General features: G+C 36.6%; 1 protein-coding gene across 1 annotated transcript; it reads right to left on the reverse strand.

Annotated features, from left to right (window-relative positions):
- Nucleotides 1-1,010: 1,010 nt before the first annotated feature.
- LOC127229111 (prolactin-8A9) lies at nucleotides 1,011-37,611 on the reverse strand. Its single transcript, XM_051194114.1, has 6 exons — nucleotides 37,494-37,611; nucleotides 5,799-5,974; nucleotides 4,788-4,826; nucleotides 3,849-3,956; nucleotides 2,296-2,475; nucleotides 1,011-1,309 (listed from the first exon to the last, which is right to left on the reverse strand). The coding sequence occupies exons 1-6, from the start codon at nucleotides 37,609-37,611 to the stop codon at nucleotides 1,121-1,123; spliced, it is 810 nt and encodes a 269-aa protein (XP_051050071.1). The 3' UTR covers nucleotides 1,011-1,120.
- Nucleotides 37,612-67,422: the final 29,811 nt, after the last annotated feature.

A 67,422-nucleotide genomic window follows, 5' to 3' on the forward strand; every position in this document is an offset into this window, starting at 1 on the left:
TGAATCAGGAAACTTCCCTTAAAGGAGCCATGCAAATCTCTGCTTGTCTCTAGCAAAACAGAGCCCAACTGAGAAAAATGCTGGTACCAACAAGCCTTGCTTGTCTCTTTTATTTTGTTTCTAAAAACACTTTTTAAGCTTTTGTCAAGTTTTAAGTGAAAGTTCTCATGCCCCATATTGGGCCCCATTTTGTTACGAGCATGTTTATCCACCAGCCCGGTCCCACAGCCTCGCCATCCCCAAATAACTCACAGAGACACTGTATTGATATAATGCTGTTGACCTGTTATTAGCATTTCTTACTGGCTAGTTCTGTTTTAAATATTAACACATTTATATGAATCTAAGCATTTCCACGTGGTCTCATCTTACCAGAATTCTGCTCCCTCTGTCCTATATGTTGAATCTCCATCTCACCCCTTCCCGAATCCATCTTGTCTCCTAATCCCACCTATCTTGCTTTCCTGTTGGCCAACAGTGCTTTATTTATTTAGCAATAAGAGAAGCATATTTACAGGATGACATCTCCCACCAGGATTCCTCTATTGAGAATTCTCTATTCAATTCTGTACTGTTTGAAATTTCATACATGATTTTGGTGTATCTTTATTATAACCCCTCCTTACTCCCCCTCTTCCCAAATCCTCTTGAGACTGTGGCATCACATAGCAATTATATTGTCTTGGCTGTGCTTCCAATGTGAACATTATTTCTAAGGACAGACTCGATTTGAAGAAGCATTATAAAATTTGCATTTCTTGCAATGATTAGGTAATTGAGAGTTTCATATTTTGGTTTTAATAACTTGACTTCCATTATTTTCCTGTGAAGCAAATTGTGGATTTTTTTTTTGTTGCAAACTTAGTATCTGTTATTTGTGATGAATGTGATTCTAACTTTAATGACAGATATTTTATTCAATGAGCAAAAGAAAATAGACTTTTTAGATTTGAACATCTCTAAAGAGAATTTATTTTTTTTTAATTTTTTTAATTGCCCAGGATACACACACACACACACACACACACACACACATGCATTCACAAGCTATGACATTAAAGAAATTTCTCAGCAATGAACTTCATGGACCATCTCCAAAGCAGATGGGGTCGATGAGCACTTAGCAATCTTTCCCAGTTATTCGACACTTCAGTGTTCTGAGATGATTTTCAGTGTAGAATATATTAAGGTGTAGGCAGTAGGAAAGGTTAAACATTGCCAAAAACTTATTGTTTTTGCTATTCGATTTTAGGTGGGGAAGATGATCCCAGCTGGGGAACTTTTCCTTTATCTTTGCTGTAGGATAGGCCTAAAAATCAAAATGATAGTTAGTTACTTATTGATTATATTAATAACATTTGTTTCTCCTTGTTTCTTATGTGCTCAATCACAGAAATACATTTATAAATGCTGATTCTATCAAAGGTATAGATTTTCATTTATATAGGCCAGGAGACCCTCAAGCAGTTAGTCTTTTCAAAGCTATGATCAAGACTCAAGTGCATTTGTCTTAATATGTAATTGATTGGAAATGAAGTATCCACTTCAGAAGGAGACAGAGGAAAGGTGGGAAGTTTGTATTTGACTTTGGGACAGTGGAGGGGATAGTTTCAGTTTCTCAATCAGGGAAATTTTACTTGTTCTCTGTATTTCATAGAAGCTGATATATACATCTCTATTTTTTTTTACTCATTTCAACTAAATCTATTCTTTACACAGTTTGTATATGAACACCTCACATGTAATGAGGATCAGATAGTGATTTAAGATGCAGAGCCAAGGGATGACTGTCAGAAGAGCTGAGCTCTTTTAACTTCACCCAGAAAAGAGGTTCTCTAAGTGCACAGGAGGAACAGTTGTGTTTTCTTCGGCTCCCTGTGGTGAGAGGTGGGGAGTAGCAAGCATCTCAGGGAAGGTTTGACCTGCCAATGACCTCTTAGGACACTGATTCTCAATCTTAATGCTGCGACCCTTTAAAGTAGTTTATGTTGCGGTGATACCCAAATATGAAATTATTTTTATTGTTACTTCAAACTGTAATTTTGCTACTAATATGAATCAAATTGTAACTATCTGTGTTTTCCAATGGTCTTACATGACCCCTGTGAAAATGTTATTGGATCCCCTAAGGGTTTGTGACCAACATGTTGAGAATCATTGTCTTAGGAGAAGATAGTCCATAAGATGAGATATCTACATTTCACTCTGGCAAGGTGGGGTATTTCAGAATACTTTAAGAAAACTGAACAATTCACCTCTCTTATGAATGACAATAACTAATAGGAAATCGCTTACCTTATTGAGTATCCACCTAAGGTCATCCAGTAGTTCTTTGTTGTCCTCTTCAATTTGTTTGGCTTTTGAAAGGATAGCTACAGGGGCATCTGGCATGGCACTCAATTCAAGTGTGAGATGGAATAGAGGGCTCGTCCAGGCACCCACATAATTGATCAACATTTTTAAATATTTTTTGTCCTAAAAACACAACAGAGCCAATGAATTAAAATAATTTCAATAGAGCAGGTTAGTCGCGTATAATGTATATGCAAAGAAGCTTAATTCAAACATGTTTTTGGTATGTACCATATATATTGTATAGATGTTACAAAGTGTGGCCACGTATATTTTAAACAATTAATCTATTGTCTATAAAATAAAGCAAATTGTGATGCTTATAAATTAGTGTTTTTCTGAGGTTATGCCATCATGTTTGTTTTCCCTATGAAATTCTAACAGCTCTCTTCCCATTGAGATCTTCATTATTTGGTTATTTTGCTTATCAATTGGTAACTTAGGTCTTGCTGTGACTCAATTGAAGTCAATAAGAATTCACTCAGGAAAGATAGATGCAAGGACTAGTGGCTCAAATAATTTCCACTCAGGGATTAATTCACATCAATAGATCATGGTATTCATTAACACACTCATTTATGATTTCTAGGTGAATTTAGGACATTAGAACAAGAACACAATGAAGAGAGCATTGTCCTCATTAATGGGCTTTTCCCTTGCCTATGGAAGAGCAGGATATTTGTTGGTATTTATAGATGAAAAACTATGCATGTATGAAGAACATTGGCTTTAATAACAGAATCAATGGGAGTCATAACAGAATTTTAACCTTCCATTATTTAATGTCCATATCTGATTGAAACTATTCTCTCTATTGATGTTAGCATCCCCAGTGGTCATGAAAATGAAACTACATCCTATTAGTTACAATAAAAAGATGTAAAAGGCATTAAGGGAAGGAGCAGGCAAATGGTGACAGCGATACATGGGAGCATGATGTCATGTGATTAAGACTGAAATCTGTACTTGAATGAAGTACACATTAGAATTCTTAATTTCCATACAAGTGTAAAGGCAGCTTTTCAAGACCTCAATTTTCTATTGTATTCAAATAATACCTTCTGTTCTGTCTTTTCTAGTTTCAAGACAGCAATGCTAAGACAGTGCTTTGATATGTTTAGTGATACTATAGCTCTCAAGAAACATTTCCTTTATATTTATGTTCTAGTTTTTCCTTATTGTTGTTATATAATATTCATTTTAAATCTTATTCAGATATTATATTACAGGGAGACAAGGAGCTGTAATTTGTAGACCTTCCCATCATGAATTGAGTTATTATTGACCCCAAGGAACATAATATTTGTATCTTACAGGACTGTTCTACTCATCTGGCTTTCAATTAAGATGTAGACAATTATAGAGAGATGAAGAGAGATCTCCATTGTTTTCTGCATGTATGATTACCACTTTTATCATACTACAATAGCTGATAGCACCACAAACACAGTGTATTGCTTCTGGTGTTTAGTGAAAAACCCAAAATAGAAACTCACTTTGATATTTTGTTGTTCAATTCCATGACTTGGAGGGTTTGTGCCATTAGCGTGGCAGTACATTCTTGCCCTGAGAACAGTTATATTCCTTCTATTCATTTGTGTAATCTGCAAATAAAATAAAATGGTCAGTTAGAGTTCAGAAAGTATATAAATGAGTTCATGACCAGAATTTTAATGCATTTTGATGGATTTGCAATTTTTAACAATAAGTACTCATAAAAAACAGAAATGAAAGAATTAAGAAAGTGCCCATCAACTAATTCTGTGTCTGTTGGATCTGCAAATTAATTTGACATTTCACTAATTTGAACCATTTAATTCCTCTTTTATTCTTCTGTCTTTCCACTCTTCCAAAAACTTACTATTTGGAAAGCAAACACAGAAAAAAAGCAAATTTATCAAGAACTAAGTGTTTTTAAATAATCATTTTTAGTATTTCAGCATGAAACCCTCACATACATTTGTTAATATTCCTATATTCTATGAAAAATATTGAAATTTCCTTACCAAGACATAAGAATTTTAAATTTATTCAGTTAACACTGAATACATATGGCTATGTAAAAAAAGTTTATAATAGTTTTAGAATAAAATTGTGCTCATTGTGATAAAATTACTCATAAAAATAGAGCATTTTATAGAAAAGTCTAAGCAAGAAAGAATCAAAATATACAAAATTATTAATTAATGTTCATGTGTTATATTATTCATTGTATATTTTGTGAAATATTAAACTTTTATAAATGATTTAGGTTATCTGACTTATTTCTAACAATTGCCTAATTCAAGAAAGGTTAATGGACTATTGTCAAGGTTGGAATGTAGTAAAACTGTCACTGAAGGACAGGAAATAAAAATTCAGCTTTCTCATCTAAGTTGAGATTGATGACATGAGACTCCTAAAAGGAAGCAGCTGGAAAGAAGTAGGGTACTCACCAGAGCCGAAAATGCTCTAGAAGAGAATTCATTGTGGAACTGAGTCATGTTAAGGGGGAAAAAATAACATTCAGTCAATAAGAACCAACATGAATACATGTTTATTTCAAGCATAGACACATTCTTTCAGTATCCATCATACTGACAGTTTGCCTATTTTCTCTTCTTTTGTGTTTTCTGACCTCAAGAAATGAGTTATAGCAATCAGCAAGATGGAAACAGACCTACTTCTTAACTTTGTTGTTGTTGTTGTTTGGGTTTTCTGTTTTGTTTTCTGAGACAAGGTTTCTCTGTGTTGCTTTGGAGCCTGTCTTGGAACTAGCTCTGTAGACCAGGCTGGACTCAAACTCACAGAGATCCACCTGCCTCTGCCTTTTGGGTCCTGGGATTAAAGGCATGTACAATCACTGCCCTGTGAAACAGACCTACTCTTCCAATCATACCCTGATATTGAACAAACACTACCACTAAAAATCTTTAAACCCAAATCCTAGTATTTGGGGACTTGTTGAAAGATTTGGTCTCTCTGTCTTTGTCTCTTTCTCTCTCCTTCTTTCCATCCCTACTTCCCTCCTATTTTTTCTTTTTTTTCTTTCCTTCTCTCCCTGTTTTTCATTTCTTCTTTCTTTATTGTCTTTTCACAAGCATTAGGTTATCTCTGTTCTAAATATATAGTTTACAGAAACACACATCTTATACAGTACTAAATAAAGATAGGCAATAGAAATCTATGATCCTGAATGCGCCATCAGGAAAGGTGTTCTTACCCCAGCCACATTTTAAGGGTTTCTACCATAGCTTTTTTTTTAAAGATAAATAAAATTGGAGAAACTACACAAAAATCATTAGATTCTTTAAAGTTTTATGTCACAGTTCCATTGACCCTGTCAGTGTTCAGTAGTTGGTGTTTCCTCTACCAATGAATATGTATTTTCTAATATTTGGGTCATGACACTTAAAGTCTAAGTTTCTAGTGCATTTAAAACATCAGTTTGAAGGTTAAATACTTACAAACTCTTGCTGCATTTGTTCAGCAAGATTATGGATACTTTCTGCTCGCTTAATGGCACTGTTAAAGGTTTCCACAAGGGGGTCCCAACAGCCCCCATCTTCTGTATGACATTCAGGAATTGCTGCAGCTTTCTCCCACAGGAATAGCTTCAACACCAGCAGCAACAGTGTCCATGCTACAAAGAAATAAGACCCTCTTAGGAATGATGCAGTAATACAAGTTTTTCAAGGCTTAACCACTTCAGGGAAGTTTTATCAGTCCAAAGATTTCTTTACTCCTTAACTTGATATTGAATATCTGGAATGACAGATAAAACCATTGTGAGTACTTTGGCAATTAAGTATTTTCCTGTATGATTAGTTTCAGGAACAGGTGCCTTCCCATATTTTTACGTATTCTTTTCAGAAGTGATTCTAGATTTTACAAATGTCTAGAACTAAAATTAACTTTCAACTAGTATTTTTAAGTCATTCTTTTTAGATAGTTTGGTGTCTTTGGAGTTTAAGCCCATTTTCAGTTACCAAACTCTTGAAGAATTTGTAATTTTTAAACATCATGTCTGTTGTCAGCATTTTGGACACTGAAATGACAAAGATAGCACAATTTATATGCTTGCTTTCTCTACATGTTAGACAATAAATACATAATTACTAATATTGAAGATTGATGTAGGCTAATGCTCTTGTACACTGTAAAAATTTTGGTTTAATACAACACTGATTGGCCAGTAGCCAGGCAGGAAATATAGGCAGAGTTATATATAGGCAGTCTAGGAGAATTCTGGGAAGAGGAAGGCAGAGAGAGAGAGTCACTAGCCAGACACAGAGGAAGCAAGATAAGAATGCCTTAATGAGAAAAAGTAGCAAGCCACGTGGCTAAATATAGATAAGAATTATGGGTTAATTTAAGTTGTAAGAGCTAGATAGTAATAAGTCTGAGCAATAGGTCAGTTTATAATTAATATAAGCCTCTGTGTATTTATTTGGGATCAAATGTCTAGGGAAAGGAGATGGGCCAGAAACTTTCATCTACAGAAGATGAAGAGAATCTTGTCCTAAATGATGTCAGTTTGGAATTGTTAATTTATGCAAAAATTCAACAGAGTACAAATTTATCAAAAACTTCAGATTATTTTCTTTAAAGATAATCTACATAAAAATTCTCTGAGTAGATTAGATAATCATAATTGTAATGTAAATGTATTTATAAAAGAGAAGTTTTACATGGCTAAATGATTTTCCTAATGCCTAATCATTGGCTAATGGTGAAAGAAAGACACCAACAATCAGGGCTTTGGCCTTGACCTGATCATAGAAAGATTACCTGTGGGTTCACACTGTGCATCTTTAAAAAGAGAACATAGCAGAAAGAACATAGCCACAGTTCTGAGACTTGGTTTTATTAGAGTTCATTGCTATTCCTTGCAATGAATAAACTTTATCGCTAGGACATTACAAGATAAATTCTACAAGATGATTTGACCTATGGTTTTTACACTCTAAAATCACTCATATTTAAAAGTTTTGACAATGATCAGTACTGACTTCAATCTAAAAATTCCTATTAATTAAGCAGTCCAACACAAGGCTAAAACACAAGGCTGGAGGAACATAGTAGAAAAGGAGAAGAATCAATATCAAAGCTAGAGGTTCAGAATGTTTGCTGAGAAAAATTGTCATTCGCTTATGCAGTATCAAGTAGTCTGCCCTAAATTCATAGACATTTGAGCAACACTGAATAGATTCGGCAGTTGTTTGTATGCTTATATGTAAGTATAAATGTAAATATAATGATTAAAGAAAAGCAGACCTGAACTTTAGAGGGACCACGAGAAAGGGCTTTGGGGGTTTGGAGGAGTGGAAAAATACAATATTCATCATGTATGTAATTCTAAAAAAAATAAAGTCTAAAAATGTAACAATGTCTTCCTATTTCATTTCGAAAATAGTATTTTTGTTATTCTCTCCCACTTTCTACTATATATCACCTACAAAATATGGCACTTTGTCAGCACTCCTTGCTCTTCTTTTTGTGATATAATTTGGCTTGCACTAACCTGGAAAATGGTACAAGACAGAAGCTGCCATTTGTCTACTTCAGGCTTCAGAACTTAAAGATTCTTCAGATTTATTCTAATATGAAAACTCATATACAATACCCAGGATCAAAACTTTGTTTCTTGTACCTTGAGATTAAGATCAATTGGGCCTACTTGTTTTATATGCTTAGTGATTTCCAATTTCTCAGACTCTGAAACATTGTCTTTTTGAGTTGTATTATTTGTTCTATAAGATGCCCCAAGCATCGGAAATTGTTTAAAGATCCCCATCATTTCTACTTACTGGATACCAGTAATAGTGCCCTTCTTCTCTCCCTTCAATAGAGACAACACAGACTAGCCCTGAATATTTGCAACATGTCTCCAGGTAAAGATCTTGAGAACTACTGATCTCTTATTCCCTTGTACAATTGCTTTCAAGAAAAAAATAATTTTAAAATATTTTAGAAAGTCTATGCAGAGTTCTCCTGGAAAACTATCAACAGATATCTCTTCACACCAGATAAAACACCAAAGATTCCAAAGAAAGAACGACAATAAAGCAAACTCAGTGAACCACTGAATTTAATACTTTTACTTAGAGACACATAGGGAGAGTTTACTTACAGATGTGAAGTTGACTCAAAGGCAACTCCATTCTTGAGAATTTTCCAAAGAGGATGAGTGCTGTCTCTAGAGACCTGGCTCAGTGGAGTCATGAATTTGCCTAGTCCTTCTCCTATATATTCTGGTAGATTGCCCCAAGGGCATGCACAGCCACTGAACAGAAAGAAGTCACATGCAGAATCCCTCATTAGTGAACTATGTCTGTCTATCTTCAGGGAATGTGAGCAATTTTATTGCCTCATACTTATCCGTGTCTGCATTTCTTTTTACTTCTTTTCTACATGTTGATTCTTGCCCAAATTATTTTTGATATCTCTGAAACCATCTTGGCTGCCTGATGACAGATAGTCATGTCAAACCAGGAGGAAATTGTTGTTTATAATTACTCCCCTCTCCTTGGACTGTTACATTCTTTCTATCTTCTCTTTCATGTTTTTGGACAGCAGTGATTCCTTATTGAATATTTGACCATCATGCCACAGCATTAGTAAATTATCAGTAATGTTATCATGAATCTCTGCCAGTAATCACTGACTATTGTGAAGAGTGTTTCTCTATAAACTAAGAGGATGTTTGTAGTAATCTAGTAATGCACATGCCTAAATTAGATGTTTAGAAGTCAGTTTGAAAGTCATCAGATATATTTCATGGAAAAATTCCTTTAACTCCTCTTGAGAGTCTATGACTTCTCACATCAATGATTGTGCATTGGCTTAAAGTTCAAAATATGGTTTATTTCCTTGGAATTGACTTTAATCATATTAAAAGTTTGTTCGTTGCACCAAAAACATGTGTGCCACTACTGCCCTAGTGAATGCAGTTTTATACACTTCCTGCTAGCATTAATACTTGAGCCATAGTGTCACTGATGACAATTCTCTGAAAAACAACTCCATAGCAGCCTCCAGACTCTGCCAGTTGACCCACAGGTATCATCTATCTCAAATACTGACAAAAGTTCCTCATATTATTCAAACAGAATATTTGCTGCCTAAATAATTTAGGCCAACCAGTTAGTTCTGATGTGTAACCAAAAGGATTTACAACTTCAAGAATGGTGTGACAGACCTCAGAAACCTGACTGTCCACTACCTCTTGGAAAAGTAACTCACCCTGAGCTCAGGGATTTAGTCCAATAACCATAAGGTTTTTCAGGAATCCCTTTCCCTTCATATATGTACACTCTCATCAATTTTTTACAGCTATTTTTAGTATCTTTTCAGATTCCCACCCAAATGAGTACAGTGTGTAGACTTTGGATTTATATAATGGTAGCTTCACAGTGGTTCAACATTTCTAGAGACCTACTGTTACCTGTTCCAAGAAACAATAAATTCACTTCCTGTAGCTATTCAGACACTAATAATATCTTAGCCTTACTGTTATATGGTATGAAGCCTCAAGTACATATCAGTTGTTTCTTCCAAAGCACAGGATTAAGTTGCATAGGCTAGCTGGGATGGCATCATTACTTCTTTTCCAAGCCTACAATTTCCACACAGCTCCATGAATTGCTTATGGTGTCCAACCTGGGACTCTGATATATGTATGATTGCATCTGGCTAAGGGCAAAAATAGAGCAGAGTAAATTCAAACCTGCCAAATCTACTGCCTCTCTAGATGACTTCCACCTTCAGAGAATTTCTTGCTTGGCCCTATGCCCTGGAGTTGTCTCTTTGTCAACAGTCTTTTAGGGAAGGGCATTGGTCTAGATGAGTAATCTCCCTATAAACTCCCCTTTATCAACCACACAAGTTCAACACAAATATACAGTCTCTAGAAAACATTCAAATTCTGATCTGTAGTTTGTGTTCGTGCTACACATTCACATCCAGCATTCTTATCTACATGAAAGAATTGTACACAGAGTACTCTCTTTCTCTCTGTGGTAGAGCTAACTGCCTACACACAAGGAAAGCTATGTCATTTTTATGTTCACCAATCTATCTCCTTATTTGCCAGTGTTGGCTTTAGTCCAAGATGATTTTAGACAGTCATAAATTCTAGTGTATTTGGAAAATTGATAAGAACCAATGTCTTTTCTTTAAGATTTCTTAAAGATGTCCACATGTCTTCTGTAATGTCCTTATTCAAAGGCAATATTGGTCAATATCAGATTTTATTTGATGTGTTGTCCCTCTAAGACAACTGTTTCCTGCAGAAGGGAGTTCAGTGGAAAGCCCTGTCTCATTTTGTACCCTCTGGAGCACTGTTATTTGGTTTATAGTCTTTCATTTGCTCATAACCACCACATCTTTCATGTGCTCAGCATTTTCACTGGATGTCCTAGATTGGTCATGCTGTAAATCTCGTCACATTTGAGTTCACTTGAGACTTGATCTCAGCTTTTTCCCTTTCTTGTACAACTGCAATAGTACTTTATAAATAATATTTAAATTATTTCCCATCATTCATATCCTAAGCCTTCTACTGAAAGTGAAATCTTATGCTCAGTCTTAGTTGGAGAAGAGATATATTCAAACACTTAGATCACAGTTTTGGAGACAAGACTGTCAACTCTTCTCAAAAAACAAATCTATTTTTCAGAAATGAAGGATTTGCTATCTAAAACTGCATGATAAAAGTCAAGGGGCTTATTATTGCTATGTCCAAACCATTTGTCTTCTATTTGATTTCTCTCTCTCCCCTCTCTCTCTCTCTCTTAAATTTAAACTAAAAACATGCTTATTTTACATTTATTTTACATGCCAATACCAGTTCCTTCTCCCTCCCCTCCTCCTCTGCCCTTTTATAGTCCCCAGTGAGGGTGAGACCTTCCAGGGGGGATCTTCAAAGTCTATCATATCTTTTGGAGCAGGGACTAATCCCTCCCCCTTGTGTCTAGGCTGAGAGAATATCCATCCATGTAGAATGGGCTCCCAAAACCCATCCTTATACTTAGGATAAATACTGATCCACTACCAGAGGCCCCATATATTACCCAGGTCTCCCTCAGGCTGCCTGGGTAGGTTCTATGCTAATTTTCCAGCTACCAGTCTGAGGTCCATGAGCTCCCCCTTATTCAGGTTAGCTTTGTTTCTGTGGTTCCTCCTGCCTGATCTTGAATCCTTTCTCACCACTTGTCCCTCTATGCAACTGGATTCCAGGAGTATGGCTCACTGTATAGCTCTGGGTATCTGCTGCTGTTTCCATCAGCTACAGGATGAAGGCTCTAGGACGGCATATGAAGTAGTAATCAATCTCATAGTAGGTGAAGGGTAGCCTCTCCACTATTGCTTAGATTGTTAGTTGGGGTCATGCTTATAGATCTCTGGACATTTCCCTAGTGCCAGATTTCTCTTACAACCTATAATGGCTCCCTCTATTATGGTATCTCTTTCTTTGTTCTTCTCTATTCTTTCCCCAACTCAGTTTTCTGCTCCTTCATGTCCTCTTCCCTCCTATTTTCTCCTTCTCTTTCCCTTAATTCCTTCTCCCCTCCCCCCATGCTGCCAATTTTCTCAGGAGATTTTGTTCCTTTCCTCTTCTCTAGGGTACCATGTATGGCTCTCTTAGTGTACTCCTTGTTTCTTAACTTCTCTGAATGTGTGGGTTGTAGGTTGGTAATCCTTTGCTCTGGTTCTAAAATCCATATATGAGTGAGTAATACCATGTTCCTTTTATTTGTGACTGGGTGACCTCACTCAGAATGGTTTCTTCTAGTTCCATCTATTTGCCTGCAAATTTCAAGGTTCCATTGTTTTCTGTTTGATTGTTCGTTTCTGCTGAGTAGTACTCCATTCTTCAGTTGAGTGGCTTTTATGTTGCTTCCAGGTTCTGGCTATTACAAACAATGCTGCTATGGACATAGTTGAACAGATTCCTTGTTGTATGAATGTCCATTGTTTGGGTATATGCCTAAGGGTGTAATTACTGTACCTTGTGGTAGGCTGGTTACCATTTTCCTCAGAAACCACCATGCTGGTTTCCAAAGCAACTGTACAAAGCGACTCCACCAACAGTGGAGGAGTATTCTCCTATCTCCACATCCTCTCCAGCATAAACTGTCTTTGGTGTCTTTCATATTAGCCATTCTGACAGTAGCAAGATAGTATTTCAGAGTTGTTTTTATTTGTACTTCCCTCATAGCAAAGGGAAGTACATTTAAGTGTATTTCAGCCATTTTTGATTCCTCCATTGAGAATTCTCTATTTAGTTTTATACTCCACTTTTTAATTGGATTATTTGGTGTTTTGTTTTGGTGACAAGCTTCATGAGTTCTTTTAAGTTTTGGAAATTAGCCCTCTGTCAGATGGGGTTTAGTGAATATCTTTTCCCATTCTGTAGGCTGATGTTTTCTCTTGTTGACTATGCCCTTTGCCTTACAGAAGCTTCTCAGTTTCAGGAGGTCCATTTATTAATGGTTGATCTCAGTGTTTGTGCTACTGGGGTTGTGTTCAGGAAGATGCATCCTATACAAATTCATTCAAGAGTATCTCCTATTTTTTCTTCTAAGAGGTTCAGTATGGCTGGATTTATGTTGAGGTCTTTGATCCATTTGAACTTAAATTTTGTGCGTGCCCACTGACAGATAAGCTTAAATTATACAATGAAAAAAAAAGAAAGGATCTTCAACAAATGATGCTGGAATAACTTGTTTCTGGTAGGTAGAAGACTGCAGATAGGATAGATCAATATCTATCATCCTGTACAAAACTTAAATCCAAATGGAGCTATTAGATTTTAATTTCTCAAAATAAAGTTCATTTTCATCACAATTAGCTGACTATAATGCTTGGTGGAAAGTTTTATTCTCTTATTATTTATTTTGTCTTATGAAAGCCTCTTGGCTGTTTGGATTCTCATTGCTTTTCCTAGATTTGGGAATTGTTTTCTTGTTACATTTACCATTCTAGATTTTGTAAAGTTTAAAACAGTCATTATTACAAACATCTGTGCATTATCTGTCTATCTATCATCTATCTCTTACACATATACACACATTAATATGGACATGCACACACACACATTTGAACTCATAGAGAAGTATTAATTATCTCTAAATATAGTTCATATTCAAACTGAAAATGGAAAATTACTTGTAACTAAGATTAAACAAAGAAAATCTTGCAGACAAGTACAAATCCCTCCCATATTCCCACATTTACAGATACACATGGGTTGCTTTAATGCCACTCTAATTATGTATTTCTTGTCACAATACACTTGCCACGTTGGCAGTTGGTGGGTTCACATCAATGAAGAAAGAAGTTGAATACCCTACTTCAAGAACCTAAGATGCTTTTATTAGGAAAGACAACAAATACAGAAATAGTACTCTGAGTATATATATATTCTATTTGTAAAAAATAAACAGCAGTGTAGTAGAATAGTTTGGGGGGAACAAATGATGAGAAGAAAATATTTGTAAGCCATGAGTTTGAATGTATCTTAAAATACAAGTACTCCCTAATCCTGAGATGTTTGCTTAAAAGTAAGCTAGAAAAAAACTTTTCTTCTTTAAGCAGTATATTTCAGAATATTTTATCACAGAAAGATGACAAGTCAGTGTTTGTCTTTGTGTGTGTATTTGTATCTATGCATTTCTGAGTGTGTATGTGTGTAAATATGTATTCATAGTTATGTATGTTCATGTACATGCATGTGTATATGCTGTGTATATGTAGATATGCAATTACACATGTATAAATACATGCATGTAAAGGCCTATACTGAATGACTTCCTCAATCACTATGCACCCTATTTTAAAGATACATTATCTCACTGAACATAGAGTTCATTGATTGGATAAACTGCTCTACTACAAGCCCTAGGAATCCCTCTATCTCTGTCTTCCCAGAACAGGGAATATGCTTGTGAAATATGTACTACTTTTCTTATGACTTATTAAATATCAATTTTTACTTCTGTAATAATTGCTTAATTAATAAAAAGTTGAAGAAATGAAATATGGTAAAGAAACAGAGTTCTGAGATGTGTCAATATTTTAAGAACTGCATCTTATAATTTTGATTGTGAGTCCAGCCTTTAACTATGGAGCCATCTCTCAGAGGGCCTAGATACATGAAGGAGGGCCTATATCCTGCCAAAATGATGTGTCAGACTTTGATGACGCCCCCCATGGGAGGCCTCACTCTTCCTGGGGAGTGGATGAGGGATGGGATGGGGGGTTGATGGGGGATATCGGAGGGTAGAAGATAGATGGAACTGGATTTGTTAGGTAAAATAAGATTGTTTTAAATGTAAATAAAATGTATTTAAAAAGTTTTTATATCTTGAAAATAGATTTAGAGGAGGTAAATTTGTATTTTATCTTATAATACAAATGGTTTATTGTGTTAATTGTGTACTATGACACTAATGTGGACAGCAGGAAGGCCCAGGAGACCTCAGGCTTACACTAAGATCTATAGGCCACGAGGGAATTTTGAGAGAGGAGAAATAGTCTTCTCCATGTAAGAGCACATACATTGTTTTTCCAGTACCAAATGAAACATGCACACATGACAATATGCAGACAAAACAGATTTATTTTCTTACCTAGGAATATTTATGTGTATACATTTCCACATGTAGCTACAACTGATGGAGAAAAAGAGGCCATGAATTGAAATAGAGCAAGGAGGGATGTGTAGTAGGTTACGAAGGGAGGAAAGGGTTAAGCAAATGATATAATCGTATAATCTCAAACAAAACAAATAAGTTAAAAGTAATGGAAAAAAATGATTTTGTTTTCAAACATTTTGTTCTTTTGCAAATGTTCATTTGAAGGTTAATGTATCCTGCAGTTCTGAGCACCAGTAATATAACTCTGAGTGCTCAAAAATTGTTCCCAATGTTGTTTCCATTTCTTCTTATTTCTCTACTGTACAAATCAGTTATGATTATGACATATGATTTTCATACATAAGAGGCTATTTTGCTGCTTAGAGAGTTTTTTTGAAAGTTGCTAGGTAGATAAATTCTGCTACTGACTTTTTCTTTTCAGATTAGAATGTATGCAGTCACTAATCATTAAGTTTAAGTACCGTTTTAGTGACAGATGTGTAATTATTAGTTATTTATTCATTATTGGATGATCATATATGAAGAGATTATCAAATCAATGATGACTTCTGAAAGTATTGGTTTGGTAAGTTTCCATTGCTGTGACAAAAGTGCCCAAGAAAATAATCTTAAATATAGTAAGGGACAGTTTACTATAGTCCTGGGACAGCACAGTTTATTATGGTGAGATCAGTGGGTAGATGTAATCTATCTGCATATCCATGGTCAGGAAGAAGAGAAAGAGAGTGAGGGAGGGAAGGAGAGAGAGAATTTCAATAGTTTTCAAAGTATATACTCAGTGATACAACTTCCTTCTACCAGGTTCTATTTCCTAAATTTTTGCCACCTCACTGTAGTGGTGGTACAGGCTGAAGATTACAGCTTCAAAACATGAGCTTTTAGAAACTACTGCAGATACAAAATAATACATGTGGTAAACCCTTAGAAAGCTGGACACAAGTTAAAAAGAGCAGAGAGTTCTTATGGGCTATTTAAATCCAATGAGGAATAAGGAAAACAGTGACTTCTATCTTGTTATTGCTTAACAATGGTAACTCTACTCTTCTGGCACAGTACATACTTAAATGTACCACTTGATCATGGTGTCTCCCATGCCAGTTAAGTAGCATTGCACTAAAACAAGCCTTCTGAATATGGATGCCAGTTAGGAGGTCTAGGCAGTCCATGAACTTCTAACAGTGAAACCAGAATTTACCCCTAGTGCACAAATAGATTTTGTACATCCATTCACTATGCAGGGATACTACTTCAGCCCAGATACACAGAGGAGGGCCTAGGCCCTCCCCCAAATGATGTGACAGACATTGATTATCCCCCATAGAAAGCCTTACTATCCTTGGGGAGTGGGTGGATAGTGGGTTGGAGGGTGCCAGTAGGGGAATGGGGGATTGATATATAAAGTAAGATTGTTTCTAAATAAAAAAATATTAATTAAAAAAGCACCACTTGATTTGATTTAGCTCAGTGGTGTTTGTTTTGTTACATTATTTTGGTAAACTTGGTTCTATCAGTGATATATTGGAAAATAAAGTTCATGACCAATTGGCCATGAGGTTAACTGGACTCATCATATTCAGTCTCTTGGATTTTCCTCTCATTTGTTTTCCCATATATTCTTGCTCTCTGAAGATTCTTCATCATTTCCTTCTGCTATCTTGCTTTGTTGAGCCCTGGGCTGCTGAAGGCGGCTTTGGTTTCTTTTCACTCAAGAGTTCTTGATGAGTTTCTTTTAGAGTATCTGCATTGAATATAGACTTGCTTGCCTCTTTTCTTTTATCAGTTCTGCATATCAACACCACTGCTAGCCCACTGTTATCCATATTCTACCTACATTATCAAATTCTAACTATCTCCCTTTCTTATAGTACTTTGAGCTCTTATCCCATTACTCATACAATGATTGCAGAATCAAACATATAGGTATCACTGTCTGTTATGAAATGCTTTCAGTATGAGGGTTCCCGTTCCTTACTCTATAGTAATATCTACAAAAAAAATCTCTTAAACATTGATTGCTCACTAATTCCTTATAATAAAAATCATCATCTTTTACTGAAAGTCATGCATATGTTATAGGAAGTCTCAAGATGAATTGAAGAGTGTATTTTCTTCCTTTTCTGATCAATCAGCATTTATTAAACCATCAAATCCATGAAACCTTGGAAGAAAAGATTTAATTATTCAGCAATTTCTTTGCTGTTTGTTTTTACTCAAATTTTCTTCATTTAGCAGTACCCACTACCCTGACATTAGTGCATTAATTTATATATTTGTCTAACCTTTTCTCCCAAGTTCAGTTAAAACTATTGACAGCCAGATTTTTTTAAATCTATCTTTTGGTGTTTGTAGTGTACATGATAGGTGGTTTCAGAACATCAAACTAATACTTGTGTTGTTTGTTTATTTCTGTTTTGACATCATGGTTCTTACTCCTATACTAAGAAGATTGTTTCCTCTACTGTTATTTATTTTGAAATGCATAGAAGCAACCACACATAACCTCATTAGAGAGAATTGACTGCTATGTTCTTCTAAAATATTATTTTCACTCTTCTTATCCTAGATATATGTGAGAATGCCTAGGCCCTGCCCCAAGTGATGTGAAAGACTTTCAATATCCCCTATGGGAGGCCTCACCCTTCCTGGGGAGTGGATGGAAGATAGGATGAAGGAGTTGGTAGGAGGGATGGGAGGACAGAAGGGAGAGAGAACTTGGATTAGCATGTAAAAGAACAATGTTTTAATTTAAATAAGAAAATGTTGATTTGACACTAAGCCAAAGAAAGCTTGTTAGACACAAGAATTATGTCTCAGAAGATACTGAAAGTAAGGAATATGGAGTTTTTGTTCTTATTGTTTTGTTTTTTGTTTGTTTGGTTGGTTCACAGTTTTATAGTACATTTTTATGCAGGTATTGCATTAAATTGTAAGAAGAAAAATGAGTACTTACCTTTTGCTGTAAGTTTATTAAAATGACCACTTCAGTTGGGTAGCCAAATAGGGGCCACTCTGAAGGAAGATTGCTTTTCCTATTTCACAGAAATCACTTTTCCCCACCTAAAAATTTAGCCTTACTAGATTTCCCTGATTCATAATAATCTGTCAAGCATTGTATTTACCTAGGTCTTTTAGATAGCCAGAATGTGGAGATTTCATGTTCCAAATGCCATAGAAAACAACCTTGTCCACTAGCTCTTACAATCATTCTGCCCCTACTCAGAAATTTCCCCAAGCTTTGCATCTGGGAGTTTATACTGAAGATATACAGACAACTTCCAATCAATTTTTCTCTGCAGCTTGACCTGTTGTGGCTTTCTCTAATAGTCTCTGTTTGGGGCAAACAGAAGCTTCTTTGATAAAATGTGAGAGCTATACTTATATCTTGGCATAAGGATACATATTTATAATCCAGTTGGAAATCATACTATATACCTGTTGAGAGTGATGGTGCCCACATTATATTTTAAATAATTATTTTTTATTTTACATGTCAATCCCAGTTCCCTCTCCCTCCCTCTTACCCTCTCTGTGCCCTCACATGCACCCTGACCACTCTCCCCTCCCAGTCCCCCACCCCAATTCCATATGTAGGGCAATGCCATCCAGGTAGGGTCATGCAAATCTGTCAAGTCATTTGAAGTAGGGACTAGGATTTCTCTCCTGTCTTTAGGTTAAGGCAGTATCCCTCCATGGGGGATGTGTCCACAAGGTCCTTTGTGTGCCAGGAATACATCCTTGTTCCACTGTCTGAGGTCTGCTCAGTCCTTCTATCTGAGACCCATATTCAGGGGGGCCTGAATTCTTAGCTAGCAGTCTGGAGGCCGTTAGCTCCTCCTTGTTCAGGTCAGCTGTCTCTATGTGTTTCTGCAACCTGATCTTGTCCTCTCCCTCTGCATCTGGATTCTAGTTCGACTCAGTGTTTAGTTATGGGTGTTTGCTTCTGTTTCCAACAGGTACTAGATGAGGGCTCCATGATAGTGGATAAGTTAGTTGTTGATCTCACTATCCGGGAAGGGCATTTATGGCAGCCTTTCCATGGTTGCTTAAATTGTTAGTTGGTGGCAGTCTCTAGACCTTTCTTTAGGTTCAGTTTTCCCTTCAAACCAATTTTGGCTCCCTCTTTTATGTTCATTCTCTCTCTCCTGTCTTCTATTCCTACCCTGACTCAATCTTCCTAATTGCAAGTGCTTTCCTCTCCTCCCCTTCTCTTTCTTCTACTTCTCTCTCCATTCACTGCCCACTCACTGCCCATGTGTTCTGGGTGACATTATATGACTCTCTTAGAATACAACTTGCATCCTAATTATTCTGGTGGTGTGAATTATAGGCTGGTTCTTTATACATTGTTCTAGGTCTACAATCCATATATGAGCGAGTACATACCATGTTCCTCTTTTTGTGTCTGGGTTACCTCATTCAGGATGGTTTCTTCAAGTGCCATGCACTTTCCTGCGAATATCAAGATGCCATTATTTTTTTCTGCAGAGTAGTGCAGAGTAGTATTCCATTGTGTATATGTGCCACATCTTCTTTATCCATTCTTCAGTTGAGGGGCATCTAGATTGCTTCCAGGTTCTTGCTATTACAAATAGTGCTGCTATGAACATAGTTGAACACATGTTCTTTTTGCATGGATCATTTGAATATATGCCTAAGAGGGGGAATTGCCAGGTCCAGGATCACAGACACTGAGATCAACAATTAATAAATGGGACCTCCTCAAACTTAGATGTTTCTGTAAGGCAAAGGACACAGTGGACAAGACCAAACGGCAGCCCACAGGCTGGTAAAAGATTTTCACCAATCCTATATCTGACAAAGGGCTGATGTCCAAAATATACAAAGAACTCAAGAAACTAGTCAACAAAATACCAAAAAAACCCTATTAAAAAAATAGGGAACAGAACTAAAGAAAGAATTCTCAATAGAGGAAATCAAAAAGGCTGAAAGACATTTAAGAAAGTGCTCAAAATCCTTAGCTACCAGGGAAATGCGAATGAAAACAACTTTGAGATACCATGTTACTCCTGCCAGAATGGCTACAATTAGGAGTACCAATGACAACTTATGCTGGAGAAGATGTGGAGAAAGGGGAACACTCCTCCACTACTGGTGGGAGTGTAAACTCGTACAGCCATTTTGGAGATCAGTATGGCAGTTCCTCAGGAAAATGGGAATTAGTTTACCACAGGACCTGGTGCACACTTTTAATTTCAGCACTCAGAAAACAGAGGCAGGCAGTTCTTTGAGTTCTAGGCTACTCTGTTCTATGGAGAGTGTTCAAGAATAGCCAAATCTAAACAGAGAAATTCCAACCACCCCCTTCCATGCCAAAAGAAAAGAAACAAATAAAGAACAAAAAAAAGAGAACTAAATTATCCTAGATTAGGAAATTGCAGTAAATATTTTTCCTTGAGGTTTTATGGCCTGATTAACCATCAGAAATTCTCTAATCAGTACAGTGCCAGACAAGAGTTCCTACTATTGAAACTATATTAATTCTAGTCAGTCAGTTGTTACTACCAAGTTGCAATGTATCACTATTGCAACTTTGAGAATATCTTGCCATGATGGTTGCTGTTGGCAGGAGTTTCACCTGGATAGCACTCCACATTTTTTTCCTACTTTGGCAGATTGCATAGCACTTCCTAGTAATATGGAAGAGTCCCCAGAAAGGAGAATTCTAGCACAGTTCAACCGAAATTTCTCCAAGTCCTGTTTTTGAGATTTGTAGTATTTTCAGCAAGAAGGACTTATCATCAAGTTCTGGGAGACTCTGTGTGTGTGTGTGTGTGTGTGTGTGTGTGTGTGTCTGTCTGTCTGTATGTCTGTATGTCTGTATGTCAGTATGTCTGTCTCTGTAATTTTATATTAATAAAAGCAACATATTTTTTAAAGCATCCTTTGTGGAACTTATCTCTCCTCCTTCACTCTACTCTCTCTATAATTCTCCACACCATTAGATGGAGTTCTTGCCTATTTTCTGCTTTCATATGACATGACATAATACTCTCTGGAACTTCTAATCTCCTATTACCCTTTGCATCATTTTTATTTCATTGTTTATCCAATTACTCTAAAATATAAAGACAGGGCTAGGACCCACAAATGAGAACGAACATGTGGCTTTCCTCTTTCTGGTTCTGGGTTACCTCACTCAATATATTTTTTTCTTTTTTCTTTTTTTCTTTATTTTATGTAACAAAGTCCATTTAAATGAAAACAAACATTTATACACAATATTTGGGAATTTGGGCATTGTTCTTTCCAAACTACTTCCTGCTGGTAAGGGGTACTGTCATTTGGGGATTCGAAGAAGATTCAGAAATCCTGGCTGTAGACTGTAAGGCTAATTTGTCCAGCTGTTTTGAGTGTAGGATCACCTCCTACTCTGTTTCAGGCAGTCTGGCTTGATCAAACCACATTAGTCTGGAAGGAATACACATCGTTTAATTTTCTGTGGAAACTAAAATAGAAATCCTTTTCCCCAGTAACTTGTCCTTCAACATAAATTTTGGAGTCAAAGCAATTTTTTTAATTTAATTTATTATTTTACGTGTCGGACCCAGTTCCCTCTTCTTCCCTCCCTCCTTCCCTCCCTCCCTACCTCCTTCCTTCCCTCCCTTTTACATTCTCTGCCCTCTCACACGCACTCTAACCACCCTCCCCTCCTATCCCCCCACCCCAATTCCATATGTAGGGGAATGTCATCCAGTTGGGGTCATGTAGATCTGACAGGTCTTATGAACTAGGGACTAGGGCTTCTCCCCTGTCTCTAGATTATGGCAGTTATCCCTCCATGGGGGATGTGTTCGCAAAGTCTTTTTGTGCACCAGGGATACATCCTGGCTCCACTGTCTGAGGTCCCTTAGACTCCTCAGTCCTTCTAGCTGAGACCCATATTCAGGGGGGCCTGAGTCAGTCCCATACTGGCTTCCCAGCTATCAGTCTAGTGGCCTTTAGCTCCTCCTTGTTCAGGTAAGCTGTCTGTATGTGTTTCTGCCACATGGTCTTGTCCTCTCCATCTGCATCTGGGTTCTAGTTCGACTCAGTGTTTATGTATGGGTGTTTGATCCTGTTTCCAACAGGCATTAGTTGAGGGCTCCATGGATGATTTAGTTGTTGATCTCACTCTCCAGGAAAGGCATTTATGATAGCCTTTCCGTGGAAGCTCAAAGTTTTAGTTGGGAGCAGTCTTGTAGTTCTCTAGACCTTTCTTTGTGTTCAATTTTATCTTCAAACCAATATTGGCTCCATCTTTTATGTTCTCTCTCACTGTCTCTGTCTCTGTCTCTGTCTCTGTCTCTCTCTCTCTCTCTCTTTCCTGTCTTCCATTCCTAACCAGGCTCAATCTTCCTGGTCGCACATGTTTTCCTTTCCTCCCCCTCGTTTTCTCTTACTTCTCTCTCCATTTGCTGCCTCCCCCAGTTCCCCTGAGCCCTTGGGCACTTGTCCCTTCCCAGTTCTGTGAGGGACTTTATATGAATTTCTTAGAAATACACCTTGTATCCTAGTTCCTCTGGTGGTGTGAATTATAGGATGGTGATCATTTGATCTAGGTCTAAAATCCATATATGAGTGAGTGCATACTGTGTTCCTCTTTTTGTGACTGGGTTATCTCATTCAGGATGGTTTCTTCAAGTGCCATCCACTTGCCTGCTAATTTCAAGATGCCATTATTTTTTTCTGCGGAGTAGTATTTCATTGTGTAGATGTGCCACATCTTCATTAACCATTCTTCAATTGAGGGGCATCTAGGTTGCTTCCAGGTTCTTGCTATTACAAATAGTGCTGCTATGAACATAGTTGAACAATTGTCTTTGTTGCATGGAGGTGAATCCTTTGGGTATATGCCTAAGAGGGGGATTGCTGGATCCTATGGTAAGCTAATTCCCATTTTCCTGAGGAACTGCCATACTGATCTCCAAAATGGCTGTATGAGTTTGCACTCCCATCAGCAGTGGAGGAGTGTTCCCCATTCTCCACATCCTCTCCAACATAAGTCATCATTGGTGTTTCTAATTTTAGCCATTCTGGTAGGAGTAAGATGGTATCTCAAAGTTGTTTTGATTGGCATTTCCCTGATAGCTAAGGATGTGGAGCATTTTCTTAAGTGTCTTTCAGCCTTTTTGATTTCCTCTATTGAGAATTCTTTCTTCAGTTCTGTACACCATTTTTTAATCGGGTTATTTGGTATTTTGTTGACTAGTTTCTTGAGTTCTTTGTATATTTTGGAGATCAGCCCTTTGTCGGATATAGGATTGGTGAAAATATTTTCCCAGTCTGTGGGCTGCCGTTTGGTCTTGTCCACTGTGTCCTTTGCCTTACAGAAGCTTCCATGTTTGAAGAGGTTCCATTTATTAATTGTTTCTCTCAGTGTCTGTGCCCCTGGAGTTATGTTCAGGAAGCGGTCTCCTATACCTATTTGTTCAAGGATACATCCTACTTTCTCTTCTAAGAGGTTCAATATGGCTGGATTGATGTTGAGGTCTTTGATCCATTTGGACTTGAGTTTTGTGCATGGCGACAGACGTGGGTCTATCTGCAGTCTTCTACACACCCTCATCCAATTGTGCCAGCACCATTTTTTGAAGATGCTGTCCTCGCCCCATTGTATAATTTTAGCTGTTTTGTCGAAAATCAGGTGTTCATAGGTGTGTGGGTTAATATCAGGATTTTCAATTTGATTCCATTGGTCTATCTGTCTATTTTTATGCCAATACCAGGCTGTTTTCAGACCTATAGCTCTGTAGTAGAGCTTAAAGTCAGGAATGGTGATGCCTCCTGAAGTTCTTTTATTGTATAGGGTTGTTGTGGCTATTCTGGGTCTTTTGTTTTTCCATATAAAGTTCATTATTATCCTTTCAAGGTCGGTGAAGAATTTTGGTGGGATTTTAAAGGGCATTGCATTGAATCTGTAGATTGCTTTTGGCAAGATTGTCATTTTTACTATGTTTATCCTACCTATCCAAGAGCATGGGAGATCTTTCCATTTTCTGGTATCTTCTTTAATTTCTTTCTTTAGAGCCACAAAGTTTTTATTATATAGGTCTTTTAGTTGTTTGGTAAGCGTTATACCAAGATACTTTATGTTGCTATTATAAAGGGTGATGTTTCTCTGATATCTTTCTCTGTTTCTTTGTTGTCTGAAAAAAAGTAGGGCTAATGATTTTTTTGAGATTATCTTGTATCCTGCTAGTTTGCTGAAGGTGTTTATGAGCTGTAGGAGTTCCCTGGTAGAGTTTATTGGGTCACTTATGTAAACTATCATATCATCTGCAAATAGAGACAGTTTGACTTCTTCCTTTCCAATTTGGATGCCCTTGATCTCCTTTTGTTGTCTTATAGCATTAGCTAGAACTTCTAGTATGATATTAAAGAGATATGGAGAGAGAGGGAAGCCTTGTCTTGTTCCTGATTTTAGAGGAATTGGCTTAAGTTTCTCTCCATTCAGTTTGATGTTGGCAGTTGGTTTGCTGTATATAGCTCTTTTTATGTTTAGGTATATTCCTGTTATCCATGACCTCTCCAAGACCTTTATCATGAAAGGGTGTTGAATTTTGTTGAAGGCTTTTTCTGCACATAGGGAGATAATCATATGGTTTTTCTTTTTCTGTTTGTTTATATGATGGATCATGTTGATAGATTTTCGTATGTTAAACCATCCCTGCATTCCCGGTATGAAGCATACTTGGTCATGGTGGATGATTTCTCTGATGTATTTTTGAATTCGGTTTGCCAGTATTTTATTGAGTATATTTGCATCGATGTTCATCAGGGATATTGGTCTGTAGTTTACTTTCTTAGTTGTGTCTTTGTGAGGTTTGGGTGCCAAAGTTATTGTGGCCTCATAAAAAGAGTTTGGCAATGAACCTTCTGTTTCTATCTTGTGGAACAATATGAGGAGCAGTGGTATTAGTTCTTCCTTGAATGTCTGGTATAATTCTGTGCTGAATCCATCTGGCCCTGGACTTTTTTGGTTAGAAGGCTTTCAATGACTGCTTCTATTTCACTGCAGGTTATAGGCCTATTTAAGAGTTTGTCTGTTCTCGATTTAATTTTGGTAAGTGATAGTTATCCAGAAATTTGTCCATTTCCTTTGAATTTTCAATTTTTGTGGAATACAGATTTTCAAAGTATGACCTGAAAATTTTCTGGATTTCCTCTGTGTCTGTTGTTATGTTCCCCTTTTCATTTCTGATTTTGTTAATTTGCATATTCTCTCTGTGCTTTTCCATTAATTTGGATAAATGTTTGTCTATCTTGTTGATTTTCTCAAAAAACCAACTCTTTGTTGCATTGATTTTTTTTGTATTGTTTTCCTGGTTTCTATTTTGTTGATTTCAGCCCTCAAGTTGACTATTTCCTTGCGTCTACTCCTACGGGGTGAATTCACTTCTCTCTGTTCTAAGGCTTTCAGTTGAGCTGTTAATTCTCTTATGTGGCTATCCTCTATTTTCTTCATATGGACACTTAGTGCAATGAACTTCCCTCATAGCACTGCTTTCAAGGTGTCCCATAAGTTTAGGTATGTTGTATCCTCATTCTTGTTGAATATTAGAAAGTCCTTATTTTTTTTCTTTATTTCTTCTTTGACCCAGGAGTGGTGCAATTACACATTGTTGAGTTTCCATGAGTTTGCAGGTTTTCTGCTATTTGTGTTGTTGTTGAATTCCAATTTTAAAGCATGGTGGTTCGATAAGATACAGGGGACTATTCCTATTCTCTTGTATCTGTTGAGGTTTGTTATGTCACCTAGTATGTGGTCGATTTTAGAGAAGGTTCCATGTGGAGCAGAGAAGAAGGTATATTCTTTTGTCTTTGGATGGAATGTTCTATAGATGTCTGTTAACCCCAGTTGAGACATAACTTCTGTTAATTCTTTTGTTTCTTTGTTGAGTTTCTGATTTGTGGTCCTGTCTAGTGTTGAGAGTGGTGTATTGAAGTCTCCCACTATAAGTGTGTGAGGTTTTATATGAGCTTTGAGTTTTAGTAGTGTTTCTTTTACGAATGTGGTTGACTTTGTATTAGGGGCATAGAAGTTCAGAACTGAGACTTTGTGTTGATGGATTTCTCCTGCGATGAATATGAAATGACCATCTTCATCTCTTTTGACTAATTTTGGTTTGAAGTCTAACTTGTTAGATATTAGGATAGCTACGCCTGCTTGCTTCTTATTTCCATTTGATTGGAAAATCTTTTCCCAACCCTTTCCCCTGAGGTAATATCTATCTTTGAAGCTTAGATGTATTTCTTGTATGCAGGAGAAGGATGGATTCTGTCTTCATATCCATTCTGTTAGCCTGTGTCTTTTTATAGGTGAGTTAAGACCATTAATGTTGTGGGTGAGTAAGGACCATTGATTGTTGATGCTTGTTTGATTTAGGTTTGTTGTTGGCAGTGGTATTGTGAGTATATTTGTTCTGCTTTACCCTTGGTTTCTGGTGTAGTTGGATTATCTGTTGCCTACATTTTTGTGGGCGTAGTTACCTTCCTTGGGTTAGAGTTTTCCTTCCAATACTTTCTGTAGGGCTGGATTTCTAGATACGTATTGGGAAAATCTGGGTTTGTTATTAAATATCTTGTTCTCTCCATCTATAGTGATTGAGAGTTTTGCTGGATATAGTAGCCTAGGCTGGCATTCGTGTTCTCTTAATACTTTAAGAACATCTATCCAGGACCTTCTGGCCTTGAGGTTTTCCATGGAGAAGTCTGGTGTAATTTTGATAGGTCTGCTTTTATATGTTACCTGTTCTTTTTCCTTCGCTGCTCTTAATATTCTTTCTTTATTCTGTATGCTAGATGTTTTGATTATTATATGTCGAGGGGTCTTTTTTCTTTGGTCCAGCCTATTTGGGGTTCAGTATGCTTCTTGTACTTTCATGGGAAAGTCCTTGTTCAGATTTGGAAAGTTTTCCTCGATGATTTTGTTGAATATGTTTTCGGCACCTTTAAGCTGGGCTTCCTCACCTTCCTCTATGCCTATTATTGTTAGGTTTGGCCTTTTCATGGTGTCCTACATTTCCTGGATGTTTTGTGTTAAGGATTTGTTGGATTTATGATTTTCTTTGGTCGATGAATCTATTTCTTCTAGTTTATCTTCTGTGCCTGAGATTCTCTCTTCCATCTCTTGAATTCTGTTGGTTATGCTTGTGTCTGTAGTTGCCGATTTTTGCCCAGCTTTTCTATTTCCAGCATTCCTTCAGTTTGTGTTGCCTTTATTTTCTCTATTTCAGTTTTCAAGTCTTGAACCGTTTCCTTCACCTGCTTAATTGTTTTTTCTTGGCTTTCTATACTTTCCTTAAGGAATTTGTTCATTTCTTCCACTTTTTTATGTTTATTTTTTCCTCCATTTCTTTAAGGGATTTTCTCACATCTTCATTGAGGGCCTCTATCATTTTTATGATGGTAATTTTTAAGTCATACTCTTCTGCTTCCTCTGCTTTGTTTTTGTGTTCCAGTCTAGTTGGTGTAGATCCCCTAGATTCTGGTGGTGTCATGCTTGTCTTTCTGTTTTTAGGTGTTCTCTTGTATTGCCTTCTTCCCATAGCTTCTTCCAGTAGGTGTTGGTGGGGTCTCCCCCTCTCTCTATGGTACTTCCCCAATGGGTTTATGTGGGTCTGAGATTCAATATCTGTAGCTCTGTGTGGTCCAAGCTCTCTAGGAGGTTTCTTCTGAGACAGGGACCCAGAGATGTGGTCAAGGATGAGGATCCATTAAAAAATGCCAGCAGGTACTCACAGTGGTCCTGTAGAGATAGGAGATCTCTAGGAGGGGCCCGGGACTCCAGCAGAGGACTGGAGGCGGGGTCAGAAACCAAGCAGGTGGATATTATGGTTGGTCCCGTGTGGATAGTCAGGTCTGCTTTGTTCAGAGTTGCTCCGAGAAGTCTCCGAAGTAGGGTGGACTGTAGGCTCCACCTTCTTTCCCAGTGCTCAACCAGAGCAGCAGGACCGTGGGTAGGGTAGGGCACAGGGTAGAGGGGTAGGCTCGTGATGGGGATGGGTGGGGGTGTATCAGAGCTCCAAGGGTCCTCTCGATGGGGACCGGAGACAGGAGCAGCAGGATCAGGGGCCAACCCAGGAAGTTCGGGCAGGGGAGGGGCGGGAAGAGGTTGTAGGGGACAGGCAGCCCTGATTGGGCCCAGACTCACCTCTGGCCAATAGCTGGCAGAAGAGGACAAGGGCTGAGCTGGAACATGGAAAGGATAGTTGGATCTCACTGGAAACTGGAACTCTCCAGCTGAGGCCTCTTTCTTTAGCAGAGGCCCAGATTTGGGGTCAAGGATCTTGCTGGCAGGAACTCAGAGTCACCTCACTCAATATATTTTGAGTTCTACCCATTAACCTAAAATTTTCATGAATTTAATTTTCCTTACATATAAATATATGTTAGCATTTTTTATATATCCCATTTTCATTATCCACTTATTATTTCTGAGTGGATAAAAATATTTACATTTTTTCTATATTATAGTATGAATAGATTGACAGAAACATGACTGAGAAGTAGTTGAGAAGTAAGATGTTGAATTATTTAACATATGTCAAGAGGTGGCACTTTTTGATATGTTTTCAGTATTTTGACAATTACCACAATGATTTCACCAAAATTTGACGCACCCAATTTCATAAACAGCCTAGTACTAGAATAAAAGGCAGGTAATAACTACAACCCCTTAATTGTAGTTGATATCAACAATTGAGTTTTTTTCTAACAGTCATCTTTGAGAGAAAAATATAGAAACACCAGAATTGAATGATGCATCAAATACACATCACAGATATCCACAGAATATAAAACCTCAATACCAGAGAATATATGTTCTATTCAGTAGCCCATGGAAGTGTCTCTAAATAAACAACCTTTGGGAATATATATCAAATCTTAACATAATCACAAAAATTGCAAGAATTGCATGTATTTTTATGACTTCAATGAGATTATGCTAAAAAATCACCAGAAAATAAATATTTAGTAAATTAAAAAATTTACAGTCTTGACAGATTCACTCATATTATCACTTCTCCCTTTCTACAATTGGATCCCAGAAGTTCAGCCCAGTGTTTAGCTGTGGATCCTTGATTCTGCTTCCATCAGTTACTGGATGAAAGTTCTATGATGACTATTAAGGTAGTCATCATAGACTACCATAATCTGATTACCTGTAATCAATCTGATTACAGGGGAAGGGCAGTTAGGTACCTACTCTGTATTGCTTAGATTCACAGTTGGGTTGCCTTGTGTGGATTCCTAAGGATGTCCCTAGTGCCAGATTTCTTCATAACCCCATACTGGTTCCTTCTATTAAGGTATCTCTTTCCTTGTACTCCCTCTCTGACCTTCTTCCAATTAGACCTTCCTGATTTCTATTGTTCTCCTACCCCCTCCTTTCCCTTCTCTGCTTTCTCTCTGAGGAGTTGGTGTGGGTAGGGTGAGGGGGAGGTGGGGGGCATCAGGAAGACAGGTGGGAGAGGGAACTGGCATTGGTATTAAAATAAGCTTGTTTAATAAATAATAAATTGATATTTATGAGTGATTAGTAAATTTTTTGAATGGGTCAAAGAATAACTGAGATTTTTTAAATTATGGAATTAAATGAAAATTACACCATCATGAAATAAAATGTTTTGACATTGTTTAAAATAGTTTATGTTACTACATTAAAAAATCTCAAGAAAAGCACAAGTTAATATCTTAATAGTGAAAAAAAATAATTTTGAAAACAAAGAAAAATAAAGTCCCAATCAAGAAGAGGGCAATAAGCAACAAAAATCAGAGCAAATATTAATGAAATAGAATCAATGGAAACAATACAAACAGTAAACAACAAAGAGCAGGTAGTTTGAAGAAAAGATTCTACAAATATTTGGTCCATTTAACCAGAAGGAAATAAGAAAGGCAACATATATCAATATAATAGAAGACAAACAAGGAAATATACTACAATAGACACCAAAGAAAATTAAAAAAATATTGTAGGGGAATACTGTATAGATCCCTACCTCATGAAGTCAAAAAACCTAAAAAAAAAAATGCATCCATTTTTAATTTTGCCTAAATTACCAAAGTTAAACCAAGATCAGCAACTTCTAATGACACCTAAAAAATGAGAAACAGTAACAATGTCTTGTGACTAATAGTTAAAAAAATGAAAGGAAGGAAGAAAGAAAGAAAAGAAGTAAGGGAGGAAGGAAGGAAGGAAGAAGGCTGTTTGGATCAATTCAGGACAGAATTCTATCAGACATTCAAAGAATATAACAAAACTTCTTAAATTATTAAAAAAAACAAACAAACATGATAAAAAAGCAAATGAAGGTAAACACAAACATATAACAAAAAGATTATCTACCATAATCAAGCTGTCCTTACCATAGAAGTGCAGAATTCATTATACATATGTAAATCAATAAATGCAAAAGAAAGTATGAATGGACTTGAATACAAAATTCACATGATCATAACAATAGATAAAGAAAATCCTTTGACGATTCTATCAGGCATTCACAATAAAAGTCCCAAAGGAAGTAGGACTTGAGGATACATAACTCCAATAATAAATGCTATGTATGAGACTACAGCTAGGATATCTGAATCTTCTTCGAATCCCCCAAGACAGCGCCCCTTACCAGCAGGAAGTAGTTTGGAAAGAACGACGCCCAAATTCCCAAATATTGTGTATAAATGTTTGTTTTCATTTAATTGGACTTTGTTATATAAAATTAAATAAAAAAATAAATAAAAAAAATAAATGCTATGTATGACAAATACCAAACTAACACCATCATAAATACGTATTATTCCATTAAAATCAGGAATTAAACCAGCTTGTCCTGTGTAACCATTTCTTTTCAGTATAGTACTTGTATGTGGAAAGCCATCCCATACTCCCAGGCTGGTAATAATAATATTATAAACATAATCATTTTACTAAAATCAACTTACAGATTAATTAAAGAGATGAACTGATTGTATAGGGAAAAAAGAAGAAGAAGAAAAAAAAAAAAAAAAAAACAGTGATATGTACCTGAAAAGAAAAACTCTCAAAGAAGAATTTTTGTAAAAGGTAAGAAACACCTCAAAAAAATTAACCATGCAAGGATATGGGGGAAATGGAACCACAATCAATTTGTCTAGGACTGAAAACATATGGAATCTGTGTGAGTAAATATTTTTTTTTAATTTAAAAGCAAAAATTAATACATTTTAAAAGTAAACTTTGGGGCATACAAGATACAAAACCTCATCAGCCTGAAAGAAAGGAATTGTTGAAAGAAGGGAAGAAGCCACTTAAGCATGCATAGAAGACAGAAACAAGGGGAACAAAAATCTACATTACAGGGAGGGAGATTTGAAATAGTATAAGGAAGTCTACTACACTTTTAGTGGTGATCTCATTTTTTGATTCTAATAAATTCATCTACAACTTAAAGTGATTTTTTTTTAAATTTTATTCAGTTTCTTTTTAGCTTTGTTGTTGTGAACAATTACTTGAGAAAAGAAACTTAAGGGAAGAAATGTTTATTTTGCCTCACAGAGTGTAAGGTCCATATGAATAGGGAAAGTGGGGATAGGAACAACTCTTCACAGTGGCAGTAAAAGCATGAGGCATCACATTTGGGTGGATTGGGAAGCAGAGAGAGAGCGAGGAGGGATTCTTTCTAGTCCTCAAGGATTGTCCCATCGTGAAACACTTCTCCAGCTATTTCCTACTTCCCATTGATCCACTCCCTTCCATCAAATCCTATGACCAAAGTTCCCACAGAGTTCCAACACACTTTTAAGGATTATACCGATTTTTACTTGTTATGGGACATCTTTGGAAAGTTACTGTTCCATTATCTGTCATAGTAGATGAGTATAAAGAGAACCTTGCACAGTTCTCCACCCCAAGGAGTTCAAAGAATGGCATCTTTCCTCTTCAAGTCATTTACTAATCACAAAACAAACTCAAAATCTATTATATGTATAATTACAGACTAGAGACTAAGCCTTTATGAACTTTCCACACTCTTCTATGTATTTGAAGGAGGTTGGGCTGGGGGAGGGTTCGGCTGAATTGCTATCAGTAAAGCATTGGATACTCACTTTGTACAGTCAACCTTCAATATGTTGCTGGTGTTTGGAATTTTGGTTTACACATAGGCTGCCTGGTTTCCCTTGTCAAGATGGAGCCTATGTCCCAAACAATGAAAGTCATTAGGATTATTAACACTGACATGATTTTAGGAAAGATATTGCTGTCAAATAAAATATGTCTTGCTTTTATATGATTTTCTAAGTCATTAATGAAAATTTTTTGAGGACTGAGCTGAAGAAAAGTAGGAAGAAGCCAATTGCACCATTTTGCCATTCAAACATCGATTCTCTTTGTAAGGAGGAGGTCCATGTTATGGATGTGTTTAGTACTAAATGAATGGAAGGTATTAATGATTTTCACATTACACATTGGTATATATAAAGCACTATTTTGCTTTTATGGAAAAAGTTACACTCAAGAACACATTCAAAAAAATCATTCAGATGGATAATGGAAGAGCATCCCAGCCCTCTCAGTTGTGAGCAGTCATACTGACATAAATTTAGTTGATCAGGATGCATTACATTTTGTTTTTAATTAGAAAACCATAACTGAAATGTATATTTGTAATTTTATGGGGATATTCAATATATTTTGTAGATGAGAGTGTCTTAGAACTGTGAATTTCAAGATGTTCACCTACATTTTGCTAAATAATACATTATCTTAAATTAATGACTAATTTTTTGAATGAAACATTTTGTTGCGCATATTGTATTTTCCTTCTGAAATTGTACCATTTGAATCTGCTTTAGATGTTGCCTATATTATTGCATTGCTTGTCCATGAGACACCAAAGCTTTGTTAGGATTCAGTAGGTGCCCAAATGGCCTGACTCAAAAGGATAACTGTCACCAATATCAGGGGTATATGACCCAAATCATTTTCAGTCAGATTCATCATAGCAATTAAGTTGTTCACAGTATTACAATCGTCTAAGAAGGCTGGGTTTCAGGGGATATGAAAACCAAGATTTAATAAAAAAAAAAAAAAGCGTGTCATTGGTGAACATGCTTTTTTAAGTTTACCTTAATCTCTGTTGTTGCCTCTAGCAGAGCAGTCAGTCCATCTGTCAGCATGAGCACAGGAAGATCAATGATACAGTGCTGCTTTCATTATGAGCATCAGTGGAAATCCCAATGGAGTTTAACCTCCCAGTGGGTTCTCACTCCCAGCATCTCACAAGAAGCTCAGCTCTGGTTTAAAATACTTACTGAGTTGATGTTTGTAAGCAACTCTGTGGTGATAAATATAAAGTCTATACAGCTATGAAACAAACTTTGTGAATAAAAACTTATACTGATATGAAGGGCATTTAAGGTAGCCTTTCTGCTGTTATTCAAATTGTTAGTTGAGGTCAGTCTTATAGGTCTATGAACATTTTTCTAGAGTCAGTTTTCTCTTCAACCTATAATGGCTCCCTCTATTATGGTCTCTCTGTCTCTCTCTCTCTCTCTCTGTCTCTCTCTCTCTCTCCTTTTCTTCTCTTCTCTTGTTTATTCATTCCCTGACTCAATCTTCCTGGTTCCCACATGTTCTCCTCTCCTCCCCTTCTTTTTCTCCTATCTCCCTCTCCACTCACCACCCAACCACACACACACTCACTCAATATGCTCAGGGGATCTTGTTCCTTATCCCCTTCTGTGAGGGACCTTGTATAAATCTCTTAGGTTCCTCCTTGTATCCTAGTTTCTTGGGTCAAAGAAGAAATAAAGAAAGTCCTTCAAATTACAAAATAGTTAATGCTTTAAAACTCATTTTACTCTAAGATTTGAGTTAAAGCTCGTTTCTCTCTTGTTTTTTGTTTCTCAGAACTGATGTTTCTTTTAACTAGATGTTGTTAGATTAGACAATTCTTTCTGTTAACACTGAATATATTCAATTGTACCTTTCAAACTTATTCATAAATACTGAATGGAATTGGGCTACTGTTGACAAAATTAATTATTAAGTTTAACATTTTTTATAATGACTAAATTATAAAAATGAAAACACCAAGCAAGAATTAGTATGCATCTATTAATCAACATATAAGTATCAAAATAAAATTTACTTAACTATATTTGATGGGAGATGTCATTCTGTAAATATATTTCTCTTATTGGTTAATGAATAAAGCACTGTTGGCCAATAGGAAAGGAAGATAGGAGGGACTAGGAAACAAGGAGGAAAGAGGAAGAAGTAGGGAGCTCCAGGATGGAGGACAGAGAGAAAAGAATGCCAGCCCCTTTCTCTGGTAAGATGAGACCACGTGGAAGTCCTTAGATTAATAGAAATGGGTTAATAATTAAGACAGAGCCAGCCCATAAGAAAGTAGTAACTGGCCTACAGAATTATATCTAATACAGTGTCTCTTTGGTGCTGGCGCAAAACATACTCTTAACATGTGATGCTGCAATGTGGCTAATAAGAACTTCCATTTAAAACTTAACAGAAGCTTTAAAAAAAAAAGGGGGGGGTGTTTAGAAACCAAAAAAAAAAAAAAAAAAAAAAAAAACAGAGAAAAGCAAGGCTCCTTGCTAACAGCATTTTTCTCAGTTGGACTCTGTTTTGCTAGATTCAAGCAGAAATTTTTGTGGCTCCTTAGATTAATGGGTTAATATTAAAGGCAGAGCTAGCCGATAAGAAACTAGTAACTGACCTACAGCTTTATATCAAATAGAGCGTCTCTGTGTATTATGTGTGTATTATGTGTGGCTGTTGTGGCTCTGGGCCCAGATTGGCTGGAAAAAACCTTAGTCCTAACATATATTATTTAAAATATGTTATTTAAAATGATAAAAAGATACTTTTGAAAGTTTAATGGGTCACTAGGAAGTGTAGTCTCTTAGCAGCTATAAAGTCTAGAACACAAAATGAAAGAGGAACATGAATAAAAATAGTCATGAAGGACATTTATTATAAATACTGAGATATATTTTCTAGGTGCCATTTCTTGGACTGAAGTTTAATTTATTTTCTCATCATCTATCCTTAATGTTCTTATACAGATAAAATACAGCCATCAAGCCCAAATAAACTACTCTCATTTATTTTTCCCTGTTTTACTCATGTTTTTCATAACATAGTTTGATAAAATTCTTTACCCTCTTCCAAATAGTTATAAATCACCCTCCACTTAGATACCGACTTAACTTCATGTTCTTACTCTGACTTGTTCTGTTTCTTTTAAATAAAAAACAAAAACAAAATCAAAACAAATAAAATCCAAAAATCAAAACATCAAAAATAAAATGAAAAATATCAAAGGAAAACAGAATTCCACCCCAGTACCCAAACTCAAAAACATGGACTCGGATATTGTTCATCAACTACCTCTGGCTATGAAACCTGTCCTGCAGTGTGGTTGATGTACCCTGTGACATTCCATCAGAGAAAACAGATTTTTTTATGCAGGTAACAATTGCAAATAGTTTCTTGATTAGGAATGGAACTTCATGGCCCTTCTTCAAAATTGAATGATCGATGTTGCAAAGGAAAAAGAAAGCTTATGAGCTAGAGATATTGTACTACTCTAAGAAATAATTTCTTCTAAATACAAGAGGAAAATACATAGAGGAACTCATAGAAATCATTCCTGCTTCTAAATCAGTCCTTATGTTGAATAAACTCTATTTAAAGTGATATATACAAATACATACATACATACATATGTACATACATACATACTGATACCTAGCATTAGGGTCTTCAGAAAAGCAAAGCCATCCAGTAATTGTCATGGTTTCAGTTTAATCTAGTTCTTATCAGTAGATGGAATACAACACAAATCAATGAATTTCTCATCGAATGGAATATCTGCAGTGAACTTAATAAAAGTGTCAAAGGAGAGAAGAGAGACCACAAAAAATGGAGTCATTATAGGTTTCAAGAGAAAACTGACTCTACTCTAGAGAAATGTCTAGAAACCTACAAGGATGTTCCCAACTAATAATTTGAGCAACAGTGGAAAGGCTACCATAAATGCCCTTCCCTGATAATGAGATTAACGACTAACTTATCCACCATCATGGAGCCCACATCTAGTACTGTTGGAAACAGAAGCAGACACCCACAGCTAAACACTGAGCCAAACTGGAATCCAGATACAGAGAGGGAGGACAAGACCAGTCTGCAGAAATATGTAGAAACATATTGAACAAGAAGGAGCTAATGGGCCCCTGGACTGATAGCTGGGAATCCAGCATGGGACTGACTCAGACCCCCTGAACATGGGTATCAGCTGGAAGGCCTGAGCAGTCTAAGGGACCTTGGACAGTGGAACCAGGATGTATCCCTGGTGAACAAAAGGACTTTGGGAGCACATCCCCCATAGAAGGATACTCCCTTAACCTAGATACAGGAAAGAAGTACTAGTCCTTACTCCAAATGACAACAAAAAAGTACTAGTCCTTACTCCAAATGACAAACAAACAAACAAAAAAAAGTGTCAAAGGAGAATGACTTCATAAAAGCACAATCAGGACAGTAGCTTTCTTCACCTTGGACACATGTTAGACCTCTCTCTCTCTCTCTCTCTCTCTCTCTCTCTCTCTCTCTCTCTCTTTCTCTTTCTGTGTGTGTATTGTGATATAATATATAAGGTTATATAACCTTATATATTATATAAATAGTATTCAATATAAGATTATAGTAAGATGAATTTGGAGAAAACTTGAAGATTTCTGAACATTTATTACAAGTCAGAGATTACTTGCATAGTCTTACTCTTGTTCTCCTATCTGGGCTGATCTTCCCTTTCTTTTGGAAGTATACTATTGCAAATTTGGCTCATGGTGGTTTCTCATCTACAATCAATTGTAGTACCTATTGTGCTCTTGGCCTATTTGTGAGGAAAAAAATCTGGACCTAGGGGAAGGACTTACAATATTAAGGAACATGTCTGACAAGAAGCCCTTGGTGCTCTGAAACAGGAGGAAATGAAAGAAAAATATATAAAGAAAAACTAGCATGAATGCATACTTAACAAAAATGTAGAGACTCACTTAAGTAATGCTTATTGGAGCACTCAAGCCTTTTCCTTCCTTGATCTTGACTGTTCTTGATCACATACAGTTTTCAGAAAGAAAGAAATTGTTTGTTGACCCACATAGTCATGGTTGTGCATGTATCCATTAAATAACTGCAGTTCCTTAGTGAAGATTGTAGTAGAATTGGCCTCCTACAAGGAAGATCAAGAAGTGGGGTGTTCTAGAAATTTTAACAAAGCTGATTTTCTTTTAATTAAGTCATTTGCTTGTAATTCTTTAAGAAATCACTGAATTCTGCTTTTTCTACTTCTTGGAGACTGATGCTTGCTTTCATAAATGCAGGTGGAGTACCTGAAATTTAGCTCAGGAAGATTTCTTTTAAACTATAATGCACTACCACTACTGTCTAGGATATCTGTTGTTGAAAGATGCCTAGGACCAGTGAGTTACTCACAAAAAGTCTGCAAATTTCTGAAGCAAGTTCGCTGATGCCCTTAGACAATATGATGACATCATCAAAATATTCATTGAGGGACATCTTGCCACTGCTAAATCCACTGGTATCCATGGTTGCAGAGGCCACCTTCCCTCACAAGAAAAGGCTTGACCCCAATAACATCAGGAGAATCCCTGCTGTACAGAAACATAGGCTATCCTGAGATCCATATTTCTGAGATTATCAACACTTACAAAAACACCTTTATAAACTCAGTCCACTCTCCTCCATATTACAGCTCTATCCTACTCTTCTGTGTTAAGAAACAGCCAAATTATACAGTTCAAAATTATAATTTTTATCCCTACATTTACTCTGGCACATAATTGGAGAAGTTGATGTGGCAAGAGTTTTGATTGGCTATTAGAAACAATACTGAAGTGTTTTAAACACTTTAGCCTAAGTTAATTCTAAGTGAGCATTTTCAAAACGTTCACAACTGATGATTTAATTTTTGGAATTTGTGCTGGTTTTCAGTGTCTGATTCTCCAAGTCTTTGTCTCTACCTCAGCATGCAGTGTTTGCATATTGGCAAGGACAGTACACTTTATCTGTTTCTTGTATCTTCATGCCTGATAATAGTAAACACATGATATCTAATTAATGGTTTTTAACAATAAGAATGATAAGGATTCAGTCATGAAAGCATACTATATGCTGGTTTTGCTAACTCACAATAAATCCTTGCAGTATTATTTTACAAAAGACAGGCTGTTTTTCCTATGAAGTTTAATTTTACAATAACATGGGAATACATTGGGCCTATGTAATATTACCAAACTGTACTGATGAGAGTCTTACAAAGTTATGTGATTTTTTTTTTTTGTATTGCTAAGCCCTATTAATAGATGCTGAAAGGGGGAAAGCCAACACTATGGACTTTCTCTTCCACATGGAACTTTACCTTTGATCACATTGGCACAGAAACCCTAGTGATCTTCATTTTATCTACATTTCTTTCTCTGTAGAAGTATTATGTTTACATTTTTGAGAATGACCTCTGCTGAATTCCTCCATAATTTGCTGAATCAATAAAAAGTCAGTGTGGAGTCTCTAACATAGCAATAGGTACACTATCAACATAAATAAACTAGATATAGACATCAAGTTAATATTACTTTGCTGGGCATTGGTGGTGCATGCCTTTAATCCTGGCCCTTGGGGGGTAGAAGAAATTGGACCTCTGTGAATTCCAGGCCAGCCTGGTCTACTGGGAGCATTCTAGGACAGGCTCCAAAGCAATACAGAGAAACCAAGTCTCTAATAACCATATATATAAATATATATGACTAAAGAATACCTAAACTCACTCTCTGGGCAATGGTGGCACACAACTACGCAACTTTAATCCAAGCACTTGTGAGGCAGAGGCAGGCAGATCTCTGTGAGTTTAAGGCAAACCTGATCTAGAGAGTGAGTTCCAGGACAGCCAGGGCTGTTATAAAAAAAAAAAAACCCTGTCTAAAAAAATGAATAAATAAAAAAGAATACCTAAACTCAAATAATCAAAAGTAAGTGGATCTAAGCATTTTACTCTGTGCAATTTTTCTAAAGGGTTCTGAAGAATTTCTATAATCTAACATGAAGTGAAGGAAACAATACCTTCGTTCTCTAGTTCATGAAATTCATTCATTCCTTTTTTCTGTGATGGTCACCTACAGAAATTTAGTACCAACAACTGTTAATAAATATATTGATGTCTTTTAAATACTCCATAAGGCCTGATTTGTCAAAAGTGTAAGAAATGCATCTGCTATCACTGTCTAGGCTATCACACAGTAAGTATTGAAGGTTAAATCAAATGGTAAAACTCATGCTTAAGATGCAAGAAACTAGAAAATATTTCCTTCTTTCTGAATTGTGACAATTTGAACACACTAATTCTTGTATTCTCAGTAAATTACCATTTCAGAATCACAGCAAAAGCAACCTTTGAACTCTATTTTCTGGAAATTGTCAAGATATTGAGATTTCTAAGCAGCCCTTGGTTTCTACCCATTAGATTGTCTTTTCTCTTGTGTGCTTTAGAGTGCATGGGTATTTATAAGTGCACTCACATGTGTACAGGTATGTATACAAGGCAGACAACAACTTCAGGAATTATTATTTAATATCAGCCACACTTCTGATTTATAATTGCTGAGATGAGTGCTCTTCTGGGACTTCCTATATTGACTGTGCTGGCTGCTCAGGCCAGACTTAAGAACAACCAGCCTCTACTGTCCCAGCAGAGAGATTACAAACTATTACATCTAGCTTTAACTGTACTATTTCTTCCATCACTTCGAGTAATAGAAGGATTCCTAATTAATTATTGCTCTTGACATAAATGAAAGGTTTCTCAATGTTTGAAAACCTCTCTCTTGTTAATAGTGTATGGCATAACCCTATGAAGAGTCTTCCCAGAGAGTAAAATTTCTCCTAAACCTGGTCCTGTGTAACTTGAACAAAAATAAACGTCTTAATACATCAGCGCACCAGTGAGAGTTTACTTACAGAAGAACTTTTACTCAATGACATCTGTATCTCAGCAAAGTTCAGCACCGTACGCAGGCCACTGAAGAAGTGTGCTGTGCTACAGTCCTGATTTCTGTTTATTTTATACCTCCTATACATTCTAGCAGATTGCCACAAGGCCACTCACAGCTATAACAGGAAGGAAAAAAGTTTTAAAATCCTGGGTATTTTTCCAATGACTCTTCTAGAAATGTTAGTAGTGTTGTTGCTGTTATCACAGAATCATTGCATCTCTGTGTATCTCTGTGTATCAATTTAGAGCTCTCCAAAGCCAAGGTCATTACATGACCACTGATGGACACATCAGACCAGGTGTAAATTTCTGTATGCTATCATATCTTGCATTTTTTTCAGTAAAAGTTTATAAATTTCAGGCCTCTTTGAAATGGTGACATATTTATATGCTTTTTTACTCAATATTGAGCCAATATTTCCCAACATTCACCAAGTTTTTTTTTCAGCAATTTAACTAACCATTATTCCTGTAAGTAGAACTTCCATGTCACAATGGTTGCAGTGGACACTCCTTGCTGTGCCTGCTCCTGGCATTAGAATGTAACAGAGGTCTCTCATTGGTGTCATCTCTGCCCAAGAAGACCCTTTAGTGTCTTTGGATCTGTGAAACAAGTATAATGGAAGATTTCATTTCAACCCCAGTCTGATTTTTCCTCAACATGGAATAAAACAATGAAATGTCTTTTAGAAAATTATTCCAAACATTTTTTTCCAAAAGTGTCCAGTTGTAGTCTCAACAGCCTGGATGGTGTAAGAAAAATTAGAAACCTTGTTGTCCACTAAGTCATAGTAAAATGTCCATCCATGTTGACTTAAGATCGGAGAGTTCAAAGCTGTTCTTGATCCTCAAGGCCAGGTAACAGGATGTTTGATCTAAGGTATGATTACTAGATGTTTTACTTTTCAAGGCCAAATGGCAAGATGTTTAGCAAAGGGTGTGGTTACTGGATGCTTTGAGAATTAAGGAAGTAGTTACACTTGTCTGTTCCTTGTATCATGGTAAGAAAGTCTTTTGCCCTCCACCTTTGCTTTGGGTATAAAACTGCATTGTTAAATAAACCTCAGAACTGTGAGCCCTCCTGACTCTACCTTCTGTCTCTTGTCTATTTCTTTTCTCAATCCTCACTTCCCCAATCAGGCATGTTCACACAGGTCAGATAGTTTCCAACAGTGAGGTAACACATGCCAGGCAGTGTCATATTATCAATAAACTTAAAACTGTTAGGAATGCTTTTACCCCATGCCAATATAAAACATTTTACTCATTCTTTTAACAGCTATATTTAGTTGGTAATCTGCCAGTTTTCTGATACATTGCTAAATTATTAAAACCCATAGAGGTCACCTACTTCATGGAAGTGTAGAACTGCATCTGAAATTTTCATCTAGTGCATGTTAAACAAAATCCTCATGATTCTTATTTCAATGATTTCCTATAGAGCAATGGTCCTCAACCTTCCTAATGATGTGATACTTTAATACAGTCCCTCATGTTGTAGTGAGCCCCCAAACATAAAATTATTTTCATAATTATAATTTTAGTACTTTTATGATTTTTTAGATATAAATCTGTTGGCCAGTTACTAGCATTTCTTATTGACTAGCTCTGTCTTAAATATTAACCCATTTCTGTTAATCTAAGTGTTTCCACATGGTCTTATCTTACCAGAGAGACAGTCCTGACCTTCTTCTCCAGTCCCTACATCTTGACTCTCCTACTATATCTCCCAGAATCCTCCTTATCTCCTAATCCCAATTATCTTGCCTTCCTATTTGCCAACAGTGCTTTATTCATTAATCAATAAGAGAAACATATTTACAGAAAGACATCACCCATTTCACATACATACAGAGTGCAGCTATTGGATACATTGATGACTTAGGAAGATATTAAGGGACTGGTAATAAAGCAAGCATGGTATGGTGATATATTATTTATGACTTATTAAAGTTTGTCTGAGAATTCAGAAAGCAAAGTCAGTAGAGTGTGATTCTACTATGAATCTTTATGTAAATATCTCTGTTTTACAATGGTCTTAGGTTACCCCAGTGAAAGGAACATTTGACCTTCCCTAAAAAGGTTATGGCCCACAGGTTGAGAACCACAGCTCTGAAACAGAAAACTTACTTATAGTATAATGGATGTCATGTAACCTACAATCTTTTTTTTCATGAGCTGTTTGCTATAGCAGATGTTTTGCCATGGCTTCACCAACCTTGCTAGCTGTAGGTCATCCATGACTCAGTCAGTTGTCCACTTACAGCTTTTGGTTATCCCTGTGTAAAGGAAGAAATGCTTTTTGAAATGTCCTGGAGTTGGGTGAGAAACTTGTTTCCAACAGATAAATTTATGGGAAAACAGATGATTGCCCAATATATCACAATTTCAGAGAAAGGTTTACAAAAGTTTATAAACAGTTGCTACACTGAACACCTCCATGCAGCTTTCCTATGCTTAGGACAGAACTAAATGTAATATACCCTTTGAGGAAGAGATCATTATCCACACTTACGATGAGATCAAGCTTATTCATCTTCACATCTCTGTACTTACTCATCCACAGTTGCCTGTAGTCTAAACAATTTTGACTTAAGAATGTTGTCATGAATTAAGGTACAAGGACATTTTATGAGTTTCTCAAATCTACCTGTTTACATTTTATAAGTTTCCAAAATCTACCCCTTTCAAATTTTTATTAAAATATACTAAAATTGATAATAATGGGTATTATCTCAACATTTTTACTTTGATTACAATGGCTCTGCTAATCTCTTTTGACCCGCCCATCATTATGATCTCTTTCTTTGCTAATCTTCCCCTTCTTCTTAAAAAAATTTTTATTTGTTATTTAAGACACTTGCATACCATGTTTTGATTATATTCATCAAGCTCCTCAATTCTTCCAAGATCTGCCCTACATCCTACTCACCCACCTTTGTTTCCTTTTGTACTTTTGTGGCTGTTGTTAAACTTATCAAGACCAATATTTTGTGCTGCCAAAATACTCTAGGGTGTATGAATTTTATTGAATCATGATCATCTTATGTTCTGAACTTTTAGAGAAACTTCTCTCTCTCTCTCTCTCTCTCTTTCTCTCTCTCCCTGTCCCTGTCCCAGTCCCTCTCCCTCTCCCTCTCCCTCTCCCTCTCCCTCTCCCTCTCCCTCTCCCTCTCCCTCTCTCTTTTCCTTTCCCTCTCCCTCTCCTCGCCCGCTATCAGGGAAAATGGTCCTTGGATAGAGATGAAACATCCTACAAAATTCTTCTTTCCAGATTGGGATTTTGTCTGGCTTGGGCAAAAACAAGTCTTATGCATACTTTCACAAGCACCATGAATTAAAATGTTCAGCTGTCCCTTACATTCTTGCTTCCCCTACTCAATTACGGATCCTTGAGTCTTGAAAGGCAGGTGGCATTCTGCTATCTTCTATATTGTTTAACTTGGTCAAATGCAGATCTATTTATTAATCAACATCTGCTGCTAAAAGAAGCCTCTCAGATGATAGCTGAAAGATGTATGTGCCTATAACTATAATGACAAGTTATTAAGAGTCTTGTAAACACTATGTCCAATTAGGAGGAGAATAGGAAAAAGTACTCAACCATGGTCAATGAACTCTCTAGTTATTTGTTAGTACAATGATGGTGCCAGGAACAGGCTTCTTCTTGCAGAGTGGGCTCTAAAACCAATCAGAATTTAGCTGCTTACTCCCATGATGTTTCTGCCACTATTGCACCAGGGGTTATGTCTTGCCAGTCAGTCATCATTGTAGCTTGCATGTTTCATGACTGGGTCAGATTGGGAACAACATTTTCCTCTCTGGTACTGTTCATAGCATGATCTAGCACTATGGAATTTATTCAGTAGTTTCTGGGTCTGTATCATTTTAATTTCTCCATGTTATATGACTTGAATGTTGGTGTCTTCACCAATAGTGTTTTACCATTAAGTTTTAGAAATATCAAGAATATTTCCAATAGCCTTTAGTGTTGGGTGTGTATGGTACTTGACTGCACAACAATTACAAAAGAATCACCATTCCTGACACTGAGCTTTTTATTTATTAGCTTATGGTATCAAGTGAGACCTTGTTGCCCTTTGGATGAAACTTTGGTAAGAAAGCTCTATCAACACATCTTACTGAAGTGCCAGCATTGACTCTTCTTTGCACAGCAGGATAAGCTTCATGCAATGGCAACAGAAAACTCAACTTGCCCCTAGAATCTTTAACCATATCAGATTCATACTCCCCATCCATATCATAAGACAATTATTGGATGTACAAGTTAAGTTTATATAATATATAAGTTAAGTTTAATACATATCCAGGTGTTAAATGTTTCTTCTCCTCCTGTCCCCCCCTTCTGATCCCCTCTTCTTTGTCTACTCTCCACCCATGTTTTTCTGTTTTCCTTCACTTTTTTCTATTTCATTGCCTTTTTTCTCTCTCCACCTCTCTCTTACCTCATTTTCCTTTATTTTTGCTTTCTCTTGTTACTTAATTATTTTGCTATTTAAATTCTATCCTAGAAAGACATAACTGAAATTTAAATTTTATAATCTTGGTGAAGATTTTTAAGTACAGCTTGAAAGGAATTATGATCCCTTCAGGCACAAAGCCTGTGAGGATTTTCTTTCCTTAATAAATAATGGGAATAATGCTTATTTTCATTCTTTTCTTACCCACACCTTTATTTTTCTTTTTTATTGATTTTGAAATATTTCTTTTGATAATTTGCTATATTACAATCTCTTTTAATAGTTATTATTATTATACAAAACTCATTCCCTCTCTGCACATTGTTGTACATCCCTCTCATTTCTCAGGTCTTCTTTTTTTCCTCACGTAGTTCTATTTCTTTTTTATTCCTGAAGATCATAACTGGAATTTTGCGAAAGATACTGAACCTTCAGTCTGTCCTGTACTTTGGTTTTGATTTTGGTCTAGGTTTTTCTATGTAGCCATTTTCACATGACAAAATCTACTAGTTATGATAGAATCTTCTTTACTTTTGCCTTCAGTAAAAATTTTTATGATACAGCACTAGATCTTTAACTTTGTTGGTTAGGCTTATTCCCAGGTATAATTTAGGTGTTTCTCTCTTGTTGTTTTTGTCCTTGGATGATAAAAGCTTAGTATCTTCACATGATTAATCAAATCTCTTAGTTTCCTTTGTACCTTTCCTGAGAAGAATGATACCAAACGGGTCAAAGATTTCTTGTGTAAAGATAGAACTAGGGTCTGTCCCAACTAAAGGACTATGAACAGTCAAAGGAAAAGCTCTGATCAGGCAGAAAGGAGTTGAAATTCTAGAATCATTCTTGGTCTGTAAAATACAGGGGATGGAGAGATGGCTCAAAGATTAAGAGTACTGACTGCTCTTCCAGACGTCTTTAGTTCAAAACCCAGCCACCACATGATGGCTCATAACCATCTACAATGAGATTTTGTACCCTCTTTTGGCATGCAGGAATACACAGAGACAAAATGTTGTATACATAATAAATAAATCTTTTAAAAATGTTTTATAACACAGGAATATTTATCTTCCCCTGACTGCTGCTTCATATTTGATTACTTTTCATTTCTTCTGTAATTATCTATAAATATGAGTGTGTGTCATTATAGCCACAGTGAGTTTAGTTCATTACTTACATAATTATTTTCTTTTCAAAGTGTCTTGGGGTTTATATTATTCCAGAAAAGATTGTAATGTGAAATTTCAACTCAAAAATATATTATTTAACAATTTGACAGTCAGATAATAAAAGGTCTAATCATGATTAGTCACTGATCTCACTAACTCTTTTTAAAATCTTTTTTATTTAAATTATAAACAATATTATTTCATATATCAATCCCAGTTCCCTTTCCCTCCAATTCTCCTATGACCCCACTGACTATAGAAATGGTGATGTCTTCTATGGGGGATCATCAAAGTCAGTTACATCATTTGGGGCAGAGCCTAGGCCCTCTCCCATGTGTCTAGGCTGAGAGAGCATACCTCCTTGGGGTGTGGTCTCCCAAAGACCATTAGTATAGTAGGTATAATTGCTGTTCCATTGACAGGGTTCCCATGGACTGCCCAGGTCTCTAAACTGTGTCCCACGTACAAGGACCCTGATGCAGTTCTATGCTGGTTTATGAGCTGTCAGTCTGGGATTCATGAGCTCCCACATGTTCAGGTATGCATGCATGCATATAGAAGCATAAGTTTATTCCCAGCTGCTTCTGTGGTTACAAAGGCTTGAATTTAAATTATACAAAAAATATTCTGTTAGAGGACTATACAAAAGTTCATATATTTACTTATGTATATAGAGCATATTGAACATTGAGTTTTAAAATGTGTGTCCTTACTAAAGTAGCCATGTCCATTTTCAATATATTTTATTCTTCACTCAAATCTGTGTATAAATTATAATCTAATAGTAACAATATGTATGCTATAATTTAAGATACATAATACTGAGTATTGGTAAGACTTGATGAATAAGTGAGATTTAGTTTCTATACACTGGAAACAGTTTTAAACTTTATAGACAATACACACTAAATTTTCAGGAGTTTGCTGAACAATTATTCATAAAATATTTTTCCTTTTAACTGGAAAATTTGCATAGTTGGGCATTCTTGTTCAGATCAAACTCAACCTGAAGTACACACCTGAACTTAACTTGTCGTAGAAAAAAACATTTTGAAATCATGTAGGAGGTACTTAAATACTGGAGGACAGAGGAAAAGCTTGATCTTTGTTACCAGAGAACACACATAGTCTGATGTAACACAGAAAATGAGCTTTGCTTTGGAGTTTACACTCCCCCAGAATCTGCTCATCTGCTTCATAGTGTTCTTGGATCCTGTTTGCACTATGTGTCTCTTCCAGTTAGAAATTACATTCAGTGCAGTCAGATGTGCTTTACTCATTTACTTTACTCAGTGTGAACCCAACACTTGCCTAAGTGGCTGAGAAACAGGACAGGGAAATATGGGTTAGTTAAGGGGCCAATAACAGATCTCTAGAGTGACCTATACATTTGGAGTATCAGTAGTTATTATTGACTTTTGGGAATATATTATAAATTTAATCTGTCATAGTTAAGATATTTTTATTATCTCAGCTTGGCCATGAACCACTTTTGAAATTAATTCTTAAACAAATTGTGCTAACCAGAATGAGAATTTACAAAAAGAGTTCTAATAGTTTACTTCATTTGATTTGATTTTTGTTATTAATTATTTTGTGCAATTAAGTGGAGTAGTTCTAAGTAGTAATTTTGGAAAACATTTTTAAACACTGTAGTAGATAATCTTCTCTCTGTGTCTCTGTCTCTTTCTTCTCTCTGTCCCTCTGTCTCTTTCTCTGACTCTCTTTCTTTCTCTCTGCCTTTCTCTTGTTCTCTCTATCTCCCTCCCTTTCCTCTCTCTCTCTTTCTCTCTCTCTCTCTCTCTCACATTTTTGTTTGTTTTTCAAAGATAAGCTTCTCAATGAAATACTCACATGATTCTTCTGCCCAAAGTACCTATATTTTGATTGTTGCACAGTGGTGCATAATAAAATAAGTTGCTATACCTATCTGTGGTAAAGTAGTTCCCATGTTTTTCATGATTATCTTTTTTGTCTAGTTTTCCATGAATATTAATCATGTTTGTTTAAAAGATTTTCAAATAGAAGAAGCAGTTATAGGTGCCTGCTGTGCTTGTGGGGACATCGTACTGCTAGTATACCTTTAACAAGATATTAGAATGGTTCTTTCAGTCATCAATGAAAGGAGTTGTATTTTAAAAGTAGTCTCAGAAGATAATTATTTAATTAGTGGTTGGTTGACCATCTCTTGAGCATAAGACATGGGTAAAAAAAAAAATCACAGGTAGATTTGAGAGAAGAACAAACAAAGCATTATTAGTAACCTTTCCATTGCTGTGAAAGAGTACTTGCAGAAATCACATTAAGAGGTGAAATTATATGATTAATTAACAGTTTAAAGGAGTTTTATGTCATGATACCTTAAAGGTATACATTGGTCCTATTAAAGTATAGTTCATTATGTTGTAACCATGAGGAAGCATGGAGGGTGAACTAGCATCCTAGTGTCTCAAGAATTCCAGACACACCCTAGTGTGTGCCTTCTTCCACCACATCTACCTTGGAGAGTTATAGAGGTTTTGCCAATTAGTCACAGTGAAAAAGGGCTTCAAAACATGCCTATTTGTAGGTAATCTACTTGTAAACAAGAATGATAAGGAATGCTTAGGGAAAATGGAGAAAACTTTAAAGGGAACAATGTTTAATTTCTATTTTTAACTGAAATAGACAGTATGATTCATGTTAATTCTTTTAGTCTTAGTTATATTGAATTATTGTACATATCATATTTAACTTTCTGATCCATTGTGATTTTCCATAAACAGAAAGGGAAGTGGTTGAGGTTCTATTGATTTTTCTGCTTAAATAGACCCAATTCAGGTTGATATCATATCATATATTCAAGTAGAGCTAGGCAGAATTTTTGGTCCAAGGAGAGGAACTCAGGATGAATCTGGGTGCATGAGAGAAACACCACTGGGATACAAAGGGGGTCAGACATACATAATGAAAGAAAGGTAAAAAGTCAAAAGACAAAATATTGATTCATAGAAACAGGTATTTCTAATACCAGGAAGACAGATGGTAGACATTCAAATGCAAACAGGAATATTATAAAACATATTTACAATAAGAAAAATTAGCTAGTCAAATAAGACACATTTAGTGTGACTCAAATATGACAAATAACTAACCTTTGAAATTCCCATGACAACTGACATCTACATAAATACAGTAAATGTATATTTTAGTCGAGTTTCTCTGAAGATATATCACATGGGCTGATGTATCTGACCAATTTTTATGCAATTGTTTAATTGTTGGTATTCAGGGTGTATTTCTCCTGAAAGTGACAATCGATTTGTTGTGAGCTTAGAAAGACCTTCTGCGTCATATAGCAACTAAACTAAGTTATATGTAAGAAGGTCACAATGATATCATATCGAGAGCCAAAAACATTGAAGCAAAAATAAAAGAACTCTAGAGGATCTGATGATACTCAGCAAGATATGTAGTCATCTTATGTTCCTTTGCTTTTCCCCTTCATCAGAGAGGTGACCACTGTAATAAAAATGAATGCACAAATATTTTTATTTTACATGGAAAAATTTAATGATCCAGTGTAAGAGACAGCCTCATTATAACACTGTGTTGGCAGTGTTATCCATCTCTAGGGTGCTTTCCTGAGGAACCTCAATACAGAGTAGATGCTTTTTATAGTCCTTTGAGCAACTATGTTTCCCTGGCTAAAGGAAAGACTCCTAACATCACCAGATCTCCTCATCACAAGCATCCCTGGACCATGTGCATCTGAAAACATCAGGTGCAGTACTGGCCAAGTCTGAGATTTCCATTTCATGTATTATTTGGACAATAGATTTAATTGAAAAGTACAGAAGCACAATGGTTCCCTTCAGGGTCAGGGAAGCATAGTCTGAGCCATCGCTGAGGACATGTTTAAAGTGCCTCATAAGAAAACTGATATCGCCTCATGGTAAAGCCAATCTCTACAGGCAAGTAGTACCTTCCTGCTCCTCTATCATCTTTGTGTGTGAGAACATCCTTAACTTCATATGTACGGTATACAGGAAATGTATCTAGAACTCACGCTTGTAGAATTTCCATGGAACGAATGTTAAAATTCCTGCCTTTGCCTGTGACTTTACAATTCTAACTTCATCCCAAGAGTTTACTCCACATTTAAAATTAATAACAACAAGCAAATACTAGTGAATGCTAAATGAATGTTTTTGGGTGATTAGATTCAACCTAGATTTCCAGAAAGTCATGCATACCCCACCTGGAATGGACTGGCCTCCTTGCAGTCACCTAATGAAGACACTTGCTTTTTTGCCTTATATAACTTTTTCCAATGGCTGACCAAGGATTCACATAAGGTTCACTCTAATCTCAGACTTCTGCAGTGCTGACTTCTCTACAAAACAAACCTTGACATCATCTTCATTGTACTCTCCACTCACTGGCCCATTTTCCTAATCCTCCTCTGACATAAAGAAGTGTTTGAAGTTGAATTCTTCCATGAAGTTGAGGCTTGTGTCCTGAACCTCCAGAGTACCACACACAGCCTTTGCCCACAAATATCTAAGTCTACAGAGAGAACATAAAGCTACATAACTAGCAGCTAAAGTGACCCTCTGAGTGAGCCTTTCAAAATCATTCACCACTGATAGTTTAATATTGGGGATTTATGCTGATTTTCAGTAGAGTGATTCTCTAAGACTGTGTTTCTAATTTGTCATGCATTGTTTGCATTATGACAAGGATAATACATTTTACCTGTTTGTAGTATCTTCATGCCTGGTAAGTGTAAACACATGCTTATCTGGTGTCTAATAATAAGATCAAAGAGAATCCACTCATGAAAGGATACTGTATGCTGGATTTTCTAACTCACAATAAAGCCATGCACTGCTATTTTACCAAACCAACAGATATTGTCTTCTATGTATTTGAACTTTACAATAACCTGTGAGTGAAGTTAGCCTATAACATATTACTTAACTGTACAGATGAAAAAGAGTCTTACAAGGTTATACGATTTTTGCTAAGTCTTATTAACAGATTCTGAGGACAGAATGACAGCACTATGTACTCTTTACTCCATATGGATGTGTCTCACACATCTGGGCTATATTGAGTGTCTGTGTGCCAGAAAATGCCATCCATGGTTCTGAGACTCAGTTCAACAGATGTTCCTGCTTCTAAAGCATCAACATTAGCCATCAGAATAGAAGACTTAATCCTGATCATTTTATCTACATTTATTTCTGTGTAAAACAGTCATCTTTACACCTCTCACAATGATCAGTGTTGGAATTCTCCCTAATTTGATAATTACACAGACAGCTAGCTCTCCTGTCAACAGTTTCACTCTCAACACAAAAGAAGCAGGGTATATATAAGAATTTAAAATTAATTTGTATATTTCTTGATGCTTTCCTAAACAAGAAAGTGTAATTTTCAGAAAGCTGAATTCCATAACATCTTTTCTGATGCACTAAATGTGAGTCCAGAAAATACCAGGCCAATGTTAAAGATTTATACTTGAAGAACACCTAAATTCACACACTCATCAGTAAATAGATCTAAACATTCTGTAGTATGCAATATTACTAAAAACCCATTTTGTCTACATAATAAAGTCATTGATATTTAAGTCATACAGTTTCATTTCCCATAAAGATGATGGTTCTATATTTTATTTTGTATATATAAAATTTATATCTACTTATAACATACATATTTTCTGTGTATACATGCATATATATGTATTTAGGTATATGTGTAATATATATTTTCAACTGTGTAATTATCATAATATAAGGAGAAATGAAATAGGCTAATATTCTGTTCTCCATTTCCTAATAATCCATGGCTGTCCTGGCTTCTGTTTCCTGCCAGTGTCATCTACAGAGCTTTAGCACAAACAACACTTTACACAATAGTGTTACTCAGTTTACCCCAGATTTACAAAGAGTGTAAGAAAGGTATCTGTTATCATTGTCTACTTTTGCCTTCAGTTCTATGCATCAGAAAGGTTGATTCAAGTAAGCAAACTCATGTTTAAGGTGCAAAAATAAGAACATATTTCCTTCTTCTAGAGTCATGACAAATTGAACACATTGACTCTAGTATCCCCAGTACATTATCATTTCCTGTTCTCTGGTACATCAATTGTACTGTATTTTGTTCATCTTGGAACTTATCCTGGCACTTGAAGATTTTAAATACCACCCATGGTTTCTAGTCATTAGATACCACAATAATATCCCATCATTTATGTGTTTACATATTTATGTGTGTACACTGTATTTTTTGAAATTGAATATTTAATTGGCTTGAAATTTTCTAAGTAGGCTTGGATAGCTAGTTTGCCAAAATTAATGAGTGAGCTGTCTCTTTAGTTCCAGAACTAGAATTATAACCTTCATCTACACCATGGGCCTTTCCCCATCCTCCTGCTTCCTTTACTCCAAGTAAGATGCTGGATCATCTTTGAAATTCTCCTTCTATCAAGGAGAGAGAGAATTCTCAAAACGAAAAACTGTTTTAAGGGGTCTACTTTGCCCTTAAACAGGCTCTTTTTAGGTTGCATTTTTTTTTCTGATAAGCCTTTGCAATGTTATTTTTCAATTAAATATATCTATTAACACCAGATACACAAGATAGGATTCTACTGAAAGAATACCATTTAATAACCTTGGAGAATTGATGGATCTATCAGATCTGTGGAGAAAAGAATTAGTAAGAGCTTACTTACAGAAGCAAGGTTGACTGAAAGACAACTGCATCTCAACAAACTTCCACGATGGTAGACGGGCCACTGGAGAATGTTGCTGTACATGAGTCCTGGTTTCAGTTTACTCACTGCCTTCTATATATTCTGGCAGATTGCCTCAAGGCCTCTCACTCCTAGAGCAGGAAGGAAATAAGTTTTAAAGCCCTAGGTAGGGTTGTACTTACTCTTCTTCTTCAGGAAATGTTAACAGTGTAACCACAGACCTGCTATATCTGTGTCTTTGCCATTTACAGGATATGACTATGGGGTATGACTTCAGGGTATGGCTACATGGTAAGAACTATCTTCAAGTTATACAAAGCAGAAGCCAACTTACTCCATGACTAGTGATGGTGATCACATCAGACCAGGTATAAATTGCTGTTCTTCACTACATCTCCTAATTCCTCTAATTCTTGCATTCATTCAGTAATATTTGATGGGATTTTTTTTAATCTAAAGAAGGAGAGATATTGACATGAATTTTACTGAATTGTGGGCCACCATGTAACAACATCAGTCATTTTCTGTGGTATAAATGGTTATTATGCTGTTATAAAGATTGTCTCTGTAAAGTAGGCATGAACAGAAATCTTTAGAAGGCAATTTGTCACAATGTTACATATATATAATAGGGAGGAGAATTTCTTAGTGTAGTTTGTAACCAATGTAAGATATACATTTTTGTATAAATATATATATATATATATATATATATATATATGTACATATGATTTTTTCCATGTTGTAGAATGATAATGAAGTGTCTTCATCAATTGCAAAATAAGTTCTTTTTAACATGTATCCAGATGTAGTTTCAACAGCTTCACTGCTGTAATTGTTCTTTCAGACCATACTGTCTACAGAATCACAGTGAAATAATATATCTTAGGCATGTGCACTCTTTCTTTGGAAAAAAAAAACTTAGAGCTGTCCAGAGTACATTTCACCCATACATATGTATGATATCTTTCCAATTTTTTAACTGCCATCTTCAGCAGCTAATTTATCAATTTTCTTCTGTCACACTGATAAATGATTAAGCCAAGAAGAGGTCAGTTTTGTACCATAGCTTTGGAGGCCAGCAGTCTCACTGAAGTCTGTGTAATGCTTAAAAACATGAATATGTATAACAGCCAATGACTTTTGTATCTGCGTGTATTCTAAACCAAATCTTTGTGAGAGTTTACTCAAGTACAAACAGGTCTCCTTCTCTCGTTCTCCTATCAACTGTTTCTTCTGAAGAGCATAGCTGAGTGCATGAATGTGGATATCAGATCCTGTTTAGATTAGCAGTATAAAATCTATGGTTATTCTGTAAGAGCTGTCAAATTGGAGCTTCCTGATTCTATGCAATGGTTCACTAATACAATTAGGTAGAGTGAGGTCAAATGGTAGGTGGACTAACTATGAACCAAAAAGTAACCACTCCAATTCAATCATCTGCTTGTACAGTCATGTGCAACTGACTTTTGCCATGTGTTAATTAGTTGTTCATCTTCAATGAATGTTTTCTGAAAGAGCCTGTGTTGTGTAAACAGCCTCATGTCCGCAGATTTGTTTCAGGACAACCACAGTTTCATAACAGTTCTCATGTCAAGCAAAACTCAGCAAATATTGTGTGAAGCAGATGCCTTGTTAAACATTTTCTGCAGCATTTCATATTCTAGACAGAATTGTACATATATTATACTCTTTGGGGGAAGAATTATTGTCCACAGTTAGAACAATTTCAACCACTTTCATCTTCACTTTTCTGTACTTACCCATTTGCTATTACCTATAGTCCAAAAGTGTTTGGTTTTAATGTCTTACAACAAGTTGAACTACTCTGCATCTACAAGTCATATGCAGCTTTTTTTTTTTTTTTTTTTTTTTAACATTGGGTCTACAGGTCTCATACAATGCCCTTGCATGCAGTGGATATTGAACTCGTCTATGGATTGGGCCTGGGTACATTCCCACTGCTAGGAACTTCTTCCTGTTCAGTAGAGAATGCAGTGAGAATCCCTGTCTCATCTACAATTCTTAGATTATAAGATTCTAAGATGTGTCATGCTGTTGTCCTCAGTACCTTCCTTAGATGTTCTGTCCTGATCACAGCACAGACATCAGCACATTTTCATCCAGGGGCCTTTGAAATTATTGTTGAACATATGTTTGGTTATATGACATGAAAATTTAGACATGTTTGGTACAGATGTCCTTGCATGACTGGTTGTTCTGCATAGCCCATATTGGATTTCCTATCTTTAGATTTTGGTTCATTCTTTGTCTCTTTGTGGTGTGAAAGCCATGGGGATTCATCTTGGGTGAGTTTGCCATACCAGATGATGTGAGATAACTTGTCTCATCTGCCTGAGGTTGGAAGGAGAGTTAAAATCATGCCGTCTTGAAAAATTTGAAATTCAGATAACCCAGAAGTTAAGGAAACTTGCCTGCATATATTTATATTTGAACAAACTTTAATATCTCTACTGTGATGTTTGTAACTACAGGAAAATTGCATTTATTTAATATAAAGATCTCAGTTAAGAGAATTCTGGGTGAAATACTTTTTATTTTAATAAAAGAGTGCTATCTGTATCATTGTAAATTTTCATATGGCATTTTAGTGTATTACTGTCTATAATACTGACCGATAAAAATGATATCTAAGCCAACAATTCCATTACAGATTCATTTAACTAATGGTCCTACTAGACTTCAAGAGAAGAATCCAATTGTTCCAGAGACAAATATTGTGTGAATCCAATGAAGTAGATTCTGAATGCCATTGCCATGGTATCTGGCCCAAAATATGCAGTGGTCTAATAGGACAATGTTCACACCTTAGCATTAACAATTGGGAACAACAATGGCAACTCATATTCAAAGACAACTACTTGCCCAGTCTCACATTCACACTTAAAAACACTCCATCTTTTGCAAGAAAGCCTTCTGTCTTCACATGGATCTTTGGAAATAAATCTCAATTAGCTAGCACATATTACTGAACCAAAACCTTCCCAGAATTGATTCATGTTTACATGGTAGGATTCACTTCATGCAAAATGTCATTGGAAAACTCAATTTGTCCTTTGAATCTTTAACAATATCTGAATATCAACTCATGTACATGCAGGTGCTTCATTGATGTTGTTTCTTTAAAGGACTTAGTTAAAAGTAAAATAGCATTGCATGTCTAGTCTTAATCATGTGAAATATTTTCATTCTTCTGTTTTGTGGTTTGTGTCTTCCTGTCTATTTTTCAGAGTTTTTTTTTTTTTTTTTTTTTTTTTCTATTAAGACAAATTAGTGTGGAACTCACAACATAGCCAGACTTCTCTCAAACTTATGTTATTCATTCTGTAATATCTAGAAATCTACAATTCCAGGAACAACCCATACCTACCTTATATGAAACTATATTTGAGATAATTTTTGCATGTACAGTTTCAGTTTAATGTATAGTCTGTTTTCCCTCTTTCCTTCTCTCTTCTCTGTGGGAAGCCACAGCCCCAAGGTGGTGCCTGGCTGGATGCCAGGTAGTCCAAGCTTAGCTGCAAACAAGCAAATGGAAGTACTTGATGGATCTGGTGTGCTTCCTCCTTCTGTGGCCTATCCGGGATAGCCAGGTAGCATGAGCTGATTGGGCAGTGAGCGCATATTTAAGGGCTTCCTGGGGCTGGGAGGAGCAGAAGCTGATGTACAAGGTTCCTGAAAAAAAATGCTTGAAGAAGAGTAGTGGTCATGTTTCCTTGCTGGTCAAGGTAGACGCGACAAGTGGTGGCCCATACGGGGATCCTCTCTCCCTGTGTGAGCGGCTCAAACTTCCTGCAGTCAGGGCAGTTGACTGATAAGTCCCAGGTAAGGTGGGACCAAGTTATGGACCTTGGTAAAGAGGCAATAAGGTCTCCGGTAGGAGCGATAAGGACCTCAGTAAAGAGGCAGTAAGGTCCATGGTGAAGAGCAATAAAGTTCCGGTGTCGGAAAAGCAGAAGGAACTTAAAGTGAAAGTATGGGAAATACAACATCGTAGCCAGTTTTCCTTGCTCTTCAAGAGCTGTTACAATCCAAGGAGCTGAAGTTAAAGAAGAGCACTCTAGAGAGATTCCTCGGAGAGGTTGATATGGTTGCTCCCTGGTACGCTGTTTCTGGTAATTTAACCATCAGTTGCTGAGACAAGCTTGGGAATGACCTAGACTTTGCCTGGGAACAGGGAACATTGAGACCAGGGACAAGACCAATGTGGAGGCTTGTTCGCAGCTGCTTGAAAGATCAAAGGTGCTACAGGGCTGTCAAAAAGGAGCCAGAAGTGTTAGAACAGTTGAAAGAAGAGCGCTCCATGAAGTCAGAAAAGGAAAGCTCCGGGGAAAGTCTAGAGGAAAGTAGCTCAGAATCAGAGGAGGAACTAGAAATGTTGGTAAAGAAAATGGAGAAGTCATCTTTGTGGAAGCGCTCTGAGTACTGCAAGGTGGAGTCCGGGACCACCCCCTCCTCCATGCAATGTAACTTCTTTGTTAGATGATCCTGGAGGGCTGTCTTTCTGCCCAGAGGTCTGGAAGGAGGTTAAACATGAATTTTGTTATCCCGTCTTTCAGAATAATGCAGAGCAGCGCTATCATGAATATCTTGAATATCTTGATTTTAAAAAAGCCCTTGCAGAGTCTGTCCACACCTATGGGGTAAATGCCGCTTTTACAGTGGCACAAAAATTATTGGGAGATATAAACTGGATTCGGCCATTTTTGAAACTTTCCAATCAAGAATTGAGACCCATATATGATATATTAATTGGCAACCCTGATTTAAATTCTCCTTGGACATTAACTGATGAGGCCCAAGTGGCATTGCAGAGGTGGAACAAGGCTTGAGCATGGCCACTTTAATGTGATGCATTCCCAATCAACCCATTTGGCTTTGTATCCTGGCAACTGTGTGCCAATCCACAGGAGTACTGTAGCAGGGGCCACCATTACAGTGGATCCAGCCCAAAAACTCAGTGACTAAGTCTGTAGAGCGTTATCTGACCAGCATTGATAGTCTAGCTCTGATGGGGATTCAGCAATATTTACAATTTTTTGGATGTCAGCCTGAAATGTTTATTATCCCATATTCTGCTGCCCAAATAAAAGTTTTAATTGCCTCATTAGATGAATGTGCTATTTTAAAATGTAGTTTTGATGGAGATATAGATAACCACTATCTCAAGCATCCCATTTTGAGCTTTTTTAAGGAACATCCTGTTATTTTCCCAAAAGTTACACATAAAGTACCCATTGAGGGTGCAGTTATTTTTTACGGATGGTTCTAAGACTGGGTGCAGTGCGTATGTAATTGGAGAAGCTGCCCCAATTATTTGTCAATTTATGCCAGGCTCACCTCAAATAGTGGAGTTTCAAATAGTGTTAGAGATTTTTAGGAAAGTTTCTGAAGCCTTCAATTTAATTTCTGATTAGCTCAGCAATTTCATTCTCAATTTCATGTTAATTCGAAGACCTTGCACCATCCCTTAGGGATATCCCGCGCAGCCGCTTGCAATATAGTTAAGGCTTGTAAAAATTGTGTAGTATATTTACATCCACCTTCTTGGGGGGTTAATCCCAAAGGACTGACCGCTCTTAGAATATTGCAGATGGATGTTACTCATATCGCTGAATTTGGCACATTAAGGTATGTGCATGTCTCTGTGGATACATGCTCAGGAATGATACATGTTACTCCTTTAAATGAAGAAAAGGCAAAAAATGTAATTACCCACTGCTTAGAAGCTTGGGCTGTGTGGGGTATGCCACAGCAAGTAAAGACTGATAATGGATCAGCATATACTGCTGCATCGTTCTCTGCATTTTGCAAGCAAATGTAGTTAGATTTGAGACATGGTCTTCCCTACAACCCACAAGATCAAGGCATTGTTGAACAATCTCACCGAACTTTGAAGGAATGCTTAATAAAACAAAAAGGGGGAATAGGCCAAGGCCACACCACCAAAGAGAGAATATCTCTAGTACTACTGACTCTTAATTTTTTTCAATTGGATGTGGATGGGCGCTCAGCTGCTGATCACCATCACAGTGTCCTCCCCATTGATAAGGGATTTGTAAAATGGAAAGATGTCATTTCTGGACTATGGAAGGGTCCTGACCCTGTGTTATCATGGGCGAGAGGGTCTGTTTGTGTTTACCCACAGGATCAATCAGAACCTTTGTGAATTCCTGAAAGACTAACCAGGAGGTTCCTGCCTCTGAAGATGGTGAGGTCCATGAGCAGAGTGATGCACCTGATGCTGATGATCATGATGATGGTCCTGGTCAACGAGATGGAAGCAGATCCATGATGGGGGATCCTGTCGGTGTTTCCTAAACCCATGCCAATTAGGTATTCTGCCCAAGTTTTTCCCAGATTTTTTAGTAGCAATTTAAGTTTAAATTTACATTTTCCTTTAGATAAGGATATTAGTTAGTCCTGTAAAGGGAAATGTTAGTTTTGCCCTGGGAGGGATGCTTATCCTAGTCAGTCTCATTGCTTTATGGTGTATCTGCAGGATGAAGGTTACACAGCAGAGAAGTAACGCCATGATTGCACAAGTCTTCAAAGCCCTGGAGACAGGGCAATCACCTCAGGCTTGGTTAACTGTGCTTAAAAGCTAAGTAGTCATCACTCTCAGGATGCAAGACGTAGTACTGCACTTTAGGCCAGCTATTAGCGGCTTCATGGAGGGCAAGTGTGATTGCATATGGGTGGTTATCGTAATACCATCTCTGAGAAAAGATACTGGACAGGTGTGGCACCAGCTTGGCTGATAACTGGGCACAGGGCCATTACACTGTCCCTTGTTCATCAGAGATCAGACATCTACGCTTGCCTGTTGCATTTTAAACAAAAAAGGGGGAGCTTTGGGAAGCCACAGCTCCAAGGTGGTACTTGGCTGGATGCAGAGCTTAGCTGTAAACAAGCCTTATTTGGAAGTGCTTGATGGATCTGGTGTGCTTCCTCCTTCTGTGGCCTATCCGGGATCGCAACATGGCATGAGCTGATTGGGCGGTGAGCACATATTTAAGAGCTTGCTGTGGCCAGGAGGAGCAGAAGCTAATGTACAAGATTGTTGAATAAACTGCTTGAAGAATAGCCGTGGTTGTGTTTCCTTGCTGGTCGAGGTAGATGCGACACTTCTCCTCTTCCCTAACATTTGCTTATTTTTCTTCTCTTTTAGATAAACCATTTCTATAAGCAATATAGCATGCTTCTTACTCAAACTTTGTATAATTTTTAATTTACAAAATATACCCAGCAAAATCTTATCACAAGCAATCTACAAATTCAATGTTATCCCCATCAAAACCCCAATACAATTCTTCAAGACTTTGAAAGAACTAACTCAACTTCATATGGGAAAAACAAAACAAAACAACAACAACAACAAAAAACAGGATACCTAAAACAATCCTATATAATAAAGGAACTTCTGGCATTATCACCATTCCTGACTTCAAGCTCTACTATAGAGCTACAGTAATAAAAACAGCTTAGTGTTGGCATAAAAGCAGATACATGAATCAATGGAATTGAATCAAAGATCCTAATATGAGTCCACACATCTACAAACATCTAATTTTTGACAAATATGTCAAAATTGTACAATAGAAAAATGAAAGAATTTTCAACAAATGGTGCTGTTGTAACTGAATGCCAACATGTAGAAGATTTCAAATAGATCCATATCTATTACCATGCACAAAATTCAAGTGTAAGTGGATCAAAGACCTCAACACAAATCCAGTTACACTCAACTTGATAGAAGAGATAGTGGGAAATAGCCCTGAGCACATTGGCACAGGAGACTACTTTCTGAATATAGCACCAGTATTGCAGACACTGATATCAATAATTAATAAATCAGACATCATCCTGAATCTGAAAATTTTCTGTAAGGCAAATGACATAGTCAATAAGACAAAACAGGAGCCTCGTATCTGACAGCTAATTGCCAAAATATATGAAGAACTCAAGAAACTAGAAATCAAAATACCACATAATCAATTTTAAAAATGGGGTACAGATCTAAATAGAGAATTGTCTACAGGAGAATGTCAAATGGCCTGATTCATTTAAGGAGTTGCTCAACATCTTTGGTCAGCAGGGAAATGTAAATCAAAATGACTCTGAGATATCTTCTTACACATTTTAGAAAGGCTGAGATCAAAAGCACTTATTAGAGCATATGTTGCAGAGGATGTGGAGTAAGAGGAACACTCCTCCACTGCTTGTAGGAGTGAAAACTTGTACAGGCAATTTGGAAATCTCAGAATACTGGGAATTGATTTACCTCAGGATCTATTGATGTCACTCATGAGCATATACCCAAGAGTTGATAAATAAATCTTCAAGGACACTTGATCAACCATGTTCATAGAAGCGTTATAACAGCGAGAACCTGGAAACAGCCTAGATGTCCCCTCAACTGAAAAATGGATAAAGAAAATGTAGTACATTTACACAATGGAGTATTACTCAGAGGAAAACAAACAAATAAACTATGAAATTATGAATTGTGCAGTCAAATGGATGTTACAAGGACAAAAATCATGCTGAATAAGGTAACACAGACACAGAAAGACAAACAGTATGAACACACTCATAAATGGATATTAGGTATAAAGCAAAGGATAAGCAAGCTAAAATCCATAGCCCTAGAGAAGATAGGTAACAAGGAGATCCCTAAGAAGAACAGGGATTGCCCTGGTAAGGGGAAGTAGATGAGATCTGAGTAAACTAGGGGTAGGTAAGGGATAGGGGATCAAGAGAATGGGAGATGGCTAATTTAAGGGAGAAATAGTGGGAGAGAAATGAAATAGATATCTTGATAGAGTAGGCCATTATGGGGTGAGAAAGAAATGTGGTGCCAGGAAAATGCCAAGGAAGACACAAGGATGACCCTAAATAAGACTCCCAACCATAGTGGAAACAGTGCCTGAACTGACTTTCTGTAATCAGATTGGTGACTACCATAATTGTCATCATAGAACATTCACCCAGTAACTAACAGAAGCAGATGCAGAAATCCACAGGAAAGCACTGGGCCAAACTGTGGCAATTCAGTTGAAGAGAGGCATGAGGAACTATATGAGCAAGTGTGGATCAAGATCATGAAGGAGAAGACCATAGAGACAGCTGACGTGAGGATGTGGAGTTCACATACACTGGAACTCTGGACCAAAGTTAGTGAGTCTGCATTGAACTGGCCTAGGCGCTTTGCATATGGATGACAGTTGTGAAGTTTTGTTTGCTTGTGGAGCCCATAGTATGTCCTTGGCACATGTGGTGGCTTTTTTTCTTGTTTCTTTTTTATTCTTTATATCTAATCCACCACAGTATCTTTTTTGTCTTTTTTTAATATTTAAATTTGAAACAAGATTTTTTTTTATTCATGAGAAACTTCATTTGTTGTTTTTTTAAATAAAGGATTACAAATAGTTAAAATCCAACTCATTATTATTCTAAGATAGTCTATACTATCAACAAAGTGACATGCTCTAGAAGTTAGTGCTAATTATCCCATACATTTGAGCCAAATTGGAGCTTTCTTCACACATGTCTAAACATATCTACCCTACATAGTAGAAGTAGATCTCAGTGTCCTGCTCATGTCTCCTCCATCCTACACTTTTCTCCAGGTTAAAGATATACTTTTATAACTTCTTTCTTCATTACAACCCCTCAGGGCACCTTCTTAACTCTTCCAGTAAGCCAAGATTCAACAAACTATAAGCAATATAATTATGTGAAGTCCCATCTTACACTCTTCTTTGTCCTCTAAACTTCATTATAAACACTTGTGAGTGCCCAGGGGGCCTCTGAGGTCAACCATGTTGATCACCAAAAAACTGTTGAAGCAACAGACCATGGTTAATAAAGGGACTCATAACTGGTCAAATCACAGAGAGTATGTTCCAGTGGAGTACTCAGCCCCAGTGGGACATCTGTATCATATCTCTTATCTCAAGGCTTAAGAGATATTTCAGAAGATGGAGTGGAGTGATTTTAAGAGCCTAATGTCAGAAGGACTTGGGCAAAATAGATATTGAGGACATGACAAGCCTCTTTTATTACTACATTGTTGACAACTATTGTTGCTTGCACAAGGCCAAGACTGTCAACATGTGGATGTGGAAATGAGCTTGTTTTACATGTCAGTTGAGTTCCTGAACCCTCCCATCCTCTCTTGTCCCCTCCATCATCCCCCATCCAGTCTCCTTTCTGATCCCCAGGGAGGGTGAGGACTTCCATAGGGAGTCTTCAAATTCTGTGGGGGTACAAACTTATATAGCCACTTTGGAAATTAGTATGGCAGTTACTCAGGAAAATGGAAATCAGTCTACCTCAATATCCAATAGTCCCATTCTTAGGCATATACCCAAAAGATGTACATTCATACAACAAAAACATTGGTTCAACTATATTCATAGCAACATTATTTGTAATAGGCAGACCCTGGAAGCAACCTAGATGCCCCTTAACTGAAGAACGGAAAATGAAAATATGGTACATTTACACAATGGAGTACTACTTAGCCGAAAACAAAACAAAACAAAAACAATGTATTCTTGAAATTCTCAGGCAAATCGATGGAACTAGACGATAGCGTCCTGAGTGAGGTAACCCAGGCACAGGAAAATAAACACGGTATGTACTCACTCATATATGATTTTTCGACATAGAGCAAAAGATTACCAGTCTACAATCCACAAGCCAGAGTAGCTAGGAAACAAGGACGCCCCTAAGAGACACATGAGTTGGCATTTTGGAACCTATTCTTTATGCTGGGATGCCTCATTCAATCCTGATGCAGGGTGGAAGTTCCTGGACCTGCTTCAACTTGATATTCCATGCTTTGTCGACATGCATGGGAGGTCTTACATTTTCTGAGTAGTTGGTAGGTGGGTAGAAAGGTTTGGAAGGGAACAGGATGAGAGAAGGGAATAAAAACTGGGGTTGATATGTAAAATAAAACAAATTTAATAATACAAAGTACAAAATACAGAAATGGTGTGTTACAATGTAAGTTACATAATGGCAATTATTGTAGCAATCAGTGAGCAATACTAGATTTGGTTTCCTGACATCTAGAAATAAATTTATATCACGGTAATTAAGATGTAGTGAAATTTCAGGAGTTTACTACACAATTGTTCATCAACCCTATCAGATCAACTGAAAAATAGTTTGAATAATTAGAAAACTCTTTCAGAGCAACCTGAAGTGAAGCACTCATCTAAAGGTTAAATTCTACGAGGAAATGCATGGGGAAGGTCATGAATCTTGATGGGTAAGACAAAAGCTGGATTTGTAATCCAAAGCACATTGTAGCATGAATCAACACAGGAAAAGAGGCTTGCCTTTTTCTTTGAGGTCTGCATTGAACTTGACACAAATCCCCTTTTCTAGCAACTTTTATCACTAAGCTTCTTAGGTTCTACTAATTCTTTCTATAGCACAGGTCACCTGCTCATTGGCTTCATAGTGTTTGTGTGTCATGTATCTTTTCCAGTTAGAATATGTTTAACGAGTTCTTTTTGCTCATCAGTTCAGACCCAAAGACTGCAGAAGTGCGTGAGTAAATGGATAATTTCAGACATGTTAGTTAGTTAGGGGGTCATTATGCTGCTACTTGGGCTGACATATTAAGTTTAGGGATTCGGTAGTGTTATTGGTGATTGTTGGTGAAGTATTATTATTTAATCTGTCAAGGTTAAGACATTTTCACTTTCTCAGCATAATTATGAGTTACATTTGAAAACAATTATTAAATGTATCATACTAACCTGGTTGTGTATTTATAAGATGGTACTAAAAATTGGTGTAATTTTTATTCATCTTGGGACAATTAACTAAAATGAGTAATTCTGAGTAGTAAATTCAAAAATTACTTTAGACCTTAGAGCTGGATATGCGTCTACAATCAATTCCCATACACCTGTCTTTTCTAAATTTCCCTTTGATCTGCTTACCCATCGTCTTTGATGGTGGTTAGACATATAGTGATCTGTGTGAAAACAAGTGTCACTCCAATGTGTGGAGAAAGTGTTTCTCAGAACTTTGATGGCTGATTTTTCTTACTAATGTTTCTATACATACTGGTCATGATTGTGGAAAAAGATTTTATTTTTTTAAGAATTATTTTAATTTAAATTTGAAACAAGCTTGCTTTACATATCAGTCCTAGTTCCTATACCATCCCTTCCTTCCCTGACCCCACCACCAACCCCATCCCATTGCCTTTCCGCTCCCTAAGTAGGGTGATGCCTTCCATGGGCAGTCTTCAAAGTATGCCATATCATTTGCAGCATGGCCTAGTCCCTCCTCCATGTTGTCTAGGCTGACACAATATCCCTCTATGTGGAATGGGCTCCCAAAGTCCATTCATATACTAGGAATAAATACTGATCCATATCAGAGGCCCAATAAGACTGCCTAGTCCTCCTAACTAACACTCATATTCAGGGGGTCTGGGTCTGTCCTATGCTAGTTTCCAAGCTATCAAACTGGAGTCACACTAGGAGATCATGGATGCCAACCCAGACTACTATATCCAGCAAAGCTTTCAATCACAACAGATGGAAAAACCAAGGTATTTCATAACAAAAAAAGATTTAAACAATACATATCCACTAATCAGGCTCTACAGAAAGTTCTGGAAGGAAAATTCCAACCCATGGAAGTAAACTACACCCACAAAAACATAGACAATAGATAATCCCACTTTACCAATAGCCATAAGAAAGATGGAGGGAAATTCACACACAATGCCAACACCACCGACAAACCTAAAACTAACAGAGGGGAAAAGATTCTCAAACATAAAGGGTATATCTGGCTGCTTGCTGGACCTTACAGAAAGGTGTTGTGGGGGGAGTTATTATATTAGGAAGATATCTCTTGAAAGATTAGAGCCTTTTTTATCATCAATCTTGAAACAAGAAAAACATTTTAAAAGTAGGTTTCAAAAGAATTCATTAGTGATTGACTGACCAAATGCTGAATGTGAGATAAGAAGTGACAACAGCAGGTAAGCTTAATGGTAAGCAATATGTAATTTGTTAACTATCTATTGCTATGAATAAATATTAGAAAACAATATTAAAAAAGAAAATATTTCACAGGTTTATGACAATAATGAAAAGTTATGAATTGGAACTACATGCAGAAGAAAATGAGGAAGGAGGGAGGGAGGAAGGAAGGGAGGGAAGAAAGGAAGGAGAGAGGAAAGAGAAAGAGAGAGAGAAAGGTTAATAGGTCAATGTCTCAAAAATTCAGTTGCAACCTAGTTACCTGGATTCCTTCCATCATATTCTTTCTTGTAGAATTTTTATGAGTTCACAGGTTGAGGACAAAGCTTTTGAAGCACAAGCTATTTATGGATATCCCACTTCCAAACAATAACAAGTGCTACAAGGAATGCTTAGAGTAAATTGAGAAAACGTGGAAGTGAATGGCTTAATTTCTATTGTGGATGGCTTTATGCTTACTCTTCCAGTATTATTTACTACAATGTATATATTATTTTTATTTTATAATCTACTATGAAACTACATGAATAGGAAATGGCAGAAAGTGGTAGAGATGCCAGGAATGGTTATGTGGTGATTGAGTGTTGCTGACTCCACTGTTGGTATGGTCCCCATGCATGAGACTCCTGTGTTAGTTCATGGATAGCAATTTTTTGAGTCACTTTTCTCTAGTAAATTTTCTTCCAGAAAACAACGATAAAAACTGTGAAGAAGAAGCACCTGATATGATTGTAGAATGAATAAGAACATTTAGCTAGGCATTTCTACAGACAAAGACACCATCCATTGATGTATTCCAATTGGTTGGTAAGTTTCTTTAGAAAGAAATGGTGTGCTCCCTAAGAAAAACAATTACCAGTCACAGGAAATTCAAATTGAGAACTTGTCAATAACATATGTTTATTTCAGCAAGCAAATTAGTGAATTGAGGATGTTTTTATCCTTCCATACCATTCTGACAACATCAAAGGAATCCAAGTCCAGAGATATTGTAGAGGTTTATCATATCTGTCTTCCTTGTAGTGTGACTTGAGAAAAAAGAAAAATGTATTAAAAATAAATTAAATGAAATTTAAAGTAAACCAAATAGGCCTTGTTGGGCAGGGAGTGAAAAGACTTTATGGTATAGCCTAAGTTGATGTTGAGTAAAGAATTCGGAAGAGCAAGGTAGAAGACAATTGTCAGTAAATCTGAGAAATACAATGCTTGTAGTCTAACATTTTTCTATACTGGTTTTAAAAATCTGAAAGTAGTACATTCATTGATATTTTATGGACTTGGGGAGGATAATCATTATAGCAAATTCATAAAAATGGATAATAGTATCTATTGTATTTAATTTAGGTAAATGTGAAACAGTAGAACTTTCTATTAATTTTCAAGCATCTTCAGTGTTATTTATTCCTACTCCCTCACTTTCATTATGTATGGCCTGTACCACCCTCCACAATTAAAGTCTCCCTTCAGCTCATATCACCTATACCTAGAATATTGGTCCAAGGACCAGGAGCCTCCCAAAGCAAAACATAATATTGCTCTTATTTTGGATGCCTTACTTACTTTGTATGTTTAGGTGAAGTCTCCATTTCCTAAGAAACTACACACTTTTTACATAGGACTCAGTAGAATCAAGATGGGTTTTATGAGGAATTCTCATCCCTGAGAGCTAGCTTTCTATCAATAGTTGCTAAATAAGCTGCAAAGGAAAAAAAAAACAATAAATATTCCTTCCCAAATGTGATGTCTACAAATCAAAAGAATGATCAGTACAAAAAGATATTTCTAAAACTGCAATAATGACATGTCTATCTTTGCAGTAACCAGATAATGTCTAAATGAGCTCAGGCCTTGTCAATAGGAGGGAAATAATGTCTGTACTAGCACCATAGCTGACTGCCCTTTACAGTTGGTCCTG

The sequence above is a fragment of the Phodopus roborovskii genome, unplaced genomic scaffold, assembly GCF_943737965.1.
Source record: "Phodopus roborovskii unplaced genomic scaffold, PHOROB, whole genome shotgun sequence".
Lineage (NCBI taxonomy): Eukaryota > Metazoa > Chordata > Mammalia > Rodentia > Cricetidae > Phodopus > Phodopus roborovskii.

Bases quoted from the DNA above. Each gene is read 5' to 3' on its own strand.
- LOC127229111 (XM_051194114.1), bottom strand. From the start codon at position 37,611: ATGGATACCAGTGGATTTAGCAGTGGCAAGATGTCCCTCAATGAATAT. The intron at 5,975-37,493 runs GTAACTCACTGG...ATTTCTTTGTAG, and splicing joins AATTTGCAGACTTTTTGTGA to CATGGACACTGTTGCTGCTG. The intron at 1,310-2,295 runs GTAAGCGATTTC...TTTGATTTTTAG, and splicing joins TTAGGTGGATACTCAATAAG to GCCTATCCTACAGCAAAGAT.